This window comes from Canis lupus, chromosome 4, assembly GCF_048164855.1.
Source record: "Canis lupus baileyi chromosome 4, mCanLup2.hap1, whole genome shotgun sequence".
Lineage (NCBI taxonomy): Eukaryota > Metazoa > Chordata > Mammalia > Carnivora > Canidae > Canis > Canis lupus.
In genome coordinates this window covers 68,183,084-68,242,866 of record NC_132841.1, presented here as the reverse complement: position 1 = coordinate 68,242,866, position 59,783 = coordinate 68,183,084, and the positions used below count along the sequence as shown (strand labels likewise).

Here is a 59,783-nt window from a genome sequence, read left to right as displayed (position 1 = left end):
AACAAGGTCTCTGCCCTCTATAACCAAATAAGGAAACCAAAACTCATACAGGCCATATTTAACTAGGTACCTTGTAGAAACCCAGGGGAAAGGGCATGGATTTTATTGCTTATTTTCCAAATTGAAGTTTTTAAAAATTTATATACCACTGTTAATAATCTGCCTCCCTGTGGGTAGGATGATAAAAGTAATTAGCACAGGGAAAAATAACACCAAAGAAAGTCAGCTTATTGGAATAAGAGCTTTCAGAGCTAGGATACCAAATAAAGCATTTGACACCATCTCTCAGCCAACTGCAGAAATAAATACTTGTCTAGGTAGGCTTAAGTGAAAATTGAGTATTCAACTAAAAGGAATGTATTAAACAAGAATATCACACCAGCTTTCCAGTGTAACAGAACTTTTGGAACCAATATACATACCTTTAATTCCAATCTGGGGATGGCAAAGAAATTGTATCTGATGGGCTAAGTCTAGTCCATTGGCACTGGCTGCTCAGAGTACTAGACTGTGACAAATTCTAAGGCTGAGTCTGGGCTTAGTAAGGAAATGAGCCATGCCTAGGTAGTAATTTCTGATGGGCGGAGAATAGGGATTAAAACTAATCATGCCATGTTGCTATCATTACCAGTTAAACTTTTTAAAAAAAGTTTAAATAATAGGGATTTTGAGTCCTACTGTAGGTAGGAGTGACATGATAACTAACTTGAGTAACACCTAGCAGGCAGAGTCTAGAGGTGACATTAACATCACACCTGAAAAGTTGTCCTTTTTCCCCATCCCATAAGGAACCATCTTCATTCAAGGTCTATGGCCTTCAGAATGCCCCCTTTTTCTTTTTCTTTTTCTTTTTTTTTTAAACCCTGTTACAGGATTAGTGTTTTTTTTTTTTCTAAGATTTTATTTATTTATTCATGAGAGACACACGCAGAGAGAGGCAGAGACACAGGGAGAGGGAAAAGCAGGCTCAATGCAAGGAGCCCGATGGGGGACTCGATCCTGGTTCTCCAGGATCATACCCTAGGCTGAAGGCAGTGCTAAACTGCTGAGCCATCCCGGCTGCCAGAATGCTTCCTTTTCTAACACTTTCTTGGAGCTGCCTTTTACCTGTGTGATCCTTGCTTCCCACCTACAACAACTACCCTAATCTAGGTCTTCTGCAAACTCAGTATAACTATTCATAGAACATTGGTGTGCTGGACCTTAGATAAATGATCAAGAGGGAATATTGACTTAGATAATGTGTGAAGTCCCATCCTTAAATTCTATTCTTTGATTCCAGGGCTTTCATACCTCTAATATAGATGGCATTTAAGAAGTGTGGAAATTTCTCCATCTTTTCATCAAGAAACCCAGACAATTCCAGATCTAATTCTAACAGGACCTGAGTCACAGAAAAGCTTCTTATAATACTACACAGAAAATCAGCTATAGGAACAGGGCTCAGTTTGTAATTCCTAGTCCCAAGACCAGGCAACTGGACTAGTCATAGTTTTTAGGAAAATACATTTATTGATTTGTAAGTAAAAATTTTAAAAGCTAAGAATGAAGCAAAAATATGCAAAGATTTTTTTTTAAGATTTTATTTATTCATGAGAGAGATATATAGAGAGAAGCAGAGACACAGACAGAGGGAGAAGCAGGCTCCATGCAGGGAGCCCAACCATGGGACTTGATCCCGGTTCTCCAGGATCATGCCCTGGGCCGAAGCCAGGTGCTAAACCACTGAGCCACCCAGGGATCCTCAAAGATTTTTTTCATATGTGTTTTTTATTTGATTTTTTTTGTTGTTAAGTATAAAGAAATGTTCACAGAATTTGAAAAAAAATTTGGCCCTTTTTAAATTATATCCCCAAGGAGTGTCTTCATCCTATAGGGACATATTCACCCTTCCTTTTCTAGATAAGCTGTTGAACAATATCCCATAGACCTTTACAGTTGCTTTCTGGGTTATAGTCCTCCTATGACATAAACAAGTCAAACCCAAATATTGGTATAATGTAAACAGAAATCATCTGTTATATTGAGGACATTAAATCATACTTTCCTAAATTTCTCCTAAATTTCCCATTAATGAGGCAAAAGTTAAGGCATTGACACAGAAATTTGCATAAAGTTGATAATGTTCATATTGTTTTTTAAAAATATCTTCCAAAAAATCTGACAAAATGTTTTGTGTACTTAACAACTTATAGTAGAGTGCTGTATAATATAGCTGTTACTCATTACACTACCTATGCCTGTGATTTAAACTCTTGTGTACCTCCATTGTCTGTACAGATTAAAGTTTAAGTTTTGAAAACAGCTTATAAAACCCAACTTTATCTGTTATTTCTTATCTCCCTAACTTCATGTCCCTTTTGCTTTTTACCTATGATCTCCAAAATTGCTAGCAATTACCAGCACACTGGCCTTTCCTTGCACCCTTAACTTTGACCATGTAGCCCCCTCTGCCTGAAGTGGACTGTCTTCTCTTCCTTGGTTGGTAATTTCAATTTATCCTTAACTAGCTCCTTTTTATTTATTTATTTTTATTTTTAAAAATATTTTTAAAAATAAAAAAAATAAAAATTTTTATTTTTAAAAATATTATTCATGAGAGGGGCAGAGAGATACATAGGCAGAGGGAGAAGTAGGTTCCCTGTGGTGAGCCTGATGCGGAACTCAATCCCAGGACCCCAGGATCACGACCTGAGCCAAAGGCAGATGCTCAACCACTGAGCCACCCAGGTGCCCCAACTAGCTCCTTTTTATACCATATCCCCATTTATGCAGAGATAGGTGCTTCTCTTTTACTTCATAAATTGCTGAGTTTTCATCCCCATCATTATGGAAAAAATTGTTAGCATTTTATATGTAGTCTCTCCTCTTCAAAGTAGGCACTTTCAGGGCCGTGAACAGTATCTTGGTAGGCTTTGTGTGCTGAGTGCCATGCCATTGCCAGTGTTGGGCTCATCAGAGGCCCACACATATGTGGCAGATTGAGTAAATTACTCAATGGAGGAAACTCATCATCGCAGATAATGAAGGAGAAAGATGTGCAATAACTGTAATTTGTTGTGATAAGCCTCCCCCCCCCCACCCCCGCCACACACACACAGAAAACCCAAAACAAAAAGCTACAAATTTCACAAGTTTACATACTTCTCACTGGAGAGTTTATATTACAATAGGATGAGTGAATCTTCACACAGATTGAAGAGAGAATTGAAGCTGGTTTGGTGTCACTTAGGCTTTTTGATTCACTGTCTTTCCCACTGCAGCCACAGCACCATCCTCCCTCCCCCAATTCCTTCCCTGAAACCCAGATCATCATCCTACAATCGCCTCTGCTCACAGCTAATCTTCTTTCCTCTCAACTTTTACAGCATTTCAGTCTGTACTACTGACTTGGCATTCTAAATGTGACCTGTACCCTTAGACAGTTTTTCTGTGTCCTGTTTTTTTCTATTAGGTCCTAAGTTCATGGAGACTAGAAATCATGCTTCTTTTTCCCCCCACTTTTAATTCCAGCAGTGTGTCTTGCACATGGATACAGTCTTACACAACATGTAGTACATTATGTAACAATGTATATTATGTAATCAATGCAGGAAGAAAAAGAGCTTGAATTGAAAATAGGGAAACCTGATTTGAGAACCCAAGCTTTCGCTGTGGGAAACTTACTTAACTTCTCTTTTTTTCATGCTTATATATTTTAACATAGATCTAATCATTAATCATGAAGTAATTATTATCCATAACAATTGAGATGTTTGATAAACCAACATTTTAATGGTTATAAAATTTAAATGTGGGAGTTTTTCTTAACCTTTTCCTGATTCTTGGACATTAAGTTTATTTTAAGTTTTCATTATTATAAATACTGCTGTGATTTTTTTTTACAAAATTGTGACCATTATTTTTTTATCTTTTTTCAGAGATTTTATTTATTTATTCATGAGAGATACAGATAGAGAGGCAGAGACAGGCAGAGGGAGAAGCAGGCCCCATGCAGGAAGCCCGATGTGGGACTCGATCCTGGGACTCCAGGTAAATGTCTGTCTACCTTCCTGAGAAACTGGAGGACAGACAAGAACCTAGAAATTATTTATAGCTATTGGGAATAGACGAAGGAGTTAATAGAGAAAAGAGATCCTGAAAAATGAAATCATTTTCAGGATCACGCCCTGGGCCAAAGGCAGGTGCCAAACTGCTGAGCCACCCAGGGATCCCCTACTGCTGTGATTAATATCTTTCTATATATTGGTTTTTTATTTCTTTCTTTCTACACATAAGATGACTTATTCAGGAAAAATCAACAGAAGTGTCATTTCTGTGTCAAAAGACCCGAATATTTATTTATTTTTTTAATTTTTATTTATCTGAGAGAGAAGGAGCACAGGCAGGTGCAGGGACAGAGGGACAAGCAGACTCCCTGCTGAGTGGGGAACTCAAGTAGAATAGGGGCTCAATGCAGGGTGAGGTAGGGCTCCATCCTAGGACCCTGAGATCATGATGCTTAATGGACTCATCACCAACATGCCCACCAAAGAGCCTACTATTTCTAAGCCTCTGATGGAGTGTTCTAACATTTCTAAGCCACTGATGGAGTCGGAGAGAGAATCTTACTCTACACTGTGGGGTGGCCTGAATAGAGGACACATAATGGTTTAGGCAATTCACTGTAATGATAGTTAATGTCAATCAGATGAAAAGAGACAAGTGGGCAGATCTCAGGCCATATTATTTAGAAACAGAAATGGCTATAGTTCCACTTTCCTGTATAAGATAATATGCAAAGAATGTTACAGGGTATTTGAAGCATTTTTTTCCTTACATAAAAACTATTTGTTGAATTGAATAATATTTCACTTTGCTTCCCTAACACAGAACTCCGACTTAAAGGCACTTTTCCAAATCCTTCCACAAACTTTAGGAATTGCTTTATAAAAGCAGGCACAAAATCCAACCAGACTTGAATCTCAGAGCAGAGGAATATAAGGGAGGGTGAAATTTTCAGAGAAAGGCTGAATTGAATCTTAAGGAGATAGGGCCAGTAGCCAAGCTGCATCACTGAAACGACTTCATTTGGAACTTTCTCCCTAATCTAAAAATAATAAGGCCTTGGCATAACTAGGTCAGAACATTAGTTATAGTTATTTCTTTGATTAAAAATGAAGGAGAAGCAATCCTACCATTACAGGCAATATTTTGGTAGAGGTTTTCTGCTAAAAAGCAAACAACATGCATTTTATTTGGACTCACTCTTAAGATGTTTGGAAAGGAACTTTCCAAGAAGGAACATAGTGTTTTCTTCTTTTAGTCCTCTAAAATGGTGGAGTTCTAAGCTATCCTCTCTTTTCTTCCATGATAAGATTGTTGACAGATACATACAGGTCATGGGAAGTTTTGGGGGTTTGTTGTAGTTGTTTGCATGTTTGTTTCTTTTTCCTTTTTTTTCTTTTTCCTTTTTCTTTTTCTTTTCTTTTCTTTCTTTCTTTTTTTTTTTTCATGTTTGGTTCTTAAAATTAGACAAATAGAGGGACAAGAAGAGAAATTGTTTCCTCAGCAGTAATTTGGAAATGTGCCTTCTGCTTATCTTTTGGTTCGTCATTCTGGAAGTTTAAAAGCAACTAACCAGGAACATGTACACCCTAGCTTATGCCCAGGAGCATTGTCTGCAGTCCCCAAGTGAAGAGATATTTTCATTTCTACCCTGGATCTTGATTCAAGGAAAAGCTAGACCATCATGCAGTCAGGGACAATACTAAGAACTCCTGGTTGGGTTAAAATTTCTCTTTAGTTATATTCTTTAATTATATTCTATGAAATACACAGATTGTTTAATTCACTATGAATGAGAACTGTTTTATTTTTACCTTAGCCAATAATTTGTTAGGACTGAAACCAGGAACTGATAAAACATCCTCTTCTGTAATATCTTCTCCCATGTTTTTCCAGACTTAGTGGGCCATCAAAAGACTTCCATGTGGTCAGCTGCTAGAAGTCAGCTTGACTGTCTGAGGGTTCAGGTGAGAGGCTGAATAGGAAGCTCACTGTATATTACATAAATCTTCTACCTCTCTATTTTTAAATTATCATTTTCTCTTCAAATTCTGCTGATGTGATTTTTCTTTTCATTTCTAGTTATTTTCTCTTTTGTGATACGTTTGGCAACATTTGACAAAGTAAACAGTAAATGAGAAATCACATTAGAATAGAATAAGGTTTTCTGCCAGTGGATTCTTAAAATTAATATGTTTTTTTGTCATCACATCAGTTTTGATTTTTAACTTATCTATCTACTTGAAAACTAAAAATAAGTATATGCATTTGGGGGAAATCAATTAATAGAGCAGATTATAAAATGAAAAATCTTACTGGTGTATTCCCCAAACCCCATGCCTTTCTTCAGAGATAAAGTTCTTCCTGGCAGTTGTTTTCCTACAGGATAAACTTATTGAAGATATTATTCTAAGTGACTTGAGGACAATTAAAAGAGAGAGGGACACCTTTGAAAGCAACCAAATGAGGTCAGCATGGAAGATGATGAATTTTCCTAGAAACAAACAGAAACAAAAAGGAACAGATGAATTATAAAATGGATAAAATATCTGAAGAGACACCTCATCAAAGAAGATGTACATGGCAAATAACAATATAAAAGATATTCAATAGTTGTATGTTATTAGGAAATGCAGTTTAAAACAACAAGATAGCACTACACACCTATTGGAATGGCTAAAATTCAAAATACTGACAACACCAAATGATGACAAGGGGTGAGCAACAGGAACTCTCATTCATTGCTGGTGAGGACACAAAATGGTACAGCTGCTTTGGAAGACAATTTGGAAGTTTCTTACAAAACATACTATTACTATATGGTCCAGAAATTGTACTATTCAAATTTACCCAAATAAGTTGGAGAATTATGTCCACATAAAAACTAGTACAAGAATATTTATAGCAGCTTTATTCATAATTGCCAAAACTTGAAAACAACCAGATGTTCTTCAATATGTAAATGAATAAGTAAACTGAATAAATACCCAGACAACAGAATATTAGTCAGTGCTAAACAGACATGATATATCAAGCCTTGGAGGAAACTTAAATGCATATTACTAAGTGACAGAAGCCAGTATGAAAAGGCTACATACTGTAAAATTTCAACTATATGACATTTTGGAAAAGGCAAAACTATAGAGACAGTAAGAAAGGCAGTGGCTGCCAGGGGTTGAGGGGTATTTGGGAAAGAAGAAAAGGTGGAACATGGAGCACTTTTAGAATAGTGAAACTATTCTATATGACACTATAATGGTAGATACATGACATTTTACATTTGTCAAAACCCACAGAACTGTATAACACGAAGAGTGAACCCTGGTGTAAATGATAGACTTTAGTAATAATGTATCAATATTGACTCATCAGTTCTAACAAATGTACAACAATAATGTAAGATTTTAATAATAAGGAAATATGTAGTCTCCTTTTTTAAAAAATAACTCATTCTGTATTTTGTCACTCATTTTTGATGTGTACTTTATTAAGCTTACATTTTCTTTCAGATCTTCTAAAGAGAAAGGACCATAGGGATATTTTCCTTTCTTTGGGGATAAATTCTGTTTTGTTTTGTTTTGTTTTACTTTGTTTTTGGAGGATGGAAAATGTCCTTGGAATTTTTTGGTATCTATGATATTCTCTACTTTTGATGCATTATAATCAGAAAAAGTATTCCATATTTATTTGTGGGGAAAGGGAGCTGTAAAATGTATATTCTCTGTTATCAGAATATAGAAATCTATATTCTGATATTATTATATCAATCATGAGTTTTATTCCCTGGCAGTTATATTATTTTTAATTTTTTTTAACTTTTATTTATTTATGATAGGCACACAGTGAGAGAGAGAGAGGCAGAGACACAGGCAGAGGGAGAAGCAGGCTCCATGCACTGGGAGCCTGACGTGGGATTCGATCCCGGATATCCAGGACTGCGCCCTGGGCCAAAGGCAGGCGCCAAACTGCTGCGCCACCCAGGGATCCCCCTGGCAGTTATATTATTAATTTTACAGAAAGTATATAAAGTTCTGTTTCTTGATATATCAACTTTAGATAGTATTTATTAATTTCCAGTAAGACGAGACTTAAACCTTTTAATGTGTATTTATCACTACATTATTTTTGCATTCTCTGGGCTTATCTAATTTATAATCTGTGTACATTTTCCTACCACTGTTTAGATCAGCTCCATATTTCATTGGAATCAGTATTCACCACTAGTTCTTTTATTTTGATGTCTACTGGTGACAGGGAGCTCATCAGCAGATTTTTTTTAAACAATTTTTGTCTACTATATTCTCAGAGTTCTTTGTAATGTCTGTCTGCTTCTTTATATGTGAACAACGGTGTGGCTATATTAAAAAAAAAGGTCTTTGAATTGTATTAATGGATTTCTTTTTTTTAAGATTTTCTTATTTATTTGTGAGAGAAAGAAAGCATGAGTAAGCGAGAGAGGGAGAGAGAGCACAAGCAGGAGGAGGCAGAGGGGCAAAGGGAGAAGCAGACTCCCCACTGAGCAGGGAGCCTGATATGGAGCCAGATTCCAGGACACCAGGAGCATGACCTGAGCCGAAGGCAGACGCTTAACCAACTGAACCACCCAGGCGCCCCTATATTAATGACTTCTTTCTGTCTTTTCCATTCTTTCTTTTTTTGGCTATTTATTTTGCCCTAGTTTTGCATAGGATCATGCTGTTTCTTTTAAATTTATTCACGTTTATATTAAGTATCAGGACCTTGGTTTGCTCTGATATGGGTGAATTCTCCAAGCCAATTTTAGTTTTAGAAAGATACATCAATGACTTGGGTCAGAAGACCATAGCCCTCAGGAACTCAAAGGACCATAGAACTAATGTTTTCAAAAACTTAAGCCCAGAGAAGCAAATTTCACAAAACTCCTAACTTTAATACAATTTTCTTTTCATTACAACAGTGTTTCTCAACATGCTGAAAGATAGGTGGCTCAAATTTTGAATGTACAAAAGTTATTAAGGCGACATTGATTTCAGGTGATGCACTGACCAATATAACCCTTGAGCTTTGGTTTGTCCTATTTCTAAAATCACCTATTTAAATCTGAATTTATTACCCACCAAATGTCACTTATTTCAAGGAAAACTTCCTCAGCTCCTGACTACTCATTTCAAGGAAAATTGGGCTCAACACCAAGCACCCTCTACTCAGATTTGGCTTTTGAATACCCTTGTTATTTGTCATATTTGCTTAAAATTTGCTCAAGCAGTGATGATATTTTACTAGTAATAATGACAATAGCTATTATTATTGTTATTGATAGATTTTATTGGGCACATATCAAGTACTAGCTATATACTTTATGGTATTATTTTATTTAAATCTCATGGCAATACTAAAAGGGATGTACTATTATCCTCACTTTACAGAAAAGGATACTGTTATTAAGAGAGTTTAGATCTATTTTATAGACATCTTCTATAGGGTGTGGAAGGTTATCTAGCCATGAAATTATGTATTCCTATCCACAGTGTTACTGGCCTCCAGGCATGATTACACATGGGAATAAACTCTGTGGATAGCTCCAGTAGATATGTAGAATGGTTATTTCATCTATCTGAATATTTTCTCCTTCAAAATCTCCTCCCTCCCTTTTGCTTGCCTTCCTTCCTTCCTTCCTTCCTTCCTTCCCTCCTTCCTTCCTTCCTTCCTTCCTTCCTTCCTTCCTTCCTTCCTTCCTTCCTTTCCTGCCTTCCTAGTGTTCAAAAAGTTAAATGATTAACTAAACAGTTCCCCAAACACTTCAGATTGTTCAATTCTTCAACAGTCTTTATTCCTTTGCATGAAACCCAGATAGTGCAACTGTTAGTCATCAGCTCACAAATCTCTAGTAACTTCCTATTGTCCACAGGTCAGTCTCCAGTCTAGAGGCAACATCCTGTAGCCTATGTTCTTTCTCCATACTAGAATCTCTAGTTTCTCCTTTCGTCTCCTCTCCTCTCCTCTCAATATGTTCACAGTTCAGTTCTCTTTCAAGTCATGTATATATTCATATTCATTGCCTATAAAATTTCTCTGACTACTTGGCTTCTTGAAATTAATTCTAGAAAGACTAATTTTATCGTAAGCAGATAATGAATGAAGCATAAGATTTTATAGCTGAAAAGACTTTAGGAGTTTTGTATTTCAACATCTCACTTTACAGATGAGGAAATGGGGGCTTAGACAAGTTAATTGATTGGCTCAAGTTTGGATACTAATTTTTATCATGGTAACTGACTTTCAGTACAGCGCCTTAATTCCTTTTAATTTTAAGTAAAAGAAACATTTTAAGGTCTATCTTAAAATCCACAAACCATATTTTTTAAAATTTAATATTATTTATTATTTTTATTGCTACTCTATTAATGAAATGTCTAATAATATTTGGAAAGAATGACTGGATGAATATTTAAGTACAGTCTCCACTATATCTCACAGAGGTATTTTATCACCTTGATACTTTTAATAATGGCCTTTGCTCAATTTAATGTCCTTATAAACATAATCTCTACATAAACAGTTTTACTTTAAATTGATATTATGCATTCACTGAAAACTTGATAGTCTATAAATTATGCCTTACTAAATTGTCTTTCTCAGAAAATAGAACAACTTTTAGATGATAGCTTAAAACTTATGACTTCACTAACAACTTCAAGTTCTTCTGAGCTAATGCAGCAGTTCTACTTGTAAATAAACATCCACCTATCCTGTCTTCTATATTCTCCTCTGTCCTACTTTCACTTCTGAATTGACAGTGGTGACCTTCAAATGAAACAATAGCTAGCAATAATGTTATTAGGCAGGCTGGCTTCCTGGCGGGCTAGAGGGCCCAGATATATTCCATGCTGAGGTCTTCACTTTATTCAAGACAAGACATTTGTTAGACTGATGGGATTAATGCAAGCACACTCATCTGCACTGTTAAACACTGTTCAAAGGTTCAAATATCACAAGTGGAAGGGAGAATAGCCATTGGATATGGAAGGCTTTATTGTTTATAATTGAGAGCTGTGGAAGCACCTGTCTCTACACTGTACTCTGAAGGCTCCACTTTATAGGTGCCAAGTGTGGTGAAACTCTTCAGTGGTGCTCTTTGAATGAACCAGAGGCAGGACAACATGGCAGTTAAGGACGTGTATGAGACTCACATTTTGATAGAGCTAGAGTTGAGTCCTGACTTTACCACTTCCTATGAACCGCTCCACAGGGAAACTTTAAATCTCAGTTTCTCCTTTGTAAAATACAGATAATTATGAATACTTAGCTCATTGGGAAGCTATGAAGATTAAATGAGATGATGCATACAAAGTGTTTAATGCATTGACCTACTCCTGATAAGCCCTGGTTAATAATAAATCATTGAGGCAAAAAAAAATCCCTGATTGGTAATCCTGCATTAATTCTTGTCCCAAATTTTATATATTTTTTAAAGACTTTATTTATTCATGAGACACACAGAGAGAGGCAGAGAAATAGGCAGAGGGAGGAGAAGCAGGCTCCATGCAGGAGCCCGATATGGGACTCAATCCCTGAACCCCGGGATTACATCCTGAGCCGAAGGCAGATGCTCAACCGTTGAGCCACCCTCTTGTCCCAAATTGTAAAGGCATGGCTTCTGAGGAAATGCTAAACTCCTGCCATTGATCAACAAAGTATGAGTTGCCTGCATCAGATATGCTGAGGCAAGGTACATAAATGCAAGCAAGCATTTCTCAGACTCTAAGTCATATCATACACGTCTCTAGATCTCAGATGAGCTGGCAGGTTTTTCAGAACAATTATTTAAATGAATGAGTTTGCATTCAGAATGTCCTGCAACAAAGTCCAGGAACTGCATTAACATATATTGCTTGGCTTCTAAGGAGTTTGATTATTTATATCAAGTTGTGACCAATTCAGAGGCATCATGGCAAGATGATTTCCTCTGACAATGCTGTGCTTTTGAGCCCTAACAGATGGTCTGTGTTGTAGTTATTACATGCTTGTGCCCCTCTACCATGAGCAGGAGCTGTATTTCACTTACCATTTTATCAGTGATACATAAGAGTGTGCCTAGGACCTAGAAACTACTTCATAAAGACTGGGTGACTAAGTGGGTAAAATATGAATTCCAGCTATGTTATTTCATTACTCCCTAAATAATCTTCACACTGTCTTGTCAATATGCTAGTGACTGCCAACTAGTCTTCAACTGCCAACTAGATCAACAGAACACACTGTTCGTTCATATTCTATAGAGTGTGATTTCAAATATGCGGAGACCCCACCCCCATCCCTCAACACGGCAGTGTAGAACAGGAGTGGGAGCATGACTTCCAGAACCAGCCTACATGGCTTCAAATCCTGACTTTGCCACTTCTCAGCTCGTGACTTCAGACAAGTCACTTAGTACATCTGTGCCTAGTTTTCTCATCTCTAAAATAGAGATAATTATTGTACTTACATTAATAAAATTATTGAACAGATTAAATGAGCTAATATTTGTAAAATGCATAATTATTGACTAGCATGTGGTTAAGTACTATATAGTATTAATTATTAATATTTTTACAGAATAACAATAAGCTCATAATGCAAACTATAACCAACCAGCTCTCCGAATAATTGTTTTTTTCAACTTTTTATTTCAATTTCAGTTAGTTAACATAAAGTATAATATTAGTCTCAGGTGTAGAATTTAGTGATTCATTACTTACATACAATACCTAGTGCTCATCACAAGTGTCCTCATTAATCCCCATCACCAGCTTAACCTTTCCCCCCCACTGGCCTCCCCTCCAATAATCCTCGATTTGTTCTCTATAGTTAAGAGAGTGTTTCTGGTTTGCCTCTCTTTCTTTTTTCCCTATGGTGATATGTTTTGTTTCTTAAATTTCACATATGAGTGAAACCATATGGTATTTGTCTTTCTCTGACTGACTTACTTCACTTAGCATAATACTCTCTAGCTCCATCCACATCATTGCAAATGGCAAGATTTCATTCTTTGTTATGGCTAATATTCCATTGTATATATACACTACTTCTTCTTTACCCATTCATCAGTCAATGGACATTTTGGGTTCTTTCCATAATTTCGCTATTGTTGATAAAGTTGCTATAAATATAGGGGTGCATTGTATCTCTTTATATTAGTATCCTTTGGGCAAATACCTAGTAGTGAAATTGCTGGATCATAGAGTAGTTCTATTTTTAACTTTTTAAGGAAGCTCCATACTGTTTTCCAAAGGGGCTATACCAGTTTGCATTCCCTCCAACAGTGTAAGAGGGTTCCCCTTTGCCTGCATCCTCAATCTCTGAATGATATACAGGAGCATTAAGTGATGGTTACACTTATAGCTGGAAGAAGCTCTTCCCCCACATTTGGGCTGTATTGTGCTCTGTATCTCATTGTATTATTTCCTTGCAAATCAAACATTGTGTGGCATTTATATTAATTAAATTTGGTTAAGCCAAATACTCCCTCATTCAGCTATCAGGATAACTCTGTTTCATACACCTAGTTTTCTTGGGTAGTTTATGACAGATGTTAATTTGACACTAAGTGGTAAATTTAGGTACATCTTAGGTACTGAATAATAGAGTCATAAGATGCAAATAAAAATATAGATTAAACAAATTATGTGCTTAATCAGGATAATTCCATGGGTTTGCTGTGGAAATAGAAATGTAATATTATCATTCTAGCTTCTATATCTGTGCTAGATCTACTGTGCCCATTGTATCTGATTCAAAGATAAAGTTAAATTCCATTTATATGCTTAATATATCTAATATAAGTATTCATTCTTAAAGTAATGTATTCTATAAAAGTCTATACTTCATATAACAAAATTAATAATTTTAATATCCATTCTTTGCTTAATAGTTTTCCTAGTTTTAATTTTTTAAAAAGGGTATTTCAAAGGTTAGAAATAAAAAGAAAAAAACACTCAACCCTCAAATGGAAGATTACATGGCACAACATTAAACACAACAGAAAGAAGGCAGTAGGAGTTGGTATCTTTTAGATTCTGTGTGCCAAGCAGATAATCTTTATTCAAATGTCAGTTACAAAATCAGTGAGCCTCATAAACTGTGACTAGATAAGACTAGACAGACACCAAACTTGCCCTAGCAAGGTGAAGGGCATCTAATTTATAATAACACTTGACTTTTCTGAAGTTTAATCTTCTTTCAACCTCAACAGAGCTTCCATGCAGAAGTAAAGGAAAATAACCTTCTTGACGTGGAAAGGATTGTCTCTAGCCATTATCAAGCAGATAGCATTTTATTCCTATTTAACAAACAACATTTCCATACTGGATTAAATAATATCTTCGCAAAATTCATGTCCACCCAAAAATCTATGAAGATGGCCTTATTTGGAAATAGGATCTTTGCAGATGTAATCAAGTTAAGATGAGATCATATAGGATTAAGGTGGGCCCTACTCCATATGATTGGTGTCTTTATAAGAAGAGAGAAGTTTGGACCCAAGGATACGGACAAAGAAAGACCATCGCCTGATGGAGGCAGATATTTGAGTGCTAAGAATCCAGCAATCACCAGCAGCTACAAGAGAAGCATGAGATTCTCCTCTAAACTCCCAACAAGAAACCAACATTGCTGACACTTTGATTCGAACTTCTGGCCTCCTGACCTGAGAGAAAATAAATTTCTATTGTCTTCAGTCCCCTAGTTTGTGTTAATGTTACATCAGCCCCAGGAAACCAATTGCTTGGTTGCTTAGTTACCTGCCTTCCCATCCCAAGGTTAATTAAAGCAGTTAATGAAAAGTGATATGAATGTATATTTTGAAATAGCCCTTAATTCTCAAAATGGTTTAACAGTTGTACTAGTTCAAGACAAATGGGAGTTCTCTTTTTGGCTGGTGGGACCCCATCAATATCTATGCACAAGTTGATTGACAGAAAAATCAGAACAATCAGAGTGAATGTATGTGGGGATAAAGGAGAGGTGGACAATGCAAGAGAATGACATGGCAACTCTCCCCAAACTCCTGGCCTGCTAGCTGGTTCATCAGCACTTGTGGAGGGACGGGTTTAAAAGCAGAACCCAAATCCCCTGTTTTCATGAGCAATTGCCTGAGACATTGGTGTTTCTAGGATCAATGAACCAAGTAGAAATCAAGATGAAGGAAAGTTTTTTCTTCCACGTTTTATTGTGCAGCTCTTGTACTTGGTCTCTTGTCATGAGGACAACATAGGTGAATTAACATATATTAGAACAGTGCTTAGAACTGGTCTGACATCAGTAACAATTAGAAAAGAGAACATAAGCAGACCTATTTCCAAGTACATGGAAGACTCCCCTAGGGATACTCCAAAATAACAGAAGGATTGCTGGGAAGTAGCAATATGGATATTCTTCTTATGTCTCTAAGAAGAGACAATAACCCAGAGGAATTTGTGTTATTAATTAATATTCACTAATTTAATACATATGTGTTGAATGCCTTCTAAATATATAAACTCACTGAAGGGAGAGATCATGTTTAGCCATGCTACCCCAGTGCAAAGCAGGCACTGAGCTGTGACTGAGTAGCTGGATGTACCATGTATTGCAACTGAGAAAGGAATACAGGGAAGAAGACAAGACATCACTGCCCTGTATGACAGCAGAGCCAATAGGTGTCAGGTTAAAATGATAAACTTGATCCACATTAACAATTTTTAAATAAAGTTTAAAATTTTTCCCAGTGTGACTAAAATAAATCGTTCTGTGGGGTACTGGAGTGGCTCAGTCAATTTAACATCTGACCTTGGCTCAGGTCATGATCTCAGGGTCCTGGGATCGAGCCCTCACACCATTCTCTCCACTAAACGGACAAGTCTGCTTGTCGCTCTCCCTCTAAACCCCCTACCCTTTGCTTGTGCTCTCTCTTTCTGTCTCTCAAATAAATAAATGAAATCTTTAAAGTAAAATAAAGAGTTCTGCTATAATTATCTGGAAAATTAATTGACGTGGAATAGTTCATTTCTCCTGAACTCTCAGATAAATCAAATGAGAATGAAATTAGGAAAAGCAACCGAAAATTAGTCATTTCAAGCAACTGCTCTAAAATGAATGCATTTCCTTTGAAAACTCTCAGAACATAAATCCCTAACCATTGAAGTAGGTTTTACTAAATTCGGGCAAAGCATTTTTTACTCTTACAGCTCTCTTTGAAGATAGAAATACATTGTAGCATACCCAGTCACAACTTCTTGTTGGAGTCAACTGGAATTTATTTCTTCCTGTAACTTACAGCAGAAGTAGGCTGATTTTTCAAGCAGCATTATTAAAAATGTTACTTTGAAAAAAATCAAATAGTCTCTTCTGATCTTCTGCAGACAGAAAGAGTTAGAAAAACATCACCTATTGTACTATCCCTTGGGCTTTTGACTGAACTCCAAATATTTTGGCAACCTTTCTCTGGTCTCCTTACCCTGTAAGTACTTAATGTTGCCAGTTTCCTGTAATGTAAATGCATTACTAGAACAACATGACAGCTCTGTGTACAAAACATTTTGCCAGGGCGTGCAAGATGGGAGCAAAACCCTTGGAACAAGAGTTTTAATAGAGTTTTAATGATAAATAGAAAGGGACTGAATCTCTCAACTCCCATATCAATTAATAATAAATTTCTTTGCAGACTTACTGAAAAAAGAGAGTTGGGTTCTAAGGTTCAGGAAGGGCATGCCCAGTGCCAATCCTTATCTTAAAGAAGGGAGGAAGTCCATTGCCCTGTGGAGGAAATGGTTCCATTGTCCATTTTAAAATGGCAATGTAATCTTAGTAAAAATATATGTTGTTATACTGTAGCGTGTGGCATGTAATAGCTCACCATGACACTGCTCAGAATTCGGAGGGATCATCTAATAGTTTTAGAGTGAAAAATCATAATTGTAAACAAACAATAGAAAGGAAAATTAATAAACATTTAGCATAGATGCCTAATTAAAATACTTAATACATATTAGTTCCTTTCTCTGCTTCTTACTTCTCCTTACTGTTTGTTAAACTTACAAAGTGAGTATTTACTTCTAAGATTTTTAAAAATTTTATTCTCTTTTCTACCTGAGTTGGTGAAAGGAGCACACTTATAATTAATGCCTGATAATTATTCTGGATGAACTTGCTTAGTAGTGGGACACTTAGATAATGTCATAAGTAATAGAGCCGAGACTATAGTTCAGTGGGAACACAAAGGAGGACATAGCTATGAACCTTTAAGATTAGATTGCTATCTTTTGTAGGAATGAATCTTTTAACATGTATTATCTCTCACAGATATTCAATTAGTTAAAAAAAAAAAAACCCAAAACACCCCAACTGATCTCTCCTTCTTGTTCTTTCCCCAAGTGAGTTCATTATCTTTTGCTGGTTTCCATTAATTTTTCTGACTACTATGTAAATAGAGCTTTTAAATAAATTATCCTCAATTACCATCCTATCAGGACATTGATACATCTGTCATTTTTCCCCCTCCTTTTGTTCAAATATATTTCAGGAAGTAGGAGAGAGATGACCATATAACAATCTAGATAGTGTATATTAAGATAGCGTATATTGGGATCCCTGGGTGGCTCAGCGGTTTGGCGCCTGCCTTTGGCCCAGGGCGCGATCCTGGAGATCCGGGATCGAATCCCACATCAGGCTCCCGGTGCATGGAGCCTGCTTCTCTCTCTGCCTCTCTCTCTCTCTCGCTCTCGCTCTCTCTCTGTGACTATCATAAATGAATAAAAAATTAAAAAAAAAGATAGCATATATTATATGTATTACAGTAATAGGGGCTGACAGTGGTCAACATTCACCATTGATAAGATACAAAGAGTGAAGTGGGGAACAGAAAAATGTGATTTTTAATTCAAGTTTAACTTAAATTCCAATACTTAAATAGAGAAGTACAATATGACCACACTTTATTTCCATATTTTCCCACAAAAATGGGAGGGATGACAGGTTGAACTTGATTTCCTCTTTGCTTCCCATTAATGAATCACTTTTATTTCTATCATCTCTTTGGCCATGCTTCGTGGTTTAGATGGAAGGGTAATGCTGGCTATGACTAAACATAGCATATTATGGGGAAAAAAAAAAAAAGCACAGGTTAAGTCAAGGATGCCTTTGGCCCTTGGAAAAAGAAAAACATGGGAAATGGAAAAGTGAAGACAGTGCCATGTAAATCTCACATCTGTTCCTGAGGCATGCTGTCTTTCTAGAATGAACATTCAGAATGCTCCAAAAAGCCTGCCAGGATTTATCTATCTGATGATTGCTATCCACTTCCACTGCTTCACATGGGGATCAACAATATAAGAAGAGAAGAAAAGAAAGAGGCCTTCTTTGTCATTGTGAAATTTGGGGCAGGAAAGTGAGTGACCCTTAGGCAATTAAGTGCTGTATTTCACTCCTTATTTCAATTGAAGAATGAATCTACTTCAATAATCATTATAATGTTCAGCAATGATTGAGGAATTATACTATGTGCCAGGAGCTAGACCAACTACTTAAAATAAATATATCACCTCATTAATCACAACAGCTCCATTTATGTAATAATAACCCTTTCTACATGAGGTTCTTGAAGCAGTATTTAATCATATTATATGAAGTTAAAATGGGAATGTAGAGAACTCAGGATTTAAGTTCCAGCCACCTTAATCCCTGGGCTAACCTGGGCTCCATATGGAGTATTACTCCCAAGAGGTAAGGGGACTTGCAAGAATAGTTGACCAGTTGGAGGATAAAGTCCATTAGAATTTATGGAAATTACCATGGTCTTTTTTTTTTTAAGATTTTATTTATTTATTCATGAAAGACACAGAGAGAAGGCAGAGACATGGGCAGAGGGAGAAGCAGACTCCTTGCAGGGAGCCCAATATGGGATTCTATGTGGGATTCTATGTGGGATCGATCCAGGAACTCTGGTATCATGCCCTGAACTGAAGGCAGACCTCAACCTCTGAGCCACCCAGGTGTCCCTCCATGGTCTATTTTAGTGAAAGGACTGGAATTTGTTTATATTTGAGTGATAATGCATATATGACTTAGAGTCTAGTTATTAGAAAAAGTATTGGCTAAAATATTATCATTAAATGTATTGCTCCACATTCTCGCACAACCCATACAAAACTAACTGGGTAGCCACAAAATTAATCTAACAGTAAATTTTTTTTTATTTTAAGATTTTAACTGCTGGAAGATTAATCTTTTCCTAACTACATGAACAATAGCTCCATCCTCTCACTCAGAAGAATAATGGATCATCACATTGACTTTTTTCCCATTCAGAAACTAGAGAAATTTACCCTGCCTAAGAATCTGACCTGACCCAAAATATAAAGTGAGTTTAATTTGAAAGCTTCTTATCTATCTGAAGAAAGAAAGATGACCACTGTTTTAGCTTGCAATCCCCAGAAGCAGATCCCAAGACAAGGATTCAAGAATAAGATATCATTTGGTTGGGGATCCCAGTAAGCACTATTAAGGAAGGAGGACATAAGATGGTAGGAAAGTGAGATCCCCCACTGAGGCTTCCCTCCAGAAGTTAAATTCACTAAGGAATTTGGAAAGAACACTTCTCAAAGTAATCCATCCAAGATCAGGTATTTCTTTACCAAATCATTGTCAGTCAGGATAAAAAATCTTCCTGCAGAGAATCATTCGAGTTTACAGAATGCAGCTTTTGGTCTCAGCTACAGTCATCAAAGTTAGAAGTCATTGGAATTGTCTGTTGCTTACATAGTGATAGGTTCATGAGCAGAATCTGAAAACAGGAGAATAAACAAAGGAAAACTTTTACTCCAGCGCATTGTATAATCAAGTCTAGGAGCAAATGTACTAATTATGTTGTAGTTAGTAAAATATTTCTCTACTTCAGTAAGAATTTATACTATAGTCTTTCTAAGAATTAATGGTTAGCCTAGGAAGATGTTTGTAGAGGTGTATTTTTGATCCATTTAGATTATCAGGAAAAATGAGACATGCTTGCCACAGGTTTTGCTGTGGTATATATATCCCATTCTGTAATTCATCCATCCTCATCCCCCAACTCCTCAGTCTTTCTGAGATGAATAACTCAGTATTTGGGCTCTTATACTAATGGATTATAAGATCCACAGGTTTCCTGAGGGTAGGAAGTGAATGGTTTCAGACTTATACCAACCTGTGTAAATAGGGAATGGGGCTGTCATCAAGGAAAATTTGAAGGAGGGATCCTTAGAGAAGAGGGGAGGATCTAAATATAGTGGCACAACCAAGAATTGGGTTATAAGTATCAGATAACTCCCCATGAAGTGCTTAATATTTTTGTGTTTTTCCTTGGATCATGAAAGAGCCCTGTTTGGCATTAAGTCTTAAATGCCTCTGATCTTCACTGCAATTTTTTTTATTGACCTGCAATCTTTCAGTAAAGGTTGATAAATACCAGATAGACTTCTGTGGCAATGATGGGAAGTATATCCTCTCCTGTATTTATTCATCACTGAATAATGGCAAAGAGATAGCCATATCTACTTATGTATGGATGGGAGATTTTAGTCCAAGAATTTCAGGGTAGGACTATCAGCAAAAGAAAGGATAGGCAGTTCATTGGAGACCTGGGACCAAGGGGAGGAATATGTAATAGGATAAGTGACTCATTGTAGATATGAAACAGTTTCCTAAATATTCCAGAGAAGGGAATGCGAGTGTTTGATACTTGCCTTATAATTAGCAACTAAGAACAGCTGTAAATAACAGTCATGACCAACTCTAGATTCAGTAATGATGCTGCCCTGATAGCTACACTTATTATTGTCTTCATTGCTAAGCTTCATGGGAGCTCAATTAGAGCTCAGGAAACTCTAGTAATGAGTTAAATTTAGCATACAAATGTAAACTTTAAGAATCTTTACTCCCTTAGTACTTAACTTAGTAAATATCCCTTACATATGCATAAAATTAATTCCTGTGGAACTGTGTGCCATTTTCCTGTATAATCTCGAGAAAACATTAGCTTTATATATGATCACTTCTCAAATAGGCAGTAACCCAGGAGGCATGACCAGATTTTGACAAAAACTGTTGTAACTTAGGAATCAGTTATTATGACCAATATCTTCTAAAACATGAAAAAGAACCATAACATGGGAAGTAGTATGAGAAGATAAATGCATTAAAGAATTAACATATTTGGAAACCATGGATACTGAGAAATACATATGCAATAATATAAGATAGGAGAAATAAATATAATCAATGGGAGTATGAATTGTAACTGAATAGTGCATAGAATCTCACAGTGGAATCCTTTGGGCAAAATAAAAATAGGAATATACCAAGGAAGGATGAAACTTATTCCAAAGAATCATATCTTTTAGAAATAAAGATGGAATAGCATTATATGTCAAGAAGATGTAATTTAAAATAGCTTTGTTACCTTTTCTGTTTATTAAGTAATATGCAGTTGTTAAAAAAACCCAAACATTCGAGAATTAGGAAGAATAAAAGTACCACTAATGTCACCATCACATATTTATGTATTCTAGAAGACATATTTATATGTACATTCACATAAACCTCCATATTGAAGAAAAAAATGACAGAAAGTGTTTGCCTAAAGACAAATACAGGACAACATGGGGATCTTGTTAGAGGTGACTAACTGGCTGCTTAGATGGAGAAACTGGACATTAGGGCTGACAGTTCACAAGCTAGAAGAGGCAGGGTAGACTAGTAATGGAAATAGTCACAAGAGTTAATTATAGAAATTTTAACAATGACAATGAGAGCTACTATTTATTATGGGCTAACGTTATGCCAGGTACTCTACATGAATTATCTAATACCACAGAACAGTGAACTGGATACTATTTCCTTCAGTTTACAGATGATACTAGATAATTTGCCTCTGTATGCATAGCATGCAAATTACATTAGTGGTCAAGGACTTAAACTCCCAGACATGTGCTAGAAGTTTCCTTCAGGACGGCACATGAAATACTCAGGAGACTGCTGACCGTGTCATGACCCTTATAGCTGGGGAAATCATCCAGGACCCCCTTTGGCCATCAGGATAGAATTTGTTGTTGAAGTGATGGAAGAAATATTGAACCTGGGGGAACAGGGCATTTCTACACCGCTCTTGTCTCCACTATAGCAGCTTCTCCACCACACCTACTCCTCTGGGTTATGATCATCTTACATCTTATTCTGAGATGGAGAAATATCAGGTTGCTCCCATGGACTGCACTGTAGCCCTGGGAAGCTTGGGAAGCAAGCATCTGACCTGTCTGGCTAGTAGGGTAGAGGCCGTCTGTGCTGCTCACCACGGCACAGAGTAGAGGACTCCACAAACACCAGAAGGAGGTCAGGTCCCGGGATGCCACGACACAACAAATATCCAGCAAACAGAGGGAGGGAGAAGACTATCTCATTAGAGGAATTTGCCATAGTGGAAGGAAATACTGAGAGGAGAAATATTTAAAAGAGAAAAGAAAGAAAAGTCTGCTATGTGTTAACTTTTCCTCTTGTACTTCCTTTTGTTTTCACTACCTTTATATTTTTTTCAAGAATTGATAATATAGTCATTTATTTTTCACACATTTTTTCTCTAGTCAACACATTTTAAATTTGTAAGTCAGAAACTACCTGCACCTCTTAAAAATATTCTTTTTTCCTATCCCTTTATAAGCAGTGTTTTTTGAAATGTCCTTTAGGTGTCCTGAGGAGATAACTTCAAGAGATGAGAGAGCTCTAGGCCATTTTATTTGTTTCATTTAATTATTTAAAATTTTTTAAAGCTATACTGAGGTATAATTGACAAATACAATTGTAAGATACTTTAAGTTGCATCATGGTGGTTTGATACACATCTATTCCCTCACACATTATCTTGTTCTGTTTTGTGGGAGGAGAGTGGCAAGAACATTTAGGTTCTACCCTCTTAGAAAATGTTATTTATATGATAGTTCCATTATTAAGTTTATTCACATTACTCAATTAGGTGGCAACTCTTTAGAAGCAATAAAAGGCTATTTGCTTGATAGTAAGCTATTCTGTTGCTTTAAGGGTGCATATAGGAAATAAGTAGTTAGTTAAAAGGATTTAAATTCTATTGGGTCTTTGCAAACAAGAGACAATACCAGAGTGCACCTTTGAACTTCAAAGCTTTCAAAATGGGGCAGGGTCAGAAGAGTTTAAATGGGAAAAGAGGGAGGAACATGGAGACTGAGTGTATTTGTTTTTGGAGGGTGAGGATACAGATGAAACTCTGCAAGGAAGCTAATTTTTTTCTAACAGCAAACCAGAGAAATAGGCCATTCGTCCTCCCATCAGGTCATCATATCAGAGGTATGATTTCCTGATGGTTTTGTAGGGAGTGAGTTACAAATTTGGTTTTAAAACCTATCTTCAACTTGTTCGAGTGTCAAGAGTTCTTCCTAGATCTTGTATTTTCAGCTCTTATTATAGCTATTAATGCATCTAAAAGTCACAAACATTTTAATTAAACAGTTAATATTTTACCTAAGATATTTAATTGTTTTGAGGTAAAGTAAAAAAAACAAAACACATATCTCATGGAAGATTTAACACATTCCTGAAAGCAGAAACTCAAACCACTGTTTGTTCCTTCTCTAGTCATAGCAATATAGTTTTTCTCTTCATTTGCCATAAACATCTACCATGCTGTCAAACAATTTTATACAGAAGTGCCAGTTGAAAGAATAGGCATATAATGAAATGCCTTTACACTAGAAAATATCCTTTTCAATAGAATTGGTTCTGTTCAGGTCTTTTTTATACTGCTGAATTATCTAGTTTTTGTTGTTGTTGGTGGTGGTTTTCTCTTTCAGATAACAGAGCACTAATGCAGCTGTGGACCATTCTACTCTAAAAACTCTTGATTTGGGTGCCCCACTGGGCAGAAATCACCTTCTATAAAACTATCATACATTTACAGTTTGCCTGATTGGTGTCATACACTTTATGTATATCACTTAATCTCTATAGAAAATACCCTTAGTGACAGCAGAACAGAATGTCGTGCTTCTTGCTACACCTTTTCTTCCTGGATGTTCTAGCACAAGCCTTACTTTATCAACATTATCAAGAATTTTTAGGATTTCAGCACTAGATATCTATTGAAAGAATATAAAAGTATGCATTGAATTGTATGTTTCTTTTATCATATTCACAAATAACATATCCCCTTGAAATGTGACCATTTACATTGAATCAAAAATTACATTCTCATTTTCCTCTGTTCTTGCTCTATGAGGCTGAACTTGACTTGTGGGATAATAGACTAGCATCATTTGTTGGTGAAGTTCAAGCTCATTGGTAAGATATTTTTTGCTATTTATTTCAATATTAGTTGCAGTTTTTCGTGGCACCAGTAGTTCAGGGACAACTGAAAGCACTATGCATATTTCAGTCATCTAAGGTAAATTCCAATTCATTGCTAAAACAGGCATGTTAATGCAGGAGGTCAAATCGTATAACATAAATGAGTGCCCAATAAATACTAGCCATATAGTTTGGTAATGATGATGATACAGATGTTGGTTAACTATAAAAAGTTAAAAATTTTGCATTGCAACTAAATACAAGTTTCAAAAAAGGTAAAACTCTAGTCTTCCCTTTATCTCAGGCTATTTTAGGAAATAAAACAGAGGGGAATATTTTTATTTGGAAAGTCTAACTTCGAGGTAAGAATCAAAAGGAAATGTAATTTGATTTAGAAACAAGCCAAAGCAAAACCAAATGAAGAAAAAAACATATATATAATAGAATACAAAAATGTCAACACTGCCTAGAGACACACGGTGAAAACATTTTTGAGGACAAAAATCCACTGGCTAAGCTTCTTTTTGTTGTGCCCAAGATCGCGAATCCGAGAAACCACCAAGGAGCCGACACCGATGCAAACACACGAGGGTTTATTACAAGCTCGAGCTTGGGTCCGAGTATACCCGACACAGCGGAGCAGGGGCTTGGACCCCCGAGGTGGGTTCCAGCTTAGTTTTAAGGGCTGGTCTAGGGGACCTCCAGAAAGGGTGGAGCAATTCCTCAAATTCTGTTTACATTTTGATATGGGGCCTTCAAGGGCATTGAGCTCTGTTCTCATTCTAATAGGGGCTTCCTGCCCTTAGCTTGGGCTCTGTTTTTATTCTAATATGAGACTTTCTAGGACGTTAAACTGTAAGCTGTTTTCTTCCTGTAACTGACAAGTTCAGTTCTTATTCACAGGGGCCTGGGATGGCTGTACTTGTGATAACCCTGAACTTAAAGTGGAATGGCCTTAATTTTCTCGGCCTCCACATTTTATCAATGGCTTTTGCCAGAAACTTGCTCATTGGCATCTCTAAATATCTATAGATGTATTTATTTTACTCTTTATATCTCCCTTAGCTGCTGATTTACATGCACATCATCTTTCTATCTATGTCATACTAAAAAGGACAAGATGAATGTCATGGTCAATATTGAGTATCAAGTTATCTAATCTAGTGCAGGGAGTGCAGGAATAACCTATTGGATGTCTTATTTATCTCAAGTCATAACATTTACATTAATATAATCTACTTTCTTGTTTCAGAACTTTACTGTAAGTGGAAGAACATTTTAAAATTCTCTTTCTAAAAATATTGAAATTTCAAACTGTCGAGAAGGAAGTTATTTGTTTTTAATTGCACAGAACTTTATAGAGAGTCTTCTCCAATATGCCACCCGGAATGTTTCTTCTGGAATGACTTTTCTTCCTTCGCATTTCCTTTCTTTGAAAAAAATGAAACAAAACAAAAAACAGCTTGATTTTGCTTCCCAATTTATGACAAACTTTTTATATGATATTGAGCAAGCCATTTTGGTTTTGTTTTATTCCTTAAATAGCAAATGACTTGTAAAGATAAAATGAAAATTTAAAAACAAAAACAAAACGAAAAAACTTTTAAAAGCAAAATAACATTATTCTATAATTTTATAATAAATATTATACATCTAAAATCCAAAAGAATTTCCTCAAGTATTTTTAGTGTCCCATCTCTCATGGTAAATTAATGCTCAAAACATAATTATATATATATATATATATATATATATATATATATATATATATATATGGCACCAATGTTTTTAAGCTACTTTTGGCTATGGACTGATCCATTTGGGTAGACTATCAGGAAGTTTCCAGATGGTCTTTATCACTTTACTACTGGTAGAAACTGGTGCTGGTGGAGAAATTTGACATGAAAAGTTAAGAGAATTCTGTATCACTGAAGTTGGAGGGCTGGCTTTCATTCTTGACTCTTGTCTGCAATTATGTCATTGTGACCAAGTTAAATCTTCTCTGGATCTCTGTTTCCTCATCTATTAAGTAAAAGATTTGACTTCATGATTTCTAGGATCCATCCAAGTTTTTCTCTCTTCCATCCCTTCACTGACAATTTAGATATATTCTCAGTCAAGATTCAGTAACAAATATATGAGGAAACAAGAATAAAATATTGTTTCAAATTTTTGGTTTTAGTTTTAGTTCTTATATATTTGAATTCTTGCCACATTTTTTCAAATGTTCATAATGCGGGCAGCCCAGGCAGCTCAGCGGTTTGGCGCCTGCTTTCAGCCCAGGGCGTGATCCTGGAGACCCGGGATCGAGTCCCATATCAGGCTCCCTGCTTGGAGCCTGTGTCTCCCTCTGCCTGTGTCTCTGCCTCTCTCTCTCTCTCCCTTTCTGTGTCTCTCATGAATAAATAAATAAAATCTTTTTTTAAAAAAAAATGTTCATAATGCTTTAAACAAGCTGGAAAACAATGTCTCTCATTAGCAGGATGAATAAAATTATGACATAGTCATATCACATGTATGACTACATAGCTACATACAACATAGGTGAATCTTAGAATACTCAATGAATAGAATAGAACATAAAAGAATACTTATGGCTTTATTCCTTTTGTGGAAATTTTCAAACCAGGAAAAACTAAACTCTATTGTTTAGGAGTGCTTATATAGATTACAAAACTATCTCTTTTAAAGGAAAGGAAGCTATTATTCCAAACATCATGAAAGTGTAGAAAATTGTTTTCCACTAAAACTTTTGATTTAGTTTGCATGGTATCTGTGGATTATGTTCACACCTTAGACAATGTTGTTTATTTTATTGAGGACACTGTGCTGCTTCACCTAAGGATATACCAAATTGATTTGGTACCTAAGTAAATGAAACCTAAAGGAATAATATAATAATCAATATTAGCATAGCTACGTCTACTAGTAGGGACTACTACTAGTAGCTGTGTCCTTTCTTATAGGGAACAGACACTGCCATAGAAGTCTGTATTTTCCTAATTTTAATCTGATGATTTCATTTAGATGATATTAAAGTGTAAGTTATGTTTGATTAGATAAGGACAACTCAAAATAAATTTATGTTATCAAGATTTTAAGCATTGACTGATAAAACACATTGCAGTGAATTTGCCCACAAGATGTCGTATTACATATCAACCTCAATGTCATATTACATAATGTGAAAAGGGAATTTATAATTTAACCCCTCCCTTCCCCTCCCTTTTCTCTACAATATAAAGATAGGTATTAGAAAGTGCTGAGGAAAAAAGAAAGGCAGCTAAGAAATTACCCATGAGACACTTATAAATGGAGTCTAATTTGTAATTTTACAAAGTGATGACAAAATGTTCACCTTTCTCATGTTTTCATGACTTTAATAAAGCCATTAAATGATGGCCCAGATTTTACACTCTGATATCTTACCTGTCCAGGTAGATCGATATTCTTGCTCCGACTTCCTTAAAAATGAATGTTCTATACATCCCTTTCCATCAGGAACCTATTGTCTAAGACTATATGGTTTGTTAATTTGTACCAAGGCGTTAACAGATAAATAATTGTATGTCATTCCATTTTCCCAGGTGTATTTCTATTTAATTAATACTCAGACCAAAGTACACACCAATTTTGAGAATTCTAACCTCTGAGCTGGTTGGGAAGAGATATATTTTTACCAGAATGGGAGAAGATATTTTTTTGCTCTAATATCCAAAATTATCAGTGGATTTTTTTTACATAATTTCAATGTACATATTTTCATATATCCAAAGCATTACACTACCCAAAACTTTCTTCAGTGTTAATACCACCTGAGCTTTCATTTATTCAATAAAATTTTGTTTAGTTCATTTTTTTGCTGCAGTCCCTATGTTGGACACTAGAGACAAAGATTAATAGTCTTTATGATGAAGTATTTCACTGTGGAATTCACAAACTGCAGTGGATACAAAGTTGTACCAGTAGAGCAAAGTACTATAAGAGCATTGAAGGGGAGCACTAACAAATTGAGAGAGCTGGGAAATGAAGTAATCTGTAAAGGGCTTTCACTATGCCTACCTAGCTCCTAATATACGCCCCAGGCTGCAGTTCATACCATTTTCTCCTTGTCATTAATTTACTGAGTGGGTAAGGGCAAGGAACTTTTCACATTAGGCTTTAAGGGGATACACATATAAAATAAAGGAAATGGAAAAACCATCTATGATATTTCTATCACTTCTAATTTACAGCATTATAAGGTTTAAAGAGGAAGGATTACATGAAAAGTAATAACCTTTATTTTACTGAATATTAACCTGTGTATTATTTAAATATTTCTAAAGTCTCTAAACAGTATTCTAGATATTCCTATAAATGTCTCATGAACACATTTAGCTGCCTATTGTGTGGCATCTAACATTTCCTTCCCATTGGTATAATTTCCTATAGTCAGTCAGTTATGCTTCAGTAACAAACAAACCCTGAAATCTCAGTGTCTGCACACTTAAAAGTTTTCTTTTTGTTTATTTGTTTCAGATTTTTATTTAAATTCTAGTTACTTAATGTATAGTGTAGTATTGGTTTCAGGAATAGAAATTAGTGATTCATCACTTGCGTATAATACCCAGTGCTCATCACACAAGTGCCCTCCTTAATGCCTATCTTCCACTTAGCCCATCCCCCACCCAATTCCCTTCCAACAAACCATAAAAGTTCATTCTTACTCAGATTATGCCAAATTCTCTGAGGATCAGAAAACCATTCTGAGACAGCATGGAATTCTCCTCCAAGATGTAACTTGGAGTTCCAATCTAAAAAAGGTTCCACCATCTTATCATATTTCCAACTCAGTAAGTGACCTGAAGAATCATTAAGGCAAAGAAAGAAATTCTGGAAGGACTTGCATTGGTTCTTGAATGCCTTGGCCTAAAAGTAAACAGGTCATTTCTGCTCACAGAGCATTGACCAGAAGTAGTCAAATAGCCATATAGGCTCACTTAATTGTAATGAGACTAATAATGTGAGGAGCACATGGATATTTGGCAAGAAATTAACATCTCTGCCTCATTTTCCATGATCATTTCCATAGCCATTGCCTCCGTGGATTCTTTGTGGCCAACAAATGTCAGAGTGGTGCTTTATTTTCTGGACACTCAATGCATTAGAACCAGACAGTACTCTATCCTGCAGTGTGGAGCACCTTCCTGCCAGCTTTGTGCTACACATCCTTTTTGGCCACTTAAATAATGCTACTGGTGAACCAAACTCACAAAGCTTTTAATGGAAATGTTTTCACTTCCCGTTCATAAACTCACATATTATAATAAATTTATATGTAATTACCTAATGGTTATCCAAAAAAATAGAAATCACTTTCTCCTTTCTAGGTTATATACTCCTACCTTTAACTTTTCTTTCAGTCATTCTCTTCATAGAGCACCACGTTCAGGCCTTATGATATGAGGCTTGTGCTTTCCTTAGGGTTCTGTCAATAAAAACAGATTAAGGTTTTATTAAAGGCATGAGCTGGAAAATACATACCAGTCCTTAGTCTAGTTAGAAGTTTAATTCAAGCCAATTCAAAGAGACATGGGCATGGAACACAGTGTTTGCACCATTTCTAGGCATGTTATATTTAAGGAGATCAATGTAAATAATTTCATGATCAGTTTATGCTGTGGGGAGATCCCTATCACATCTCAGAACTTTTTCCTCTTACCAAAACTTCTTACAAGGCATTGGAAGGCAATCCCTTTTCTGTGCATAGGGAAAAAATAGTGAGGGCTATATGTCACACCATTATACCTAGGTAGTTTTCTCCCCATTGTTTCTCTTCCACCACAGCTAACTTCACCTTTTGTATCTTTTGTGCATTTCATCAACATTTTAACTCTAACTTTTAAAGGTTTGTTAGCAAGAATGTTTAGAAATCACGCTATATGATGGGTTGAACAAGTTTGAATTTTTTTTCTCTCTCTCTACTATGAAGCCTGAAAGCCACTGGACTTCAGCAAATCCATGTCTGTTTGAATCAACTAATATTCCAGCTATTGGAGAAGGTTTTATCTCAGAGCTGCCTCTGGAAAATTCCTGTGCTATATGTCATAAGCCAGGCTCTGGCCTCCTGTCTGAGACACTTTCCTGATGGGAAAGGCCACCCAAGATGGGACTATCCCTCAGGCTGAAAGAGATGGAGTCAGGTCAAGCCAATTTCCTAAACTGCCAATTTAAACAATGACATCATTTCACATGCCAAAAATCTATTTGTACATAATCAGGGAAAGATCAAAAAAAGAAACTATAATAAGGATAATTTCTAGTGAGTTTAAATCCATGCCTGACCATGTTTGTTTACATTATTTCTCTCTCTGTTAACTTTTAGAATGTTAGCTCTTTGAGGACAGAACAGAGCTTTTTAATATTAGGTACACATTCTGTCTTTATGTGACAGCTTAATAAATGTTTAACATATAATTAGGCCAAAATTGTCCTTATAGTTTAAAAAAAAGAAGTAGTCCCTCTTTGGGTAGAATGGTCCCATTTAAAGAAGAAAAAAAAACTTTAATTTTTTTTTGAAATAATCATTGGTTTTAACTACGGTGTGTGTGTGTGTATGTATGTGAAAACTAAATTTGTTAGTACAGATCAATTGAGTTCTCCTAAGTACTGATGTCATTATTTATACATAAATTGTTAATAAAATTATACAGAATATAATTATTAAAATTCGATATTTACAATAGTATTAGAAACAGCCTCAATCTGGGGAAAATATTTAGACATTTAACAATATACAGAAATATGTGAAAATAGGAAATTAGGCCCTTGTGAAGCAGAAGGTTTTGAAAAGAAGGGGAAGATCTAAAGAAGAGAAAGTTATCATAAAATTTTGGTAGTTACCAGGATAATTATATGAGTTTAAGAATTAGTTAATTATACTAACCTAGCAATAAATTCAGAGAAATTGTCAATCAGTGAAAATTCAATTACTTTCACCACTTTGTCTAAAATTTTCTTGATTTTTATCCTTTTTTTTCCCCACTCTGAGTTTTTACTTTGAGTTTAATTCTGAAAGAAATTATTTCCCAATCTATCTCAAATTAGAAGCTCTGATCAAGAGACTAACTAATGCCTGAGGACATAACGCTGAAGAGCATAGTCAATATTAAGAGATAATATTGCCCGTAGACCCTGGGCCTTGAAACTTAGAAGACATTGCTGCAGTCGACTTCTAGCTATTGCCCTTTCCAGCAGGTGAAAGTCTGCAAGGTCAAGAGGATCTTTAATCTAGACCATTCTCTTAGTACCCCTGAACCTGGAGTTCCCTACCCTAAGGCACCACGCCCACCAGGGTCAGTGCACATCTCTTTAATAAGTCTCTCAAGGGCAGACTATTATCTATTATATTTATGTGCTTCTGTCTAAAAAGCATATTTTTGCAAGTGTACCACATAAAGTAGTATAATATTATTTGAAAATAGACTCTATTAAGGTACAGAAGCTTAATATAAACCCATGACTATTCAACAAAATATAAAATAAATCAATGGTGAATATAAAATGGAATCTTAAAATGTACATAAATAATTATAAAGAACCAAGAAAAGAGGAACATTGGACAAACTGCAGATGAGCAATTAGCACATGAGTTGCAAATGGTAGATTTAAAAGCAACAATCATACTGATAACTATTTTAACTATAAATTATATAAACATACCATTTTAAAAGGCAGAGATTATTATGCACAAAAATAGACCTATATGACATGTACAAGAAAATCAGATAGATGAAAGTAAAAAGAATGAAAAAAGATACACTATTTACTCAGAATATGTGTAAACATAAGAAAGCTGGAATGGCTTTATTAATATCAGACTAAGTAGATTTTGAAATAGGGAAAATTACCTCAGATAGATATAGCAAAAACTGACAGAATTTAAAGAACCTACCATCTCTGTCAGAAGACAGAGATGACCTGAACACTACTGTCAACCAACTTGATTTCTAAAGGAACTCAAAAAAGAATAATGCATGCTCCTTCAAGTTCATATGAAACTTTCACCCAGATATATGCTGAACCATTAAAGGTTAAGTAAACAAAAAGGACTGAATTTTTAATAATTTATAATTAATGTAGTTAGTAATTTTACGTATTTATTTTCTTCCAAGTTTTTACTTAAATTCCAGTTAGTTAACATATAGTGTTATATTAGTTTCAGGTATGGAATTCACTGATTCAGCACTTAACATATAATACCCAGTGCTCATCACAAGTACCCTCCTTAATCCCCATCACCTATTTCACCTATCCCCCTGCCCAGCTCCCTTCTAGTAACCATCAGTTTGTTCTCTATATTTAAGAGTCTGTTTCTTGCTTTTCCTGTTTTCCCCTCTATGTTCATCTGTTTTGTTTCTTAAATTCCACATATGAGTGAAACCATATGGTATTTGTCTTTCTTTGACTTCTTTCACTTAGCTTAATACACTTCAGTTCCATCTACATTGTTGCAAATGACAAGAGTAATTTGATGGCTGAGTAATATTCCATTGTATATATACATCACATTTTCTTTATCCATTCATCAATTGATGAACATTTGGGCTCTTTCCATAATTTGGCTGTTGTTGATAATGCTACTATAAACATAGAAGTGCATGTATTCCCTTTATATTAATATTTTTATATCCTTTGGATAAATACCTAAGTAGCACAATTGCTGGATCATAGAGTAATTCTATTTTTAACTTTTTGAGGAACTGCCATACTCTTTTCCAAAGTGGCTGCACCAATTTGCACTCCCACCAACAGGGTGAGAAAATTCCCCTTCCCCTGAATCCTCAGTAACATCCGTTGGTCCCTGTGTCATTAATTTTAGCTCTTCTGATTGGTGTGAGATGATATCTCATTGTAGTTTTGATTTGTATTTCCCTGATGGTCAGTGATGTTGGGCACTTTTTCATGTGTCTATTGGCCATTTGTACATCTTTGAAGAAATGTCTAGTCATATCTTCTGCCCATTTTTTAACTGGATTGTTTGTTTTTTGGGTGTTGAGTTTTATAAGTTCTTTTTGTATTTTGGATACTAACCCTTTATCAGATATGTCATTTGCAAATATCTTCTCCCAATCTGTAGTCTGCCTTTTAGTTTTGTTGATGTTTCCTCCGCTGTGCAGAAGCTTTTTATTTTGATGATGTCTCAATGGTTTATTTTTGTTTTTGTTTCCCTTGCCTCAGGAGACTCATCTAGAAAGAAGTTGCTATGGCCAAGGTCAAAGAAGTTACTGTCTACATTCTCCTCTAGGATTTTAATGGTTTCCCACCTCATATTTATATCTTTAATCCATTTTGAATTTATTTTTGTGTATGGTGTAAGAAAGTGGCCCAGTTTCATTCTTCTGCATGTGGCCGTCTAGTTTTCCCAACACTATTTGTTGAAGAGATTGTCATTTTTCCATTAGATACTCTTTCCTACTTTATCAAAGATTAATTGACCATATAGTTGTGGGCTCATTTCTGGGATTTCTTTTTTGTTCAGTTGTGCCTGGTTTTGTACCAGTACTATACTGTCTTGATCACTACAGCTTTATAATAATATAATTTGAAGTCCAGAATTGTGATGCCTTTAGCTTTGCTTTGCTTTCTTTTAAGATTGCTTTGGTTATCTGAGTCTTTTATGGTTCCACACAAATTTAGGATTGTTTGTTCTAGCTCTGTGAAAAATGCTATTGGTATGAATATAGGGGTTGCATTAAATGTGTAGATTGCTTTGGATAGCATAGATATTTTAACATATTTGTTCTTTCAATCCATGAGTATGGAATTTTTTCCCCATTTCTTTGTGTCCTCTTCAATTTCTTTCATCAGTGTTTTATAATTTTCAGAGTACAGGTCTTTTACAAACTCTTTAGTTCGGTGTATTCCTAAGTGTATTGTTTTTGGTGCAAGTGTAAATGGGATAGATTCCTTGATTTCTCTTTCTGCTGCTTCATTATTGGTGTATGGAAATACAACAGACTTCTATGCATCGGTTTTATATCCTGTCAGTTTGCTGAATTTAGGTATTATTTCTAACAGTTTTTTTGGTGGAGTCTTTCAGGTTTTCTACAGAGTATTGTGTCATCAGCAAATAATGAAAGTTTGATTTCTTCCTTGATGATTTGTGTGCCTTTTATTTCTTTTTGTTATCTAATTGCTGCAGCTAAGACTTCTAGTACTTTGTTACACAGTCACGATGAGAGTGGACATCCCTGTCTTGTCCTGACTATAGAGGAAAAGCTCTCAGTTTTTCCTTTTTGAGGATGATATTAGCTGTGGCTTTTTCATATATGGCCTTTATTATCTTGGGGCATGCTCCTTCTAACTCTACTTTGATGAGGGTTTTTGTCACAAATAGATGTTATACTTGGTCAAATGCTTTTTCTGAATCTATTGAAAGGATTGTATGGTTCTAATCCTTCATTAATGTGGTATATCACATTGATTAATTTGCAAATATTGACCCACCCTTGGATCCAAAGTATAAATCCTACTTGATTGTGGTGAATGAGTCTTATAATGTACTGTTGAAGTTGATTTGATAGCATTTTATTGAGAATTTTTGTGTTTATGTTCATCAGGGATATTGACTTGTGGTTTTCTTTTTTAGTGCAGTCTTTGTCTCATTTTGGTATCAGGATAACGTTGACCTCATAGAATGAATTTGGAAGCTTTCCTTCCATTTCTATTTTTTGGAATAGTTTGAGAGGAATAGATATAAGCTGCTCTTTAATTGTTTGGTAGAATTTACTCATGAAGCCATCTGGCTCTGGACTTTTGTTGATTGGGAGATTTTTGGTTCAAATTTTCTATTTCTTTCTGTTTTGGTGTTTATATATTTCTAAGAATTTATTCATTTCTGCAATATTGTCCAATCTGTTGGCATGTAGTTTATTATAATATTCTCTTGTAATTGTATTTCTGTGGTGTTGGTTTTGATTTCTCCTCTTTCATTTGTGACTTTTTTTATTTGGGTCATTTGTCTTTTCTTTTTGAGAAGTTTGGCTGAAGGTTTGTCAATGTTATTTTCAAAGAACCAGCTCCTGGTTTCGTTGATCTGTTCCATTATTTTTTAGTTTCTATATCATTTATTTCAGCTTTAACTTTTATTATTTCCCTTCCTCTGCTGGCTTTAGGCTTTTTTTTCTAGCTTCTTTAGGTGCAAGGTTACGTTGTTTATTTGAGATTTTTCTTGCTTCTTGAAGTAGGCCTGTATTGCTATATTCTTCCCTCTTATGGCTTTTGCTGCATCTCAAAGATTTTGAACTGCTGTGTTTTCATTTTCATTTGTTTCCATGTATTTTTAAATTTCTTCTTTGATTTCCTGGTTGAACCATTCATTGTTCAGTAGTGTATTTATGGTCTTTCCAAAGTTTTTCTTGTTGTTGACTTCAAGTTTTATAGTGTTATGATTGGAAAATATGCATAGTATGATATTAATCTTTTTGTACCTGATGAGGCCTGATTTGTGACTTAGTATGTTACCTAGTATGTTCCATATGTATTTGAAGAGAATGTGTATTCTGCTTCTTTAGGATGGAATGTTATGAATATATATGTTGAGTCCATGTGGTCCAGTGTGTCATTCAAAGCCATTGTTTCCTTGTTGACTTTCTGCTTAGATGATCTATTAATATAAGTGGGGTGTCCCCACTATTATTGTATTATTATCAGTTAGTTCCTTTATGTTTATTCTTAATTGTTTTATATATTTGAGTGCTCCCATGTTGGGGGCATAAATATTTATAATTATTAGATCCTCTTGTTGGATCATCCCTTTTATTATGATATAGTGCCCTTCTTCATTTCTTGTTATAGTCTTTGGTTTAAGATCTAGTTTGTCTAATATAGGTATTGTTACTCTGGCATTAATATAGTTAGTAATTTTAATTTTATGACCAAAAGTAAATTAAACTAGATATCAATACTGAAAGTTATTCTATATGTTGGCAAATTGAACACCAATAGAAAATAAATTTATTAAAAAAATAATTGAAAGTGTTTTTAATTCCCAAATATTTATAAATAATACAATACATTTAGAATAAAAAAATTACAAAATACTTTGAACTGAATGATAACAAAAAATAGCATCAAAATTCATATTATGAAGTTAAAGTGGTGTTTTGAAGAAAGTTAAATGCTTATACTAAAAAGGAAGAAATGTGACAAATAGTTACCTCAGTTTCTACTTTAAAACCTAGAAAAAGTGATGCCTGGGTGGCTCAGTGATTGAGTGTCTGCCTTTGGCCCAAGGTGTGGTCCCAGAGTCCCAGGATCAAGTCCAACATTGGGCTTCCTGCGAGGAGCCTGCTTCCCCCTCTGCCTATGTCTCTGCCTTCTCTCTGTGTCTCTCAGGAATAAATAAATAAAATCTTTTTAAAAATAAAGTAAAATAAAATAAAAAACTAGAAAAAGAAGAGCAAATAAAACCCAAAGTAAAGAGAAGAAAGTAAGTGATAAAGCTAATATTGGAAATCAATAAAATAGAAAATGTACATATAGTAGAGAAAAATAACTGTAACCAAAAATAGCTTCTGTGAAAAGCTTAATGAAATTGGTAAAACTCTGGAAATGTTGATCAAGAAGAATAAGACACAAATTATGAATGTTAGGAATAAGTGCTCCTATGGACATTAAGAGGATAGTAAGGAGGACCACCTGAGTAGCTCAGTCAGTTTAGCATCTAACTCTTAGTTTTGGCTCAGATAATGATCTCAGGGTCAAAGAATTGAGCTCTACATTCAGGCTCTGTGCTCAGTAGATAGTCTGCTTGAGATTCTCTCCCTCTCTCTCCTCCATCCAGCTTTTTTTTTTCTGAAATAAATAAATGAATCTTTAAAAATAAAATGGAGGATAGTAAGGGAATATCATGAAAAATAGTATACAAATAAATTAAACATAGGTGAAATGCACAAATTACTTGCAAAACACAAATTAACAAAACATACATAAGAAGAAATAACAAATCTGAATAACTCTATTTAAGTTAAAGAAGTTGAATTTGTAATCTGAAATATCTGAACAATGCATCCAGTCCTGGATGACTTTACATAATTCTGCTAGACATTTAAGGAAGAAATAATACCAATCTATCACAAACTCTTTTAGAAAATAAGGAAATAAATGAATATTTTCTGCTTCATTTAATGAGACCAGCATCACCTGATAAAAAGTAACCAGAAAAAAAAGAAAGGAAATAAAACTATAAACCAATACCTCTCATGAACATCAATGCAACAATCCTCAAAAATGTTTTATGTGAAGTTAAAGGCAGGCATGGGATTAATTCAGAAACTGAAATTTGGTTTAGCTTTTCATTAACATAAGTGTAATTAACTATTCTGTCAGAATAAAGATAAAAATATGATTATCCAAATAGATATAGAAAAAAAGCATTCAATACAATTCAATACCCAATGATGATTAGGTAGAAATAGTAGGGAATTTTCTCAATTTATAGTGTCTGCAACAAAATTACACACCTAACATTAGGCTTACTAGTAAAAAATTAAAAGACCTTCCATCTCCTAAAATCAGAAAAATGGCAAATATAATTATGTTCATCATATCTATTAAACATTGTAATAAATGCAGCCTATGTAATAAGATAAGAATAAGGAAAAAATATATAATTTGAAACAAAAAAAGTAAAACTGTCTTTGTTTTCAGATAATAGGATCATGTATACAGAAAATTTTAATGAATCTAGAAAACAAAGCTTTTATAACTAATGAATGCATTTAGAAAGATTGCAGTTTATAGCACTGACACAAAAAAATGTACTATGTACTAGCAAAAAAGACTATGTACTAGCAATAAACATTTAAAAATTAAAAGCAATATGACTCACAATATCATCAAAAAACCTCAAAATCTTCAGAGAAAAACGTTTAAAAATATGTGCATGTTATGTATACTGAAAGCTACGAAACATTGCTGAGAGAAATTACACATAAAGAAATGTAGAGACATACCATGTTTCTGTATTGGATGATCCCATACTGTTAAACTGTCATCTTCACAAATTGGTCTCTGGTTTCAATGGTAAGCTAATTAACATTCCAGAAGGCTTTTTTTTTTTTTTGTAGAAATTGACAAGTCGACTCTTAAACCTATATGGTCATGCAAAGGATCTAAAATAGCCAAAATTATTCTGAATAAAGGAAAAAAGAGAATTTACTATAAAGCTATAGCAATTAAGACTGTGATATTGGCATAAGGACTATACACATACACACACACACACACACACACACACAGAATAATAGTAATAATAATAATAATAATAATGTGTGTGTGTGTGTGTGTGTGTGTGTGTACCCAGAAATAGACCCACCTATACTTGAGCCAATACCAAATTGATTTGGGGGTTTTCTGAGTTAGGCTGTATATTATAACCAGCCCATCTTTAATGTGTTCCCCAGACATTACCAATTTTCTTGAGTTTAGTCCATGGTAGAGTCTTTAAAAAATATAATAAGAAAAATAAACACTTGCTCCATATTTTTTACCAACAACATTCTCTAACAATATACTCATTAACATTTCTCCCTAGAAACACAAATATAACAGGGGAAAAAATGCAGAGTTTGGAGAACATTCCATTTTTGTGGAAGCAAAGTGTTGGAGGTCCAAGTCATGTGTTTTGTACTGACACTTTGCTCTGAATTGCACCTAAAATGCCAATGAGAAAGTGGTGAACTTTATACATTCTGTGGGTCACTCTGTCAGTCTGTCAGCCTCATGAGCTTTGATATGATTTCCTTCAGTGTTTGCAATCCATTCAGTTAGGTCTGTTTTCACTTTCCCATTGGCAGTTTTCTATCCTGAGTCACATTGACCTCTGTCTGCCCTGAAATAAGGAGGGGGCCAGCTTGGCTGTTTGGGCGCCTGCTGTGAACATGTGGAGAGGAAGTAGTGACATACTTCAGAAGGCCCAGTTTGCAATGTTCCTAAAGTATTTCCTATATGCAAGAGGTCACCCACCAATATCTTTGCATTCTGTCTTCCTTAGGCCATCATTTTATCTTACTATTAGAAAGAGTACAAAGAAATGTTCCTGTGTAGAGCCTGAATCATCAGCAGGTTTTGTGACACTTTCTTAGGCTTTTAGAGTATACGTTCAGGAAAAGAGTTCATAGCATGGCATTTGACCAAATTCTTTATGCTATAGATCTAATGACCAGTTCCACTATGTTCTATAAAATATCAATATCTCATTATCTTATATATTTGTCCCTCCCTCTGGCCACACCCTCTGAATAATTTAGCTAGGTCACCAGCTGTTCTAAACCTCTATGCTGTCAAACCTCCATGGCTTAAATAAACAAAGGCCTTTTTTTCCCCTTTAAAAAATGAGTTTTGGGTGGGGGGTAACAGAGTGTTAAAGTTAGTTAAATCATTAAACTTATTTGTCTCTTTATTCATACCGTTTGAAGAAAGAAAAGGGAGTTGGTTCATCTTAGGATTTGAATTCACAAAATCACAACTATTCTCATCTTTAACAAATGATTCCCAAGCAAAATTCTGCCTTCTTTTGAAGGCTCATACTTTTGCACAGAGGCCAGCCAACAAGCAGCTGACTAGGAGGGAGATTTCCAAAAGAGCAATCTCTGCCCAGCTCACAGGAAACAGCCTGTGAAGTGTTTCCAGACCAAGACTTCCAAAGAAGATCTTTGCCAGCTAGTTGTGGTCCTCTGGTGTTCAGGATTCTCAAGGTCTCTCCCTCACAGCTGCCTAAATGCACAATGGAACTTCTGAATATTCCAGGGGCAGGTTTAAGCATACACAAGATGGGGTATGGAAGAGAAAAAAGGAGAAAAGGGGAAAACATAAAACAATGTAAAAGCAGAGAAAATTCCAGATTAACTGGAAAGTGTTGCATAGTTGTGAACAGTTTACAATGGGAACTGTAAATAAAGCATATTAGCTTTATATAAAAGCATAAAGCAACATTAGCTGTATTTGAGACACTTTAGGTGACAAATGGAGCATAAGTCAGGGAGCCTGAAGGTTAATCTTGCAATGCAATGTAGGCTGGAGTCTTCAGATGGAGGTTGTATTTTTATGGGTCTGAGGTAAACATCAAAGGGAAATAATACGGATAAAAGAAGCATTATAGAAAAAAGAATTCAAAGTGCTTAGGAGTTCATTTAGATATGGAGTTTGAAAGGAATGATTCAAAACAGATTTAAGTACTGGACAAACCCAACAGACAATGCTGGTTTAACTGGACTCTCTTCTTCTTTAGGTTTTGAAATATATAAATGAAAGTTTGTAAATATTTGCTGAGAAACCGTATAAGTTTAACTGAGTTTCTACCAAATTAGTATCATCTAATGTAGACTATTATGCAATAATATTATATGATAGTTAACATTTTCTAAGAACTTTTTGTTGTAAAAATATTAGTACCATTGTAGAAAGGGGGATAAGGACTATAGAGTTTTCCATTCTTGAATCAGCTGATATTTCTAATTCATTTACTATTGCTTTTCCCATTAATCTGCATATGTACTTATTCCTCCCATTATCCAGTTTAGATCCTGTAACCATTACTATAATCATTACTCTTTATACACTCTTAATGTATACACTCTTAATTCTGCTGTTGTCTCCCATTGTCATACTCACAAACCCCAATCTTAGTTAAATCCAACTGTCTGCAGTCTCTGCCTGTGGATGAACAGTTAGTTTGGGATGACTGGAGGAAAACACAAAACCATGCTACAGTTCCCAAGTACTTGATGGCAATACTACAGATTCCCCTACTCAGTTCATTTCTTACTCTCCAAGATCACTTTTTATATCTTCTCTTCTCCAACCTCCAAATTCCTTCTCCTCCAAATCACTCTGATGCCTGTTCTTCTCTTTTCACTAATAAAATCGAGGTAAGCAGAATAGGCCTTGCTCATGTTTTTACTACCAATTATAAAACTCTCTGCCTCTATTCTGGTGCATTCACCATCCCTCCTACTACAGTGGATGAATTGTCCATGCTTGAATCTATGGCTCATATATTACTTGTACACTTGATGTTATTCTTCTATCAAGGACTTTGCTCCTGGAGTTATTCCTTCTTGCCTCCATACTATTGCTTTTTTCTCTATATTACACTACTCTCAACAGCATAGACATGCTGTACTGTATCTCATATTTAACAAAGCAAACAAAAGTCAGTGTAGACAAATAAAACAAAAAACTCAGAAAGCTTGACCCCATCTGTCCTTTCAGCTACTGTCCTACTTTTCTATTTCGCTGTCTGAGCTACAAGAACTGGTTGTTTATTCTTTGTTTTTAATTTCTCACTTCAAATCTCGACTCATTTTAATTAGAACTTTATTTTCAATAGAAATCTCATTTTTCAGGATCAATAAAAAAAATGAACACCGTGTTGCAGAACCCAATGGTTTAGTCCCACTCATCTTAATTGAATTCTTAGTAGCATTTAATAAAATTGATCATTACTTTGGGAACATGTCTTAAAATGGTTTCCTCCCTTGATTTCTGGAATACTATACTGCATCCCTACCTTCCTAACTGCACTATCTTTTCTGTGGGATCCTATTGGCTTAGTGCTTCTAATACTCAGTCATCAGAAATCTCGATCTGAACTCTCTACCTGGTAATCTCATCTAGCTCCCTGCTACCCAGATTACTCCCACATTTCTATCCCTAGCTGATCACTCCTGTGAGTCTTGGTCTAAGATATGTAACTGACTATGTGACATCTCCATTTGAATGGATATTGAACACCTTCACCTTAACATTTTCAAAAACAAATTCTCTTTATTTCATCTCCCCAAGCATGTTTTTCCCATTTTCCTCATCCCCGGAAATAATTCTGCATTTACCCTGCTGCTCAGACCCAAAATTTGGGATTCAGCCTTTCTCTCACACCTAACTTGTCAGCAAATCCTGCCAATATATCCTAATCCATTTTCTCTTACCATCTCTATAATTACCTCTAGAAGTCAGTTTTTCATTGAGCTGTAAGCAAAATATTCTAAGGAGTTCTGGCTGATTGTAAGATGTTATATTTTTCTAATTTTCTTTGGAAGACTGTATATATCTATTTATTTTAGTCTCATTTCTGTTTTGGAGTTAAATGATATCTCCAAAGGGTATCACAAGTGAAAATTTAAATTTTAAAACAATTAAGAGCACATTTTAGCTAATTAGGGCTTTTAGTTGTCAGGAGGAGGTTAAAAAAGCTTCCCCACCACACGTTAAGGACCCAAATCAATCTATGGAATGACCAATGCTCATGAGTATTTTAGTGCTTAGTAATTAATAATGTTTGGTAGCAAAATGGTCATAAGCCACATGGTGAGAGATTCATATGCCAAGTGCCAGAGGTTCTAGTTCTGTTTTTGCCAAGAAGGCAAGTCACTTAACCTCTGTATGTTTTTTCTTCTCTGCACTGGGTACAGCAACTGCCCTTTATTACACAGAGCTGTTGTGCAGATAGAAGATGAACATGTGTAGAAATAGGAAAGAAAGAAAGGAGGATATTTTAGAAAAGGAAAGAAGACATTTTAAAACCTCAATTTCCTGAAGCACAGCTAGCAGTTGCCAGCTATTTATTTATTTACATTATTTTTTACTTCTTTCTTTTTAAAAAATTTACAATAAATATGAAAAACTATATTAGAATGAAATAAACTTAAGTTGAAAAAGAAATCTTCAATCAAAAAAAAAAAAGAAATCTTCAATCATTTAGTAGTCTTTCTGCATTCTACTTCATGGTATCAATACTAATACTAATTTTACATTCACAGAGCATTTCTGCTTTAGGCCAGGTACTGTGCTGAGTGTTTTTACAAAACTTCTTGTGGCAAGTGAGAAATATATTTCTTTGAAAGCACCTTTAGTTATAACATTTATGTTGTCAAAGAGACTCTCCTAACAACAATGAAAATTGATGCCCAGCATGATATTTATAGATATTTTTAACAGCAAAGGGTTGAAGCAAAATGGACTAATTGGTGAACTCTTGGTTAAAAGAAAAAACTAATATATATATATATAAAATCGTGCCCTAAGAATTCTGGTTAGTTGAGATTCAGGAGATTTTAGTTTTACATCTGCATTAGTCCGTATAGATAATCTGGAAATTTCCAGACCATGAAGTACTCTTAGCTGAGGGTGTGTTATTATTGATGTTTCACAGGCTTTTTTTATCACATTTAAACATTGTGATTTAATTAATTGGCCAGCATTCAGATTACAGCATCATTGAATAGATGTCTCATCCAATGCCTCTGATAGCCTGCTGGACTTCCTTCTAGCCTGGAGAGAGAGATGCCTTTGAATCCAGTGTTAACTCTCAATGCAGTCAGTTGTAACCCAGGTTGTAGACTAACACAAGGTAAAGAGAATGTGTATTTTTCTTTCTCTACTAGGTAAGAAAAATCTAGAACTTTAGAACTTTACTAAGTTCAAATCCCAGTCTGCCATTAACTGTGTAACTTTATATTCCCTATGCCTCAGTTTCTTTATCTGTAAAAATAAGTGTTATAATAGTTTCTCCATCATGGGTTGTTATAAGAATTAAATTAGTTAATATTTGCAAACCCTTTCTGGGAGATGAATGCCACATAGTACATACCACATTATAATTATAATCATCATCACTATTACAGCATTCAAACCATGATAGACTGCACAGTATGCTTGTTCTAGAACTGAATTCAGGAGAAACTTTACCCATGGAACTTACATATGGATGTAGTTAGAGGCTGTTGTAGCCCTGATTGCATCTCAGGAACTGTTTTTACTGCTTTGATGTTCCCCACTTGTCACTGTTTTGGTGTTGCTGCTACTGATCTTTGCTGGAGGGCTATTCATGGGCAACAGAACCCATCTCTCCTGGGTGACCTGAGAGTTACATGCCTCTCTGTTGGAATGGCCTATATCCAGTGACTGACAGATACAAGGCTATAAAATTCCAACCCCCTTGTTTCTAGGCAGAACAAACTGATATAATTTATGTTTCAGATCTCCACGTAGAATCAGGCTGAAACTAGATTATATCTGCAATCAACTCCTTGCTAATTTGCTTGCTTTACTTGGCTAGCCTGCCTCACTCCCATGTAGGATTTTCCTGAGCATATTCTCTCAGTAAATCACTTGAACACAATCCTCATCTCACATTCTTCTTCTAAGGAACCCAACCTACAAGAATAGATAACTTGATAGACACTATTTTTATTTGCGATTTTGTGTAAGATCTTTTATTGAAATGTAAAATCTAGTATTAATTCTTAATAAAATGTGTAGTTGTGATACTAGCTTCTTTTTTTTTTTTTAAGATTTTATTTATTTATTCATGAGAGACACAAAGAGGCAGAGGGAGAAGCAGGCTCCATGCAGGGAGCCCAACGTGGGACTCGATCCCGAATCTCCAAGATCACACCCCAGGCTGTGGGCAGCACTAAACCGCTAAGCCACCAGGGCTGCCCACTAGCTTTTTAATTCTCATAGTTATCTCAAACATGGTTATATTTATTTCCCCCCTTATTGTTGAATTTAAAACTTTTTTCAAATATGTAAAACAGTAACATGTCTCAAAATCCCAAACCAGGTAAAAATGAATATTTGAAGAAGTTACATTTACTTCTTTATCTTTCCATTTCATTTCCATATAGTTCATGTGGATACCCAATTTCACTGATGTCTTGTTTAACCTTTTTTTAAAACCAGTTTCCTATTTTTTTTATTTGGTTTTGGCCTTGCATCTATTTGTTGAGTTCTTAATTTTAGTTATCATATTTTAAATTTTCAGTGTTTCAATGGATATTTTTCAAGATTTTAGATAGAAGATTCTACGTCTTGGCTGAAATTTTTCATCTTCACCTTTATTTTCTTGAATATATTAATCATAAAGTCCCTACATAATAACTTAAAATCTGGATTTCCTGTAGATCTTTTCCCTAGTTTTCATTCATTTAGTCTTGTCATTTGGTATGCCCAAAGTGATGAAAGACATCAAATCAGAGATTCAAGAAACACTAATAAACTCTGAGTAGTATAAATAAACAGAAAATCACAGTTAAGCACATCAGTGTCAAGCTGCTGAAAAACAAAGAAGTTTTGATTGAATGCAGGACCTTGCTTATTTTTAAAAAATCATTTAACAATCAGATTCTTTTTCTAAAGAGAATTTACTAAAGAGAATTTTTCTTAGGAGATTTTGTTTCTGGCATGTAGTTTACCTAGAGGCAATTTAGCATGATCCAATCAGGGACTAAGGGGCCCCAAGGCCCTATGTCAGGTTTTTTGCTTTTTTTTTTTTTTTTTTTTTTTTTAGGGCTGATCTCTTTCTGGTTGGCTCGTTCTTAGAACCTAGTCTTCTGGGGTTTCAAATGAAATCCTTGAATGTTTACCAAAGTTCCATCGTGGCAAGATTTGAACTCTAACACTGCATCACTAAAACTAAGACTGCCAAAGACTCTACTCAGTTTTTCAATCTCTCATCCTTGGGAGAAAAAAGCGGTCAAATACTTTGGTTAACCTCTTGGTGCTTCCTTCTATATAATATTTTGACTCCTTAAGTCTTGATAGTAGTAGTAGTTCTCTAATGCCTTCACACATTAAAAAAAAAAAAAAAAAAAAAAAAGACTGTGCCCACTTTTTCTAGCTATTCTCCCCAGGAAGGTTAGTCTTGCATAAGATAGTCCACCAAGACCATAATGAGAACCCTTTAGATACAATATTTTCATGATATGAATTATTTCTAGATTTAATATTATACTCAATATTATTCCAATTAATATTGCACTAAGAATTTTATTTTCTTTATTTTTTATTTTATTGTGGGAGAATCAAAGGAAGTGTTACAACATGATACTGGGAATCATCTAGACTAAACATCTGAGAATTGATATGAAAAAATTTTTAAAGGGGACAGTAACAAATTTGGGATGGGGTATATCTAATCCTGCCATAGCTTAAAAATTAAAAAATAATTAGATGAAGTTAGGAAAGTTGAAGCAGTTTGATACTAGAGATTGAATAGGTAGATTAATGGACAGAAGAGAATCCAGAAATAAATCTAAAATAAACATAGAAATTCTAATCATATGTATTTCTCTGTATATTTTCTGTTCTGTTTCTCTGGAGAACCCTAACTAATATGGATTTTGTTATCAGGAAGTGGCATGCTTCATGTAAAAATGTGGAAGTGGCTTTGGAACTGGGTAACCTCAAAGAGTTTGAGCTATACGTTAGGGGAAAAAAACCTTCATTGTCTTGAAGAGACTGTTGGGAGAAATATGAATGATAAGGGTGCTTTTGGTGAAGTCTCCGATGGAAATGAGGAATATGTTAGGGGAGTAAAGGGAGTCTTTGTTGTAGGGTGGCAAAAAACTCGCTGAATTCTGTTCTAATGTTTTGTGGTAGGTCGAACTTGTAAGTGATTAAAACGGATATTTAACGGGCAAGATTTGTAAGCCAATCTTGAAGATGCTGCCTACTTTCTCCTTGCTGTTTATATTAAAATTGAGAGAAGAGAAGTAATTTGAGAAAGGAATTGTTATGCAAAATGTAACCAAAACTTGCCCCTACATTCTTAAGAATCTCAGTGTATTTCCCTTGAACGTCCAGAGGTTGGACAAATCATGGGAAGGGAACAGGCCAGCTCCACAATTTGAGAAGCGGCAGGACAGGGGCTATGATGCATTCAGGAGAAGGGTATATCCTCCACTTTGTCGTCACTGCTGGTCCATACCCTGTGCTCAATTGAATTCCTTCCATTGTAGGTGCTTTAGGCAACACTGTCTTTTTCCATTGAAACTTCTGTCTTGTCCCATCTGGAATTCCCGGAACTCTCTGCCCCTTGTCTTTGTCATGGAACAGGCAGTTCAGAGTGCTAAGAGCAGGGCTGTGGACTGCAAACTAGGTTGGTAAGCAGGAGTGTATCATGAAGTCTCCAGGAATGATAAAGGGATTAGGGGCTCAACAAAGGGTTAGGGCAGGGAGCGGGGTAAGGGCCCCTGTGGAAAGGTAGGCTCACCCCTGCAATTACCAGCACTCCTGAAGGCCTGACCCCAGCCACAGAAGACAGGGGCTGTCTTGGGTCAGGTGAACTCATCTAGAGCAGAGGTGTGCACCTGTCCAGATCCCCCCCAAATTCTTCCTGACCTAGGTTTCCTCAAGAGATGTTTCCTTTTCACTGACCAGGAGAATTTGAGTACCCAATACAAATAGGTGTGCATGAAAGGATGCACACCTATTTTCTTTCCAGGTAAACTTTTCCTCTAACCCAACCAGCAGGAAATGGGATCTTGAGTTATGATGCCAGGACCCATCACCCTGAGCCTGGGCCCTGGGAAGCTGCTGTGCTGACAGGAGCATGGGTGGAGAGGGGAGAGAAAGAGTCTGCTGTGTATCCTACTGGCAATAACTCAGGAGAGCCCTGCTGTGTGAGTCAGTACTGGTGGCTAGTGTGGCCTGCCCATCTACCACTGGACACTAAATAGCAAAGGTTTTGAGTTTAGTGGTTTTGTGCTTAATTTTTCTTGACAATTTCTCTTGACAAACCCTTAACATGATAGCATAGTGACTCCACAGGTTGTTCTTGTAGTAAACAGAAAATAAATAGAAATTTCTATCCCCCCTCCCATTCCCCTAATATGGAACTGGAACCTGAAGAATCTAATTACCACTACTACTTTAGGTTCTTCTACCTTGATGCATACTGAGGCACCAGCAGTTTCATTGACCACTATTTTTGTACCTCAGTGCAAGTGTCAACACAGTCAAGAAGGTAAATGACCTTTTAGTATTATCATGAAAATAGTTTTGACCTAAATGAGTCCTGGAGAGCCCCTGAAGTGTGAGGGACCACATTCTGTGAACTGCGACACTAGAATGCCAATTAAAACTAGGTAGTAGACACAACTATACCACACTGTCTAAAAAGAAGTATTCAAAAGTAAATAGCAGACCATGTATTTGATTAAATAAGTAGAAAATTATACCACATTCAAAGCTTCTTAACTTTCATGAACACCTGAAAATGCACACAGTTGCAAAATTTGTATATAGACTCCTTGAAATGATCTGCGGATCCCAGGTTAGAAGCCTGTCAGTGGGTACTGTGCATTATTCTTTAAAATTTTTGTTGTCTCTCTCAATGCCATTTCAACTTATCCCACTCTGCCTCTGTCTAAAATTTCAAATCCCAGTGTTTTGTAAAGGCTGCTAAAAACACTTGCAACTCCTTTTGTTGAATCAGCTTTACCCAAGGAGGTTCAGATTTCTTTTGTGTTCTCCCACTTTTCTCCCTCCCTTTTACTTAGCCATGATGCTATCTTTCTTTACTGTCGTAAATTATTGAAAAGAGTAATTCCCCACTGCCACAAATCATTACAATGCCTCTTGCCAACATTTAACACTAATCCTTAAATTTCATTTCTTTCAGTTACTTACCATTTCATCTCAATACCTAAATCTACTCCATCAGGGTTAAAACTAGCAAACAACAAGTCTACATTTAGCCTCAGGCATAACTGTAAGTCAAGAAAATGCATTTTTCTAAAAAAAAAAGTCAGTAATAGCATAAGGCATAAGCATGTGCATAAGAAAGTATTAGAGAAAGTATATGCATGAAAGTTCATGGCCATGCATCATGCCAATAAGTAACATATTTCTTCTTTAAAATAAAGTTGATCTTTATAAATATTGGGCAGCTATTTGGGTTCTGTCTACAATGCTACATTATTTATTCTCTACTGTTTTCTTAAAACAGAAAACATCTTAAAAAGAAAGAAAACAAAGCAAACATACTTGCCTTTTTATTTTCCAGAAGTCTGGTGTTATAATCCAATTTAATAAGAATTTATTAGATACCTACTAGACCCAAGATCTATGCTAGGTTTTATATGAAATGAATAAAAGATGATTCCTGCTATCTCAGTGCATACAATTTAGAAAAGAATATATGTAAAAAAAAAAAGTAAGTAACCTGAAATATGATAAATTCTAATAAAAGTGTAAAGTCCTTAGAAACATAAAGAGTACGATTAATTCTGTTTGGGGCATCACTAAAAAATTCATGGAGAAAATGGAATTTGAGCAAGACCTTGAAAATTGTATAAAATCACAGGTGATAGAGATAGGGAGGAAATTCTAGGTGAAAGTAATAGATATAGGGAAAGTGTTGGAATGTTTCAGGAATGAAGAGTCTTTCAGTTAAGAGTATTAGGTAAGGAAAAAATCAGAGAGTGAGAGGGGTGTTCTTGAGAGGAAGCCCTCCTCATCTGGCCTTGTCTTACCTTCTCAGCCTTATCTCCTATTGTGCTTCTCCTTGCTCTCTCACGTCAGCTACTTGGGTCCTCTTTCAGGTCCTTGAAATCAAAATGCACCTCCCGCCTTTGCCCACACTCTTTGCTATGTATCCTTGCCAAGATAAATCTTACCTGTTTTGCAGAACTTAGCTCACTTCCTATCCTTTTTTTTTTTTTTTTTTTTTTGTTACTTCCTATCCTTAAGGAAGTCTTTCCTGATTCATCTGACTAGGTTAAATCCCTATTTTATACTCACTCATGGTATGCTGTCATTCTCCTTTATAATACTTAACTTTTAAAATGAATTTTATAAGTATGTATGGTATTTTTATTAATGTCTGTCTTTTGCCAGACTAAGAGTTCCAAGAAGAAGGAATGGTGACCGCTTGTGTTTACCCTTTTATGTTGAGGTCGTAGCACAGTACCTGGCAGATTGCAAACAAAATGAATACTTACTGAATGAGTGATGAATGAAGGTGGAAACAAATTAATAATACACAAAAAAAAGGAAGATAGCTACAGCAACACAGTTTGCCAACCAAAAAGATATGAATAGAAAAAACAATTCTAAAAAGTTGCTTTTGAGTTGTGAATTCAACTAAGTGTTTTTCAAGTGTTTACAACTGGTTTCCAGTGTTCCCTTGAAAAATTCGTATTTTGCAATTTTGAAACCTTGCTATGATGCAAGGAATTTGGATCAAAAAAATAATTGGTACCCTTGGGGAATAAAACTCTGTGGCATAATTTTAAGGTTTCACTTATTTTGAAGCAAGTTTAGAATCTCCTGATTTACAAGAATACACAGGTCAAGCCTTTCTCACCTACTGCAAAAGAGCACAGGGCAGGCACACCCTGGATGCTGAATATTTGTCAGCTGGAAACAAATGTAGCCAAAAAACTAGGTCCTTTGTCCACAAAATCACTTCTTGTTCTGCACTGTAAATGAGTCATTTAAGTGATGACAGGGTGAATAATCACAAAGCTTAGTTCATTTCTTATCAGAGAAAAAAATGACAAATTTGAAAAATGAACAGAATAATATTTGGTGTTTCAATAATAAGAGTTTCATTTGACCAAATTTCCCATAGATTCTAGAACATTCAGTGATAGGGGAATTATTTCTAAGGAAAGCAGAAATTGTAGCCTTGTTTTATTAATATTAATGGTACCAGAATAATCCATTGCATCTCCCCAGACAAGCCAATTCCTCTTTTTCTATTCATCCTTCCTGTGTCTCTAGACTTTTAACCCAGCACACCCATACCACAAGCCTCAGGCTTATATAACAACCTACAGTAAACATGTGCTCCCCAGCTCAGAGATTTCCTAGTTTGCAAACTCATTGTAATGTGGCCAGGCATGGCCAATAGGGTCTACAAACACTCCCTCCCTTTCTTTTTGTCTTCCTAGTTGAGCCCCTCGACAACTCTTAATTCGTGACCTGCTTGAATTTTTACCCAACCATTTTGTCACCGTCAGATTGGGTAACATTGCCTCTCAGCTATGTGCTCCCTGTCCCCCATCATGAAGTGCAGAACTGCATGCAGCCCAAGCCTGAAGACCAGGCTTGTGCAACCAAAAAGATATTGCTCTGACCCAATATTCCAATTTGCCTTGGTGTAATCCAAGACCTAGAAAAATATGATTAAGAGTGTCCTGGTTGGTCTATGCCATGGCCATGCCACCTAAGAAGAAAGAAGGAAGAGAAAGGCACTCCAGCTCTTAAGAATCACTTGATTATGGAAGCCAAGAATGCAAAAGAAACAGCTGGGAACATCCAAGGGCTGCTCTTCCACAATTTTAGGAAAGAAATGTTTTGAAAATGTGTATCAAAGCAAGCATAATTACCCATTTGGTGCACCTAGGTCCCACCCATTCATTTAGAGACTTATCAGTGGCACTGAACTGTGGTTATAAATGTGAATAGCCTGGATCTTTTCGAATTATACATGACTGTGCCCACCCAGAGAAATGAACCTAATTCTCTGAGGGTGGGGGTAAGTATATATATTTTGAAAAAAGTTCCCAGGCGATCTGGATGCCATCCCTGCTTAAATACTAGACTTGAATAAACCAGAGATATTGAATATTAATGTAATGCTTAGCTGGTCTCATTCATCTGCCTGGGGAAAATAGTCTGGAATTTCTTTCCCAATGGGAGAAAATGAAGATCTGTATCATATGGATTGCTCTGTAAGGAACTAGGTAAAAAAGGAGGAAAAGTAGGCTTACCACTGGGATCCCCGGGACAGGGCCAGGCATTGGAAGGATAAGGTTCTAGGTCCATATATTTCTCTTGTGTGAGGGGATGGAATTGAGGAGGTGATGGGAGGCAAGGGAATGCCTAATAGTGCAATCCCAGTTTATAATACCTTCTAGATAGCAACAGTAAAGGTCATTTCAACAGTTTGGGTAGGACAGGGACTTTCTTTATGATTTTGACAGTGGGGATTCTATAGCCATCGCTGGCAACAGCAACATTATAGTAACAGATATTTGGTTTCTCCATGGCTATTCCTGTCCACAAATCTTAGGGAAGCTAAAGTGGTAGTCACAGCTTCTCTACCAGGGGAGGTGTTATTGAGAAACAAGATTCTATGCTGGGGACTTAGGAAGTTGGACTGGAGTTGATGGAGTTGTTGCAAACTTTCCCAAGCAATTTAGTTTTCTTATTTTCTTCTTGGTAGACAAGAGTATATGCCAATAAAATTTGAGATGGTAGGGGTTACTCCCCCAATACTTTGTAATGAAAGTGTCAAATAATATTTTCCATACATATAGTATTTATTGGGCAAAATTCATTAACAAGGCTAAAACAAATCTATTCTGTAAGTTTGATGAAGTTCCTTTTCTCTGTCCTTTAAGATGCTCAAGCATACCTGGTGCCAGAGGTTTCCTGAGACAAACTCTTCAGTCTGTGCCCTCTAGTGGGCATGAGGCAAATAGATATCTCAATGCTATCTCCATATACTCCCTTTTTCCCTTCCTTCCACTCACTGTTACATCCCAGGAGCTGTTCTCATCCCCAGTAACTTTGCCTTGTTCCTGCTCTCTTCCTGGAAACTAGTAAAACAAGTTTAGAAGATGAACTTTTTCTTGGTTTCAAGAACATGTGCAAATGCTTTTGATATAATATTAAAGAATAAGAAAAATTTAATCAAAGTACGATGTTAACTACATGAAAGAAAGATTACATGGCAAAAAGACTAGAAGGAATAAAGACCTGAGGTTAACCGTGCAAACTGTATTTTTGGGGTGCTAGAATGACATATGATTTTCTCCTGCTTTTTGGTATTTTTTTTTCCTGAAATTTAGAATTCCTCTATTTTAAAGTACCTTTAGTACTCTGATAATCAGGAGAGAAAAACAATTTATCCAAAAGACTAAGATTGATGCATGAACACAGGTTGAAATACCATAATTTGCAATGCAGAGTTTCATTTAATGATATTCATACTACAGAATAGTAAAAATTATAGCAAAGGAAATTAACATTAATAATCCTTTCTGCTAAAAAAAAATAATAATCCTTTCTGCTAAGTACATTTATGTAGATTTCTAAAGATTTTTTTCATTCGGTGTTCTTACCAAATAAATAAAAAGAGGAATTTGCAATCCTGATTTTTACAAGTATTAAAGGATTTCAAGAGACTTCATTGGTTTTGGTTATGATTTCACACCATCATTGGTCCTCCTCATAGGTGTCTAAACCCTTCTTACTGGGGATAATCCATTCTGGAAAATAAACATATTAGCTCACCAGCTCACCACAGCCTTTAAGTTCCCCATAGTTGACACTCTACCACTTATTTAGCTCCATTACCATATATTTGGCCAGTGGAAACACTCCTTTCCATACCATCCCCACTTCTCTGGAAGTCCAGGTTCCTTAGGACCTTGCATGATCTTAGGCTCTTAAAAATGGAGTTGTTTTCAAGTGGTGAGCTGTTCAAAGTACAGTCTTAGGGCAGAAGAAGGCCTTCATCCTGTTGAACAATCAATAGGCGATAGGATATTGTTAATTAACAGATCTCATGAGATGGAATCAAGAGATTCAAAGATCATCTCATAAAGATAGAGTAGTCTCTGGGTTTTGTTTTGCATCTCTTCAGCTTCCTATCTCTGGAGACTTCTCATAGCTCCTTAGAGTTTGAAGATTTCTTCTCTCCTTTCTCTTCTCCCAGGAAACCATTTTTATCTAGCAAGGAACAAGAATGTTCTGTCTGTACATATGGAATAGAATATTACTGGTTTATACCTAAACCAATGGCTTTTTAAACTTAAGAGGTAGAATTGGTCATCCTTGTTTTCTTAGTTATTTGGAGATCTCTTTTCCCCAACATCAGCAAATGAAGGCTAGATAGAAAGAATATATACTGATGAATTCCTCATTGTTTTGACCTGTGAGAAATTGCATAATGCACTGATTTGGTTCCTACTTGCCTTGTAGGCTTATCTACTTCTATTATAATGACACTGGGCCAGTTCCAGAAGTGTCCTGACTATGCAGTGTCCTTTATTATATTCATTCTTACTTGCTCTTCTCTTTACCAGAATGATCTTCCTCTTCCTCATCTTGCAAACCTCTTCAAAATTCAGTTCTATTATCCTTCTCTGAGTCCCCATGCCATCCTCTAGGCTTCCAGAGTAAGAAGAAGAATAAAATTCAGTTGGTCCTTGAGGTTAATATCCCAAGTTGCTGACTCAGCAAGTCTGAGTAACTCACTTGAAGAACAGGCTGATCCAGGGACTAGTCTCTATAGGCTCCTCCTTGATAACAAGGTGATTTTCTTATAGAATTTTCTGTTGTTAGGAAGTCATTTAAAGGACCTTGACCTTTATGTTTGAATATGAAGAGTATTTCAGGGGCATAGTCCTACTGTGGCTGTTTAGGCATACCACTCCATGACAAATGAGAACCCAGAGGATTATGTGCTTCTACTATCTCTTTGCTAGCAAGTTTGTCACCAATTCACTCTATTTTATATTTTGACCATGTGGTAACTATAGCATATGTGTCTAGGTACACATTGTGCCTGGTTCTGTTTTGTAAGAACCTTGCACATTGTTGTAATCAACTTTTTTGTTTGTATCCCAACTAGACTATAAATTTCTTGGGGGAATTTAATGCCTTATTTGATTTGGTATCCCTAGAATCTGGCACAATTCTTGTACATAATAGGTGCTCAAGAAGAGATTAGTGACTATTTCCCTTTATTCATTAAGCCCAACATACATGCCTGTCATTTATTAAGCCAATGATTACCCAGTGTGTTTGTTGAATATCATACTTGAATGAAGAATGATAATCCTTAATGCAGGGGATTACAGCCCTGTATGCAGATAATAAGGGATGACACTAAATCAAACTGGAAAATTTAGGGATGTCTCTAATTACATAGTTAATGGTTAGTCTTCATATTTTTATGTCCAAGAACCACTTAACTTTAAAATTAATTACATGGTCCTTCTCCAGGCAAAATGATCTCTGCAATGACTCATGAACTGCTCATCACTTTTGTTTATGAGCTGTGAGAAGAATTTTAGGATTTTATTTGAACCTATAATTGCATGCGTATGTACTTGTTTTCCATTATTTCAGACCAAGACTCTAAAATAGTTATTATCTAAAATAAACATTAAGGTAATTTTTGTCTACATAACTTGACATAACTGGACAGTTGGGTCAAAGAGTATACAATACCACCCAGGAAAATGTTTGAATGGCCTTTATTTAATTGGTTGCGGGAATTCTGATTTTGATAAGTTTCATTCTAATGCTACATCAGATGTAGTTTCCTATGTAATAACATTGTTAGTGCTGAAAATAATTGTTCTGTGGTATCTACATATATTTTTGAATATTGGAAGAAATAAATTTGCAGACCTTCTAAAAATCAGAGCTCTCTAAATCACTATTAAATGCTTTGAAGAAGGACATGGAAGTAAATAAGTTCTATGAAGGGATGTTAAGGACATCTGCTTGGTTGAATCTTGTGAGTGTAAAATTAACATATGTGCTAGGAGACAGTGGGAGAAGAATAATGTTAAGAAGAGAGAACAGCTAACATTTATAAAAAGCTTACATTGTGGCAAGACTTTATGTCATTATTTAAATTGTTAGAACCACCTTAAGTATGATATGCATATCATTGTCTCCAATCCACAGGTGTGGAAATTGATGCTAAATATGACCCAGCTAACATGTAGTGGCACAGGGATGTAAATCCAAACTGGTGATTGTTCTTCCACGTTGTAAAAATTTTAACTTATGCCAGTAAGTAATCTGTAACATGTCTTTTGAAGTTAAGCTATCTGGATTCACATCTCTTCTCCATGACTTACTAGCAGCAAAATTGGTTAAATTGCTTAGCCTCAGCTTTCTTGTCCATAAAGAAAGAATAATAATCATCTCACAGCATTGTTGTAAGGCTTATAGGGGATAATATGATTCAAATCTATACTCTATCACTTGTTAATTTCTCATCATCTGTTTCTCCATCGGAAGAGGAGACAATAATAACCCTGTCTGTCTGTCTCTCAAGATTATTGTGAAGGTTAAATGAGATAATCTATGTGAAGTACTAAGCACATAGTGTTTGATAATTATTAGCTAACATCTTCATTATTGTGCTTAATACATTGTAGTTATTGAATCTAGCCATTCTTACAGTAGAATGAAAAATAAATGGTTGAGTAAATAAATTAAGTTTGGCAGCAGAGCACTGCTGGGGGACCTAACTGGTACTAAGAAGTTTGTGTTTATTTATTCTCTTATATGTGTGCAATTATAAAAGGCAGGATTATATTTTGAATGAAATACACTACTTGAAATGCTCTTTTCTGTATATGAATTTCTCACCATTATTTGTATATGCAGAATTTCTGAGTCGTTGAGATGAAATGATAGAGTCTAGCTCACAGAGGATCACAGAGCTATCTTATGGAAGTATGAAGAGCTCAGTAGTCATTTGCGAGCAGGCAATATCAGAACCTGTGTTTTTGCTTCACAAATCTTGCTCTGGTTTCCTCCACTTCTCCTTCCTCTTTGCCCTCTTCTCTCATATCAAGTATAGATATTTATCTTTCTTCAGAGAAGATTTCTCCATTCTTTCTCCTGGCACTTTCCATATAGCTCACCTTATGAGTAGTAGTCTCCTTTGAAGCATGATTTCTGGGATGGCAGAAATGCCCCCCTGTTCCCCCCTACTTCCTTGATCTACCCAATAAACCATGTATTCCAGAGTTCACACTCTGCCCTTGCCTGACCAAATCGGGGACTGTTTAAGAGTTCTACGAGATGTAAATTAGGCTTTATCAGACACTTTTACTATTGGTGTTCTCATAGTGCTTCAAAATGTGATAAGGCAGGATGCCTGGGTGGCTCAGTGGTTGAGCATCTGCCTTTCGCTTAGAGCATGATCCCAGGGTCTTGGGATTGAGTCCCGCATCAGGGACCCTGCTTCTCCCTCTAACTATGTCTCTCTGTCTCTGTTTCTCTCTCTCTCTCTCTTTCACTGTCTCTCATGAATAAATAAATAAAATCTTTTTTTTTTTAAGTGATAGGGCTTCCTCAGTAGTCCCTCAAATGTAGTTGGGAGGAATAGAATTGAAAATGGAGGCAATTCTGGACTTCTTCTTGGACTCCCTAAATCAGAATGTGTTATTTCTATCTATTGGGAATCCCTGTAAATTTTCACTGAAGGAAATACTATTCTACTAGATATGTGCCTTATCAAATATATCCCTAGGCTGAGCTTTTCAGAAGTTGAGACAAGTCTTTTCATTTTTGAGGCTTCCGCTACATTAAAAATTGAAACAATTGCTCATGAAGGGTTAAAATTAAATATTCAATATTGTTTGTGTGACCACTGTATTTACAGTGTCATTTAAAGAAAACATCAAAATGCTAAGTTTGAAGACTATGATGAATATCCCACTCTGATAGGTCCTGGTCCTAAGATTTGATGCTATATGAGTGGGGAGCTCACGAGTGATTGCAAGTTTTAAGATAGAATGAGGAAAGGATGTAGAAAGAAGAAACTTGCACTATCCAAGATAAACTGGCTACTTACAATTATGAGTCTATCTGGTTGACCTTGCTTGGGGTCAGTCTCTAGGAAAAACTTCTGTATTTACAGATTGTTTCTGAAAAAGTCCTGGATAACCTAATCTTTATTACTGCCCTCTCCTGTCTTATGAAGTCTATTAAAACAATTATTCTTCCTACATTGTGGTAGATCAGATTATTGTTCCCAACTATTCTTTCCTTCACTGTGATAAAGTTAATCATCTATACATTTTGCAGAGCCTTGCGGAGGGTGGAATTGTGCATCCTCACCCCCTGAATTTCAGCTTAGCTATGTGACCCGCTTTGATCAATAGAAAGTGGGTAGAGGTGTCAATGTGTGCGTTCTGAGCAGAGGCTTTAATGACATCACACCCTTCTGTTCACCCTCTTCTACAACCTCTGCCCAAGAGAATAATATGTCCTAGTGGTAGCTACTCCAATAGCGTGGGTCCAGCATCAAAAAATGCACAAAGCTAAGCCGAGCCACGCCTGATTTATTTGACTTGTGGCCCAAATGTAATGCAAGTAGGAAATAAATGTTTGTGAATTGTTGAGATTGTTTGTTATGGCAACAAAGATGACTAATATATGCATTTTCTTCTGTAAGTATCTCTGAGACAATGCTCTGTTTCTCTACTAGACTTGGAGTATCTTTGCATCCCTGAATAATTCATTCAAGGTTTTCTTTCAATCCAAATCTCTCAAAAGTAACAGGAAGGGAGAAAACTTCACCTTCCATAAAGTGCCCACTACTATTCAAACCAACAATTGCCCATTCACCCCCAGACTCCCACAGATGATTTCGCATAATAGAAATGCATTATTTAATTAACTAATATATTCAGTGTGTGTACAAATGCCCTTTCCAATATCTTTCCGGATCACTATTAATCTATTTCCCTTTGCAAACCCTTGTTCTGTGGGATAACATATTTTGTAATGAATTGGTGCCAAGCCTTGTGTATGGATGTTAAATAAATTCTTTATGCAGAAGTGAATTTTCCTCACCAACTGCTGCCACTTACTTCTTTCTTCTGGCAGAAAATACACCTGGCATAAATTCAGATAAGTTTCACTTGCTTGTCTATATCCAAGCATTTATGTTCACTCTAGTCTAGACTTTGTGGAGCATATTGGATTCCAATTATATGTCAGAAATGTCATCTTTTATTCTGACATAATACCATTGATAATGGGACTTCCAAATTTTCAGTTGAATGGAATGAGTTATCATAAATTGGATTAGTGAGCATAATAATTGTGATTTTCAAAAAAGTTCACCTTCATCTTGTATTCTGAGCTAATTACTGTTCTGCAATCAATTTCTTATTGCTTAAACTTAAGCAGTCAGACAGAATGGGTCTTAGTGTTGGCAAATAAGAACCTGGACCTATGAAGGGATCCTCTCTTCTATATAATATTCTCATACAAAACAGAACAAAAATGCAGGAATTTCTTTAAATAATATGTTCCCTTGAACAAAGGAAGATAAATGGTTTTTGCAAAGCAGTCAATATTCAAGAAAGAGGCTAGACAGACACATCACTCCAGTACATAGATACAAAAACAGGAGAATGCCAAAGATTGTTTGCAACAGGTGTACACTGAAAAAGGCTTTTGCACAAAGCATTGCATCTTATCAAGAAGCTAATATGAAGAGAGAATAAAGACAGAAATTTCAGTACCTGATGTAAGGTAAAGAACTCTGGGCTGAGAGTCAGGGATACTGAGGTATAGAATCACCTGCTTTAGGAACTATGTCACTTTGAGCAAATTGCTTAACCTTTCTGAGCTTCAGTTTCCTCATTGGTTCAATGTAGTGGTTGAATTAAGTGATTTCTAAGACCCTTTTGAGCTATAAATCTCCACAATCTAGAAAGAAAGAGGTGTAGTGTCTGGAAAAAAAGAGATACAGAAGCAGATATTTCTATGTCATTTCCACAAACATTACCTTTTAATGATATATTTGCATATGTTATGTGCACACAAATTTTAAATTTCTCCTTAATTTG

General features: G+C 35.6%; 1 long non-coding RNA gene across 1 annotated transcript; it reads right to left on the bottom strand.

Annotated features, from left to right (window-relative positions):
• Window positions 1-24,956: 24,956 nt before the first annotated feature.
• Window positions 24,957-50,082, bottom strand: LOC140632587 (uncharacterized). Its single transcript, XR_012030191.1, has 5 exons — window positions 49,689-50,082; window positions 38,385-38,543; window positions 36,588-36,758; window positions 29,772-29,854; window positions 24,957-25,814 (listed from the first exon to the last, which is right to left on the bottom strand). It is a non-coding gene; the product is annotated as an uncharacterized lncRNA (long non-coding RNA).
• Window positions 50,083-59,783: the final 9,701 nt, after the last annotated feature.